The following is a 72,089-nucleotide window of genomic DNA, read 5'->3' as shown; positions in this document are numbered from 1 at the left end:
ACAATTAAAACATGTCTGTCCACTCTGACATCTAGTTCCAAAAAGCATGGACTAAAGACAGAGCCTTCCTCTGCAAAAGAGTTTTCCCTCCTAAGCAAATCTATAAACAACTATAAATAGGAAAGTGACCATAAGTGAATCCCACAGAGGAATATAACCAATGAAGTAAAAAACAAACATACAATATATTATAATACGATGTAGTTAACTAAATGCTATTTTTATTCTGAAATCATAGTTAAACTGCTGAAAACCCAAAAACAAATTAGGGCGAACATTGTCTCCAGTATACATGTACCATGTTTCTCCTGTTGCATCTCATACACTCGCGATAGGTGATCGATCAATGTCTCTACATTGCTGTATTTTCCAGGCCAGTACCACATGTCTTTCATGAGTGAAATGATCCCACCTTTCCCAGGATTACCCATGTCGTTGTACAAAGCATCCATTACAGTTGGTGCTTGAGCAATGGATAGAACAAACTGATGCTTTACTCCTTCATCTGTTGTTGTTTCTCTGCACAAATCCATCTATCATCCGCAAAACATTAAATTGCCTCATTAAGGGGTTAGATCCTAAATCTCTCCATGAAAGTTTCTTATTCAATTTGGCTCGTATATACTCCATCACTCTCTTTATATATCAGTATCCTGATCTATCTAATAAGGCTTTGCCTCTGCAGTGGATATGCATAACTTTCCTTCTTAGTTAATTGGTTCAGTTGCCTATAATCCTCACAAAGACTTTTTTCTTTCTCAAAAGAACCACAGATGTATATGGGGGTGTGAATACCTGATATTCATAATATCAAGCAGTTGTCTTATATTTGACCTGCCTTCGCCGCGTCATGGCTGCTGGGCCTCTTATACCGGTGTTTGTATGGTGTCTCGTGTAATAAGTCAGTCCGGTGTTTTACTCTTTCCATGTGTCCTACATCATAGTCTCCTTGACTAATATATCCGTAAACTTCAAAAGAAAATACATTTCTCTAACTGTTCCTCTGATTGGCTTCTAAGACTCTATATATATATATATATATATATATATATATATATATATATATATATATACATATGATCAATTTGAAATACTCAAGCAAATAAAATCCTTCTATGAGACTTTGTACACTGACTATGATACAGATCTGATTGATATTGATTTAAATGATATTATAGATAATACTTATGTAAAGAAATTAGATGACCATACTTCTAAACTACTTGAAAAAAAATATCAGAAAGTGAAATTCTCGATATGTTAAAAAACATGAAAAATAATAAGTCTCCCGGAAGCGACGGATTTACTGCTGAGTTTTTCAAATTTTTTTGGAATGACTTAAAGTGTTTTATTTTACAAGCAATCAACTGTATTTTTACAAAAAAACAATTACCTATTACCCAAAGACTTGGTATAATATCTTGTTTACCCAAAGGGGATAAACCTAGGCAGTTTCTAAAAAATTGGAGGCCAATTACGTAATTTTTTTTTTTTTTTTTTTTTTTTTTTTTTTTTTTTAATTTTTATTGTTTATTTACATTTGTTCTTAATACAATAGCAAAAGTACTTACAACATAATTTTTCAACATAGATGTATAGGATCTTTAAATATAAGTAGATATGCACATTTTCATACAGAGTATTCGACATAGGTCTTATAAGTAAAAAAAAGATATTTGAAAAAAAAAACATAAGAAAAAAAATGATTGACAAAAAGGTAACGATAAAAGGTTTCAGAATTGTTCAAACATACATGTATATTTCACTTTTAGTACAGCAAGATATTGCCTATGCTAACATGAAGGGCCACAATCTACTAACTACAAGTCTCTAATGCCCCATGTTAGCAAGACAGCGACCACACCTGGTATGTGGACCTGTTGGCACTTATTTGTATAACAAAACAGATATAGAAAAGATATATAAATATATATAAAATAAAAATAAATTATGTATCCTATTATATGAATTATAAATTGCTTCTAATACGTTTTAAAAGGATTGCAAAACTCCTTTGTGACAACGATTTGTAGACCTCAGAGAAAAAAGTTAGTACATATTTTATATGATTACATATTTCTTGAGGTTTTTCCTCTTTGTTTTCAATTCTACAATACATTTTATACTTATATATCTTACAGGCAATCAAAGAAATCAAACTGTTAAGAAATAGTGTTTTCTCATTCTTTTCAAAATAAAAACCTATTACTACTGTTTTCCATGATACATCAAAATTTAAACATTTTTGAACAGTGTCCCATATTTTACTTACATTCTTACATCTCAGAATGAGATGCTCGTTGTTTTCCTTTACATCTTTACAAAAGACACACATATCATTTTCAACAATTTTTCATCTTTTCATCATTTCTCTATTACATAATAAATTGTTTAGTAGTCTGTAATTAAAGTCAGATATTTTTTTGTCTTTAATGGCTAAGATTTTTTGTTCATAAATAGATTTCCATGATTCCTTGGAAATTTCAAAAACATTTTTATAGTAAAGTTGATGTAATGGTGCTACAAATTGTTTTTGACGAAAAATGTCATAAATTAGCTTTGAATTAATATCACAGATGTATACATGGTTTTTAAAACACAGTTCAAAAGACGTTTTTCCGAATACAATGTTTTCATATTGAATATCTGAACAATCATATTTTTGAAAACATTTTGAAAAGATCGTTTTTATAATTACATATTCACATATCCAGTTTCTTTTACAGACAAGATGGTCATTAAACCATTCTGCAGGTTTCAAACCATTTTCGTTTACAATATCGTTTAAGTACTTAATACCACTTTTTAACCACTCTTTAAAAAATACTGGTTTGTTTTTTAACACAAAAATTTTATTACACCATAGCGGTTCTTTTAATAGTGCGTTTAGACTCATGTCTGATTTAAATTTTTTACATTCGTTAAAAAAGACAAAAATTTCTTTGTAAAACAGGGGAAAATGTTTTATCATTTGATAATCATGTAAACATGTTACATTGGTTTTACAGAGATACTCAAAATCAAAAAACATTTCTTTACACAGACTGTCTACAAAAATTGATAAGGAACTGTTTTTTTTGGAAATGTGATTTATCCAGGACACTTTTATTGATTTAAGTTTCATCAGTATATCAACAATACCTATGCCTCCATCTTCAATTTTTCCTATCTGGGTATTTCTTTTGATTCTGTCTTTTTTATTCCAAATAAAATTATATAAAATACTCTGTATTTTTTTCAGTATACCTTCATCTGGGAGGTTTAAAATTGATCCAGTGTATAAGAATTTTGGTATTGCCAAACTATTTATTACACAAACTTTACCAAATATTGTTAATTTTCTTGTTTTCCATGATTCAAATAGTTTTTCTAAATCGTCAACAATTTTTGTCCAATTTTTATTGTAACACATCTCTTTGTTTTGACCTATAAAGATTCCAAGAGTTTTTATACATGTCTTGTTTACTCTTACATTTTCTATTTCTTGTAAAACATTTTTCCAGGGACCTGTTAAGAGACATTCTGTTTTAGACATATTTAATTTCATACCTGATACATTACTAAAACTTTGTATTATCTCTAGGCAATTTTTCAATGAAGCTTCGTCTTTTAAAGGGAGAGTACAGTCATCTGCATGTTGTATAATCTTTATACTCTGAATCATTCCAGGTTTTTGAAAGCCTATTATATTTGGATTAGACCTTATGACGATTGCTAGGATTTCAACAACAAAAAGAAATAATATTGCTGATACCGGACACCCCTGTCTTATGCCTCTATACATACTACATGTCTTAGATATCCACCCATTGTTTTTTATTCTGAATATAGGTTTGTTATACAATATGTTAATCCATTTTAAAAAGTTTTCTCCAAAATTGAATTTTTTAAGAACTTTTAACATAAAATTCCACTCTACAGAATCAAACGCTTTTTGAAAGTCAAGGAACAACAAAATTGATTCCAAGTCATTCTTCTCATAATAATCAAAAATATCAACAATTAATCTTGCGTTTAACGCTATATTTCGTCCTTTAATATAAGCTGATTGATTTATATGTATTGTTTTATCAAGTATATTTTGAAGTCTGTTAGCAAAAATAAAAGCAATAATTTTATAATCGGTGTTTGTCAGGCTAATAGGTCTATAATTATTTAAGTTTTGTGGATCTCCTTTTTTAAATAATAGAGTGATTAGAGAGAGCCTCTGCGAATATGCCATAGTTTCCTTTCCATAAATTTCTTGAATAGTACAATAATAATTTTCTTTTAAGCTTTCCCAAAATGTTTGGTAAAATTCTGATGGTAATCCATCAAGTCCCGGGGACTTATTTTTTTCATACTTAGTATAGCTTCTGTACATTCCGAAATCGTTGGAAATTTGTCTAGTTCTATTCTGTCTTTGTCGTTTAATATATATTCTAAATTTAGATTATCGAGATATTCATCTACTGTACTGTTATTTGTGTTGCATGATTTATATAATTTCTCATAAAATTCGCAAAGAGATTGTAAAATTTGGTCTTCATCAGATATATAATCATTTCCGTTTCTTAAAGATTTAATCACATTTGATAATTGTCTTTTCTTTTCTAAACTTAAGAAGTAAGCGGTATTTTTCTCTCCATTTTCTATCCAGTTTGCTCTCGACCTTATTTGAGCACCTTTTGCTTTTTTATTTATCAACTCTGACAATTCTGTTTCTAATTCTCTTTTTCTATTCATATTAATATTTTCATAAGGCAAGTTTTCAATAATATTTGTTTCTTTTTGGATTGAGCTTATTTTGCTTTTATATGATTTAGATAACTTTTTTGAGAAATTTATACAGAAAGTTTTTATCCTTCTTTTCAAGATATCCCATGAATCGAGAGGCTTTTCTTTATCAAAGGCAAATTGCTTAAGGAGAATATTCATTTCACCTATGAAGTTTTTGTTTTCAAGTAACGAAGTATTGAATTTCCAATATCCTGGTCCTCTTAAATTTTCATTTGTAGTTAGAGAAAAAATTAAACATTTATGATCGGACATTCTCGTACCATTTGAATGAGACCCTGGAATGTTTTGAATTCTTATACTTTCACACGCATAACAAAAAGCATTAGATTTTAGAATATAGTCAATTCTACTTGCTGGGACATTTGCCCCATTACACCACGTATAACCTTGCTTGTTTCCTTTCATATATTTCCATAAATCACATAAATCGAGTTTGTTCAACAAAGATCTAAACAGATGTACACTTTTATCTGGATTTAGATTATCTGATAAGCAGTTAAAGTCTCCGCATATCAAAATATTATCAAAACTCTGAGCATATTTTTTTATCCAGTCTAAAGTTTTCTTTAAAAAATCGCATCTATTATTTACATCGTTTGGTGCATATATATTTACAATTGTAATAATTTTTAGGTCAAACTCTATATTTACCATAAGCTTTCTACCATCATTTGTTTTATGAGTATTAATAATTTTACATGACAAGTTATTTCTAAATAAAATTGAAACACCCCTGCTAAAAGGGGAGTCTGAAAAACAGTGCACAGATATACCCGACCATCGTGCATCATAATTTACAATGTTATTTTCGGTATAGTGTGTTTCTTGTATAAATATGATATCAAAATTACTATCATTTATCCAGGTATAAAATTTTAGACGCTTTTCTGCAGTATTTAACCCTCTGCAGTTAACAGATAAACAGTTAAGCTTGTCCATTACGTTAAGGTGGCAGGGGACAGTTTTTTTGATACAATTCATTGTAGCCAAGGGATGCATGTCTTCGGAACTCTGTAACTAGAATTTCCTCAGTTCCCATTCAGCACAAATACCTTTAATTCACTCTTTATAAGGCCAATCACCAATTTCTGAAGAAAATTACTAATCAAAACCTGTAAAATTCTCTACACACTGGTTTTTATGAGATTTTGACCTTTTCATCTTTTGCTAATTTTCCATGATTTTTCAGCTTTTTAGACCTCCCCCAGCTAATTCCCTGCAGAGGGTTGACCTTCCGTACCGCGTGCATGTTGCACTATCACATGTCACAAACTTACTGGTGTTTAGTTTTCAATGTCCCATCCACCTACTTTTCGTGTTATTTTACCTCCCGTCTGTAACTTGCAATTTCACTGTGTAAAGTCAGCACAACAGTCATAGCCGCAGGTTTCGCATTTTACTTCTGATTCTCATGTACCTAACATAAGGGGCCTACATATTGCATATCAATTTCAACAAGAGACACCCCTCTAACTAATGATAATCATTAAAAATCATTTCATGAATTTTAGCAACACTCATAAGCCTTCAAGTACAGCAACTCTCAATTTTACAAAAATATTGACGGGTACTTTATTCGAAACTGTCCCTTGCTACCTTTAACATACACTAACATTCTCTGAAAAGTCATCTTGTCTTAAAATTAAAAAGCTTATGCTATTCTGAAAAAAAGTACACCACATTTTGCCAATTCCACTGAGGATTAAGAAAAATATGGCCATTTAAGTGAACCCACCATTTCCACTTTCCTCTATTTAACACAGATTCACAGGGCTCTCCATGAATAAAGCATCTTTACCTAATCTTTTAGAGGTCAACTGTTGTTCAACCTCCTTAAATAAGAAACCTTATTCAATACTACATACATCTGCTTGATATTATTAGGATAAAAGCATCACATCACTTAGAAATCCCTTTACATGTATACCCTCCCCCTATCTTTTGATTTTCACATGAAGCATTAGTTTGAACACTTCAACCTAATATTATGAAACTTGTGGCAGTTTCCTTGAGTCATTTCTTACACATAATTGAAAACAACCATCACTGATATCTAAAATTGATTTTTTTTTTTGGTAAATGGATGATTTGTAGCATTTTTATTCACAAAAAGTCATGTCGCCCTACATGTGATTTCTTGTTTTCATGAAAAACTAAGCCTATAATCATATTTAGTGGATATCTTATATAGTCTGGTTTCTAGTCTCCTTTTAACTTTGCTAAATTAGTAAGACCTACAAGTGTGATGTGTGCATTTAATTAAAATGAAATTCAAACACACCCGGGTACCTGGGGACGGATGAGAATTCTATGAAAAATGTTCAAATTTTACATGTTTTTCTACATTTTTGATGCATGTATACAATAAAAGGGTAAAAATATGTTGTTTTTTGTTCATTTCAAGAGTAATTATCAAAGCAGATGTTATTTCAAGGTCAAATGTACATTTACATATCCTACATGTAATGGTAATGGAGTCCATTGGAAAGAAGGGGTGGCTTTTTCAATTCTGTAAATACATCTAAAATACCATTTTTTGATAGGAAGGAGCAAAAACTTGAGTTTTTTGACATATTGTATACTTTGATAACTGCATTTGTCTACATGTAAAGTTCATTTGAAATAAAAATATGCTGTTTTAAAAAAATTGGGTGATATAAGTCAGGTGGATTAATGTTATTTCATAAAATCAGACAGCAAAATGGCTGCAAATTCATAAATGTAATGATTTAATGGATAAAAACTGTTTTAAAGTATTTATTCTTATCTCAGTAATTAACTTAAGCCTATTAATTGTCATCAGGATAGGAAATGCCTACTCTCTAAGCCAATTTACTCTAGTGGTGGTCATTCTACACATTTAAGTGGGAGTTACTCCCCTTGAATATTTTAGCTAATAAATCATGTCATGACATCTACAGCCAAGAAAATCATCCATTTTCACAAAATGTATTACTTATGGTACAAAATCCACTCAAAATTAAACTCAAAGGAGAAATATGAAAATACCATGTAGTCTAGAAGGTGGCAGGGGACAGTTTTTTTGATACAATTCATTGTAGCCAAGGGATGCATGTCTTCGGAACTCTGTAACTAGAATTTCCTCAGTTCCCATTCAGCACAAATACCTTTAATTCACTCTTTATAAGGCCAATCACCAATTTCTGAAGAAAATTACTAATCAAAACCTGTAAAATTCTCTACACACTGGTTTTTATGAGATTTTGACCCTTTCATCTTTTGCTAATTTTCCATGATTTTTCAGCTTTTTAGACCTCCCCCAGCTAATTCCCTGCAGAGGGTTGACCTTCCGTACCGCGTGCATGTTGCACTATCACATGTCACAAACTTACTGGTGTTTAGTTTTCAATGTCCCATCCACCTACTTTTCGTGTTATTTTACCTCCCGTCTGTAACTTGCAATTTCACTGTGTAAAGTCAGCACAACAGTCATAGCCGCAGGTTTCGCATTTTACTTCTGATTCTCATGTACCTAACATAAGGGGCCTACATATTGCATATCAATTTCAACAAGAGACACCCCTCTAACTAATGATAATCATTAAAAATCATTTCATGAATTTTAGCAACACTCATAAGCCTTCAAGTACAGCAACTCTCAATTTTACAAAAATATTGACGGGTACTTTATTCGAAACTGTCCCTTGCTACCTAAAAGAAGCATACTGCTAAAGCTTACTATAGCTCAGTTCTTTTTGTTTTTCCTCGCCGATGTCCTGGAGCTGTTGCTTGGTCCTGACTTAGGGTCAGACGTGGGTTCCGTGCGCTGCAACTGGGATGCAATGCCAGCGAGTAAGCGTCCGAGCCTATTCTGTCCCGGCCAGTGTTGCATCACGGTATGGGATGTTCCGGTGAGGTTGAGACCGCTACCCCAGTAGCTGTCCCACGTGGATTCCACTAGGATGTCGGTTTTTTTAACATTAGCTAACGCATCTTTAAATTTGGCACACTGCTGTAGTTTCGCTTCCAGAATTTCACGCATCACGGTATCCTTAGACGAAATCCAAGCATCAGATTCTAGTACCTGGCTTCCCAAGCGTTTGGCGCCCAAAGCGGTTTCCGATTTGCGTATAGCCTCCGCGCGGCTAAGGTCTCCTGACCTTAGCGATTTCACATGCTGGAAAGCATGTTCAGCTGAGGGAAACGTCTGTCCGAAGACTTTGAGATCCGATGGAAAAAAATTTGATAGAGGGTTGTCTTTTCCAGAGAAGCAGACGATATCATCCTGCTCAGAGACGTATAGCCTACATTTTGGCGATCCCGGAAAATGACCCGTTTGTTTGCAAATTCTGCAGCACTGCTCATATTCGCAGTTATTCCTGTAGTGGTCATCAGCCCAACAATTTGTGCACTGCTTTTTGCGTTCGCGCATAGGCTGACCCTTGTGAGCAATTGTGCAGCGAAGTCCTGCACAAACTGCGCTACGCGGTAGAAAAGCATCGTTTTCAAGGGGTGACATATACACAAAACGGTTCCCGTTTAGAATTTCTGTCATACGGTGAGTTATGGGGTGTCGAATTTTTTCATATTTTATATCGCTTGTTAGCTTTGCACCGAGACCTTCCAGCATGTTTTTTACGCAGCTGTCTTCTACGGAGAGGGGTATCCCTTTCACTAAGACGCGCACAACTTTTTCATCTGGAGAATCTGTTCCCGCGGAGTAGGGATTTGTATCGAACACCTGGACAGCTCTGCTTCCGAGTGTGAATCCTTCGTTTACGAGGATATCTCTGCTTTCTGCAGATTTGATGTAGATCCTCCACAGATCACGGTCCCTTTGCACACATAGCACATCAGAGACTACGCCGCTTGCCGCCTCAGCAATATCAAAATCTGAATAAAATTTACCTTTATTTGTTTGGATGTCCCTGTTACGCATATATACAGGTTTAATAGTATGTGACCATTCCATTGTAAAATGTTTTGAAGACACGACTGGCAAAATTACGTTATTAAATGTTTTCTATAAGCTTATATCTGGCTGTTTGAGTCATAGATTAAAACCTATACTTGATTTAATCATCTCTGACACACAGTCGGGATTCATGAAAGGTAGATATATTGGTGAAAACACAAGATTTGTTTATGACTTAATGGCATACACGGAATCAGAACATATACCTGGGTTATTAGTTTTAATCGACTTTGAGAAAGCTTTTGATTCAATTTCTTGGTCCTTTATATACAAGGTTTTAAATTACTTTGGTTTTGGGAAAAACTATATAGACTGGATTAAGATTTTAAATACAAAATTTAAAGCATCTGTTTTACAATGCGGACATCTGTCTGAACAAATCAATATACAAAGAGGTTGTAGACAGGGTGATCCTATTGCCCCATATCTTTTCCTGCTCTGCGCAGAAATTCTATCTATTCTAATTAAACAAAACAATAATATTAAAGGCATTATTGTTAATGACAAAGAACATAAAATTTCACAATATGCAGATGATACTTTGCTAACTCTTGATGGCTCACCAACTTCTTTATTTGCTGCTCTTGATAACTTAGATTTTTTCTCAAAATTTTCTGGTTTAAAGGTAAATTGTTCAAAAACTAAAATTATTTGGATTGGCTCTAAAAAATTCTCAAAAGAGGTCTTCCATCATACTAGATGGAAACTAGACTGGGGTTCAACAACTTTTGTTTTGCTTGGAATTCATTTTTCAGTTGATTTAGAAAACATCACTGAATTAAATTATAATATTACTTTACCAAAAATTAAATCACTGATACAACAATGGAATAGACGAATACTCACGCCAATTGGCCGAGTGACAATTGTTAAAACTCTTATTTTGCCAAAACTCAATCATTTATTTATTTCTCTTCCCTCACCAAAATGTGAAAAAATAACTTTACTTTGTAAAGATTTATTTGAATTTATATGGAAATCAAAATGTGATAAAGTAAAAAGAGTTGTTGTATCTCAAGATTACTTATCTGGGGGCTTAAAAATGGTTAATGTAGACTTTTTCATCAAGTCATTAAAATGTTCTTGGATTAAGAAATTAACCAAAAACAACAAGCCATAGTTAGATATATTCTTAACAATTAATGGTAGAGACATTGTAAATGAAATATTTGATTTTGGTGATGCATTTATCTCAGATATTTTGATACCTAAAAATAATGATTTTTGGAATGATGTTTTTACCTCATGGCTATATGTCATGAAGAATACTGAAAATGAAATGTATGCAAAAAACAATTTTTTAAATGTTCCAGTATGGTTTAATTCTAATATAAGGATTAATAACAACAGTGTTTTCTACAAAAAATGGTATCAAAATGGTGTTAAAAATGTTGGTGATTTTTTATCAAACGAAGGTAATTTTTTAACGAAAAACATGTTTCAGCAGAAGTTCAATATCTCAAGAATATGTATAATGCAATACAATAGTATTATTAATGCTATTTCCAGTTTTTTAAAATGTATGTCATTGAACAAAAATGTTGTTGAAAGTAGATATGGTCCATATCTACCTTTTTATTTTGAAAATATTTTACTAAATGAGAAATGTACAAAGGTGATTTATAATTGTATAAACAAGAACAATATTGTTCCCACTTCAATATACAAATGGAATGAAGAGTTGTCTCCACATGGACTTGAAAATATATGTATACAAGATGTGTTTAAAATTTGTTTTAAAATTACTATGGATTCCTCATTACAATGGTTACAATACAGAATCCTTCATAGGATTCTTCCTGTATGTTACTACCTTAAAAAAATCAAAATTAAAACCGATGACTGTTGTAGATTTTGTGGCAATGAAATAGAAACTATATTGCATATGTTGCATTATGTGTGAAAAAATATTACCTCTGTGGAGAAATGTTAGCATGCATATATACACAACAACCTCTAATAGAGTCGGTTTTAATATTACTAATATTATTTTAGGTGAGACTCCATTAAATGTAAATAACAAAGTAATAAATTTTATTATATCATGTTGCAAACAGTATATTTTTTCATGCTTGTTGCAAAGTAGAATTCCAAATATGTGTGGCCTTATTAGTCATTTAAGAATGAAATATTACATTGAAAGGTGTGTAGCAATACACAATTCAAAATTATTAATTTTTGATAACCAGTGGTTGCTCTGGAAAAATATTTGTGTTATATTTTAAATATATTTTTTTTAGTATCAAGAGCAGTAATTGATTAATTTATTTCATTTACCTGTGTAAATTTTAAAGCATATTACTTTACTTATGTGAATGTGTATGCATGTATGAATGGGTGGTGAAAGGAAAAAAAAATTTCATTGTAAAACCTGTATATATCTTAAAAGTGTTTATGAAAATACAATGAATAAATGTTAATTAAAAAAAAAAAAACTTCTAAGACTCTTCAGTAAATGTTGACTGCACTGTTCTATCGTAACAGGCTGGATCTAACACGAGACTCCTCCTGATGGAATGATGAGCGTCCTTGTTGTTGTATTGGATAGTTTTGTAACTGGTCCATCATTCCTGAAGTGATAAGGTCTTAATGCCAGCTCGGCATCACCATCTCTGTAACCTGGTGCTAGTACAGTGGACCGTGGTAAAGAAGCGGTACTTTGGTCTGGTAACTCCTTGTCATGATAACCCCCAACTTCAGTGACTAAATTTGGTAGCAGAGTAATTCTACTAGTAGATTTGGCTACAGTCAGTCTATTGCCATGCCTCCGAAGCTCTTTCTTCTCTGAGTGTTAAGGTGGCAGGGGACATTTTTTTTTATCCAATTCATTGTAGCCAAGGGATGCATGTCTTTGGAACTCTGTAACTAGAATTTCCTCAGTTCCCATTCAGCACAAATACCTTTAATTCACTCTTTATAAGGCCAATCACCAATTTCTGAAGAAAATTGCTAATCAAAACCTGTAAAACTCTCTACATACTGGTTTTTATGAGATTTTGACCCTTTCATATTTTGCTAATTTTTCATGAATTTTCAGCTTTTTAGACCCCCCCCCCCCAGCTAATTCCCTGCAGAGGGTTGACCTTCCCTACCGCGTGCATGCTGCACTATCACATGTCAGAAACTTACCGGTGTATAGTTTACAATGTCCCATCCACCTACTTTTCGTGTTATTTTACCTCCCGTCTGTAACTTGCAATTTCACTGTGTAAAGTCAGCACAACAGTCAAAGCCGCAGGTTTCGCATTTTACTTCTGATTCTCATGTACCTAACATAAGGGGCCTACATATTGCATATCAATTTCAACAAGAGACACCCCTCTAACTAATGATAATCATTAAAAATCATTTCATGAATTTTAGCAACACTCATAAGCCTTCAAGTACAGCAACTCTCAATTTTACAAAAATATTGACGGGTACTTTATTCGAAACTGTCCCTTGCTACCTAAACAAATAAACAACATAAACCACGGAGTCTCACTACTCCCTTCTTAAAGCATTCTCATATGATGTCCTATAGTCTGTTACTCCATGCAGAAACATCCTCATGCACCCGATTAGTTAAACACATGATACATTCAATCCGGAAGTAAAATCATTACAATACTACAAGGTTCATCATGGCCAAAAAAAAGAGTTGATTTTCATGAAGCAACTTCAAGTCCTTTTCTCTCCAAACCTGATGAAAAGGTGGTGTATAAATGATGCTGAAAACATTTCAGGAGATGGATCTGAACCCAAAGGGAGATAATCTAACTGAACTGGATCAATGGATCAAAGACTTATATCAAAGGATGAACATCAAGATGTCAAATCAAAAGTGTTCCATTACGTTTACCAACAGAAAAAACAGGCATAACCATGCAGAGCAAATTCAACGACATTATTACTGTATTTTTCAAATGTTAGAAACTTTTCTGGTGGTGACAATAGAAGGATCTTTGTGTTTTGTTGACTTGATAGTGCCTTCACGACTTCGATAGTATCTTAATGACTTTTGACTGACCGTGCATTGGTGACTTGATAGTGGCTGTTGTGACACAGTGGTAGCAAAAAGAATTGTCGTTTAAACCCAGTCTGCAGTTAGTTGATGAGAGGTTGATTTTGCAGTTATTGAAATATTTGTTAGTTGTTCTACAATAAATAGCCAAGATATGCCCTAGGGAAATCTTATAATAACTGCGTGTTATATTGTCAGTTGTAGGCCTCGTTGCATTTGTTTATTATTACTTGACTCTTAGGAAGGAAACCTAAACGAATTCACGTATTGATAGATGATTATTTTATTTGTTACATGAAAAACGGTTACAATACAGATTGAATGAATTCTTAAACAAAAAAGTAGCAACAATATTTTGTTACATTTCTCTGGTTGTCACGCCGCCGGGTTGCACACATTTCACGTTGGGCGCCATTGAAACCAAGTGGAATTGAAAAAAACAAATCTGAGCCCGGTGTTGACTGTAGGTTAATTTTGTTCACGGTATGCACCAAAAACATCATTCATTATTGACCCTCCCATGAGGTGCAAAGATCAAATTTCTAAAACAGTTTTGGTGTGATGTGGTGAGGTTTTACTGCTGTTATATATGTTGGATGCTTTAAAAATCGATATATCATCAAAACTTCAAACTGAAAATAACCACTGACAATTATAACGTGACTGTCCACTCTGACAGTCAGTTTCAAAAAGCATGGAAAATTTGGTAGGGAAGAATTTTTTTTGGAAGCATACTTGTGTGTCTATCCCCCCCCCCCACGGATTAGGATTTTGAAGATTTTTGGAAACTTGAAATTTCCCTTATTTTTTTTTTTTTTTTTGCTTGTCAAGATTTTTTGGATGGGTCTGGCCCCCCACTTTCAAAAACGATGCTTCGTGCCTGTTAAATGTTTAATAAATGCATGTTTGCAAACATTTCAAAAAATGTTATTAATTATAATTTCATATCGTGTTGCTTCCTAAGCATTTCAAGTGTAAATCTATGATTACTAGCAATAGGCAATTGGCAAGACACTGACACTTTGACTGAAGTCCTAAATGTTTCATGATCCGTGACCCAGATGTTGCTAAAATTGACCTCTAGTCATGCAAATACGACAATTTTTTCGGTGTTTTCGGGCTGAAATTTTTAAAAGCTTTTACATATACACATGAACTAGAACATGCATAAGTGTACTCTGTGTTTATCTAAAATAGAGATATTATGTCTTTGTTTTTTTAACATCTCATAAATCATTTGTTGTTTTAACTTGCCATATTTCAACATACTGGTAATAAAGCATTCACAGTGAAGGAGCGTTTTAGAACTCGTTATCTTCAAATAGAGAGACATTGTACGTGTCTCAAAATAACTGAAGATTGATGTGAATTTAATCCCTAGATTCATTTGGCTAGTATTATCAGAAACGTTTGTTTTAAACTTTTGTTACTTTATAGCTCTAGACAGTTTCCTACGGTTTTAAAATTAATGTCCAACCACTGATAAGATGTAAATAGAAAAATGGATAGTATTCGTAACTGGTAAAACATTAGTAAAAGCTACAAGATGATACACAAAAAATGTAAAATCAATTTGCCCTGTAAGAGAGCAGCGAATTTCGATCATTAATTGTAATTCACTTTGACGCAACAAAAAATAAAAAAATGAAATATTAGACATTATCTTGTTTTCATGATCAGCCATATTAGGACAGTTTCCTTTTTAATGAGGAATAAATATATATAGTAATTTTCTTTTTATTTAAAAAATATTCTATGGTTTTTTAAAATACTAAATATGTCATGAGTGTGTTGTCAGGGCGGCATTGGTATTATTTCTCTTTCCCACATTAGTCAAGAGGACTGGACTATATCAATATATTAAATTATGAACAGATTGTAATGCCAAAAAAAGTAGTAAAATTTAATAGTAGATCTCATGAATAATTAGTGTAAACCATTTAGCCTCTTTAATGTAAGGAAGGAAGCGTAATAATTAAGCCTCGACGTCTGTGACAATGTCTGGAAAAGATCTTAAAGAAAAGGACCAACTTTTGTAAATTCATTACATTCATAATTCCCTATCCTACAACATGATATTTAATCAAAATACTGTCTTTTTCTCTTGTCCATTGGCGGACAAAACATTAACTTTTCCATGTGCTTTCTAGGTTTGAGCAGAGGATGTTAAACCATGGAAATGCTTGACAAAGACTCCGGCAAAGTTTTTGTGAATTGTTGTTCTTTCTGACTTCCAAGATTCATAAAAATACTGACAAAAAAGCAGAACAATTATTTACCAATAAACAAATATTGTTAACAACATATGTGACAGAACATTTTTATATGATAAGTTAATTGTGTAATGTAATATGTTGTATATTTTTTTGTTTATTCTTTGTAAAATTTTTATATTTTAGTCTGAGTATTAATTTGCAATTGTTATTTTTGTCTGTAATTGTTTTCATGTACAGAGCTTTTGAGTAATTTCATTTTACATTTAGCCCGTTATAAATTGAGTATAAAAATGATAATAATGATAAGGATAATTCCCTCCAGCACTGGATTGGTGATGCATTGTCTTGGCTCCTTCTGAACTTTCCCGCCAAAGGTCCAAATTAAGAGAAAATCGTCGATCTCGACATGGGTAAACAACATTGCTATAATTAGAAAATAGTTAACACCATCTAAATACAATGTAATTTCATAGAGATATGTTGTCATTCAATGCAAATTCCCCACAATACGCTGTTTTGCAAAAAACAATTTAGCATAAATTAGCATTTTTAAATCAGCATCTTTAAAAATAGAAATGTGTGGTTAATTTATTGTTTCATTTACAAAACATAAACAATTTAATCGCTTGTCGCTAAAACGGACGTGCATATATATGTATCCTGGTACGACTCGATTTATTTTAAACCTGCATGAAATTATGGCTTATAATCTTGCGCAATTACACATCGTGTTAACAACTCTCATTACCCGGAAAGTTAAAAGGCATTTTACATGAAATGAAATGATAATGATGTTTTTCTCTGAATATTTGCATTACTATACAGCTGCATGATTTTAATTGATATCTTATTCAACACTTTACTTTTAATTAAGCATTTTGGAAAATATCAATCTAAAAGGCATAAATACAACAGAGATAATATTTTCCTTTTTTTTTTTTACTACTGACCTAGATCCTGAAGGCTGAAACACATAAGTCTGTACCTCCGACACATGTGTATTATCACACACAATACGTGACAGTTTTAGTTTCTTTATTTCGTTTAGCTGATCTAAAACACAAAATCAATTAAGCTATTACTATAAACAAATACATATACGGTATACGGGGAACATTCGATCCCATTTAAGTTTTGCCTCTTTTAGACATCGTTGTCAGGGGGCGAATTTAGGACTGGCGATTGCATAACTCTTTAACACAACTGTGTCTGAGCAAATTCAAGATGGCGAATTCGTTTTCAATTGAAGAAGTGCGAAAAAAAATAAAGCGTTAAAACCCTGTTAACAGAAGTCAAACTACAAATTTAGAGACCTGAACAATTGAAGTTCTTACCTTCCTGGAATCCTGTTGGTAAGAACTTATTTTCGTACCAGAATCTGTCTCCAGCTTTAAGGTGGTAGAACTGTTTTGCAATAAGACAGGCAAAAGTCGGCCCGACCAGTCCTCCCGGTAGATGGCGCTCCGATAGGGCAGCTGGATACAGATCCATGTCGTCGGGATGTCTGATGTTAAGTAGTATAACAGTATTTATGCATGCAAATGCACTAAGATATCATATATCTGATTTTACATTTTTTTTTACCTTAAAATAATGTTCGTTTTTTAAAAATACATCAGGGTAAACTACATGTTAATGTTCACATAATTTTCGGAAATGACTAGTAGTTATGTTTGTAAAAACCATAGATGGGGTGAAAATAAGAAATTCGGAAGCAATGTCCATATTTTCTTATTAGATTTAAAAATGCTTATTAAAATTTCAATAAGATGTCAATCTGATAATGATTTGATCTCAATGCATTTAAAGTCTTTGAATCAAAAAGAATTTAGAGTGCAATATTATTTATCTTAAGAAATCAGATATTGTTTGAAATTTTATGATGGTATCTTTCAAATGATGTTTTTGATATCTCGAACACTAATATCTCGAATAAAATGGATATATCGAAGTCATTTGCGAGTCCAAACTACTTATTTTTTTAATTTCTTTTACCCTCAGTATCTCGAATACTCGGATATCTTGGAGTTTTTAAACAGGGCCATCTAATTCGAGATAACCAAGTTTGAAGTTAGTATATTAGTTTAAAAAAAATAATTTACCTGTATAAAGATTTTAATAATGCAGCGTCCTCTGGATCGTGATCAACCATACCTCCAGGACCAGAGCTAAAATGAACCACCGGTTTCAAACCACAGAACTTCCTCCAAGCATTATAACCTGGAATTCCATGATCCCTCCCTCGTTGGATGTTCAGAGCTGCCAGATCGAAACTTTTTTGTTCTTTATCCAAGAACAGCTTATTTCTGACACCATCATCAAGACATTTGTCGTCTGCTGCCATAAAACTGCCGATCATCCATCGACCCAGTCCATCGAAGCCTCTGCCGTGACGATCTTTGGTCAAGATCAGCTCGGGCCTGTTATAAGTTTTCTCAATGGAAACGATTTGAATTGGCTTATAAGAGGTAGAATACAGAGCCTGGTTATTCGGAATTTGTGAGTGACCAAACCTGAAAGCAGCCACACCAAACACATTTGAGATGGACGGATTAACGCTTGGGTTATAAACGGTGTCATGGCCTTTTCTTTTCGAGCGGAGAAAATATTGTGATCGAATGTCTTTCGGTAGGAGCAGAGGTAAGTACTCCGTATATGTAATGTGCTGGATAGCAGCAATTATAATTTTTCTCGTTTCTTGGTACAGTGTCTCGTCACACCAGTGGGGGTTGACTGCGGAGAGACCACGTGCAATTCTGTTATGTTCACGGACAAACAATAAATGTAAATATGTCAGCGAAGGGACAACCATACTTCTTTTGTCTCCTGAAAAAAAACCCCAGCCATTTGAATTCATTTTGTATAAATTCCTCTGAAATAAAAGTCTAAGAGAATATATTTCCTCAAACAACATGAATCATCTAAGTTTTGGAAGTCATGATAGGTGTTTTATATATCTATCCTGCAACTACACTTTGCATTGACCGAATAAAGTAACTCAACAAACCAATGCTATATTCGGTCAATGCCCAAATATACAATAATCATGTAACCTCGTGTATTTATTCGACGTTCAGATGGATTGTGACATCATCTTTCTTGCTTCGTTTATGCCATGGCCTCATGGCTTCAACTGCAGATATGCAGCGAAATTTGTCTGTCAAATAAAGCTAGTTTGAGGGGCAAAATGTTACATTATGTTGCAGCATAAACAAAATACATGATAACTGTCTTGTAATATAAGGGATATTTGGGCTCGGGTCGAAAACTTGAAGAGGGCGAGGCTTTGTTTTCTTAATCTCGCCCAAAAATCACTTACACTTGGAAACAGTAACCATATATTTCATATATACACCAATTTCAAATTAAAAAAAATATACTTAAATTTATGTATAATTTTATCACACGTTTTAATGGTTTAAAGATGTTTGATGTTTAATTGAAGACCTAACATAACTGGGTCTTTCCGTTACTAACTTGGCGAATCCAATACATGCCTGCATGAAAACAATATTCCGACGGCTTCTGGATGACGCAATCGCTTTTCTTGGCTTGTGGTAACATTCCGTCGTCTGTCACTTTCAAGAGACCTATTGGGACAAATAAGATATCTAATGAAAATGATTTCACGTCAAAACTTCAAAACACAGAAATAATTAACCACGGTATGCTTGCATATTCAATGTTCAAATCATTTTGTGTCAGACTTTCAAAGGTCACACTTACTAAACCAAAAGTAAATACTTGTATACACCCAAAACGATCAGATAGAACTTTTATGTGCTATTTAATGACCAAATGTTGTACTTTGAATCAGGTCTTAAATGTACACTGCCACCCATTGCTCTGAGGGAGAATGGCTGATATGTGATCGGTCTTTGACCTTACAGGACCATACCTTTGTACCCAGCACGTAGGTTTCTGGCGTCCTTGGCTGTGGCCCCGTACACCATGGAACCGTCTATGAAGGAGGTGTGCTGATTAATCTGGTTCCTCCATTCTATGGGAGAGGAAACAAAATGAGAGAGAGAGAGCAAACGTAAACGGTATGCATCTCTAATTCATAAGTCATATGCATGCATTCTTGACAATACAAAATACTATGACTAATTCATGTCTGAATTATTTTTAGTGCCAAGACAACCTTCAGTATGCTTCTGCGTTATGTTTTAAAAAAAGTTACCATGACAACAACGTCTGCTAACTGCACGTGTGAATACCTGGTACACAGCCGTCTTCTGGTGCCGCGGCCGATCGGACAAACTCCATACACTTGCCCGAGAAAAACGTGTCACCGTCAGGTATCCGGATTGGAAAGCAGGAGCAGAACTCTCTGAATTAAAGTCAATGGGTTATTATATTATTCAATAGATCATTTGTAGATCAAATGTTCATTAATTTATCATTAGAAAATTTCTTTTTAAGTATGAATATTTGAAATTGCAGAAAAGCGTTACTAATGAAATAACTGAAAAATTGGCAAGTCATAAATACGACATTCTGTAATGCAATGAATTGCTTTGGATATAGTATGAATACGAGAAAAAGAAAACTTTCTAATCATCACATACCTTAGTTTAAGTGTTGTAGAACTTAGATTGCAACAAGTGATTGTGGAGTCATTAAAACCTGTGAAAAATGAAAGAAATGTTGAGTTCGCAAAATAACCTATTTAAAAATGCATTCAATGGATAGATAGCATAAAAATCTTAACTTAGTCTTTAATGAAATTATGGGAAAATAAGTGGTGTTTAAACAAAGTTTGAAAAAGATTCTAGAAGCGTTTTCATTATCTTGATTACCAATATGAAAATGACAATGGTTATATATTAGAGCAGTTAACCCATTTAAATATTTGGTGTACATACTGTACATACATGTAAGCTAACCTTTGTTCATCGGCGTGCCAATGAAGTCGTGATCCAGAAATTGACCCCATGACATGAACATCATGGTCAGAAACTGCCCTGACGACCGGCATTTGTCTGCCTTGTGGATGACGTTACTTATGTGACGTGCACTTGGTAATGCTTCACCCGTCACGCTCTTAATTCGAGGAGTGTTAACACCTGGAGAGAAAGGTAGGTAAAAAAGCAGAAGATTGTATCATAAAGTTAACATGTAGTCAGCATCTACTGATGCTTACTATGTCCTTGATTTAATAAAGATAGACAAAAAAGAAATTAACAGAAATTCTTAAAGTTAACTATGTTAAATTTATCACTTTGCTTTACATATTAATAATATTGATTCCTTTGAGTTTTCAGCCACTGATCTGTGTTAATAAAATGTGTAATTTAGAATCAAGGTGCCTTGAATTTCGAATTTACCGTCGTGATAAGCCGGCGGGAGGTAGCGGTGCTGTGGGGTAAAGGTGGACCCCCATTTAGGAAGCTTCACATTGTTACATTTGCCGTCTGGGGAGCGGTAACGGTCCCTTTGGTTACAGTTTGGCTGAGGACAATTACAGTGCGGCGATATCACATTTCTCCATACTTTCAAAAGACCGCTGTCTTGCTTCAAGGCATTCAGGGAAATACTTGATCTAATGAATTGATTGCTAATTGTTCAGTGTTTTTTGTTTCAAATATACATTCTAATATGTAATGTCATTTTAATTTGTATCCTTAATTAAAGTACAATTTCATAAATGAAAATACATTTACATATACCAGCATTGAAATGCTTCAATACTGTAATAAAAGATATTATTGCCGAAATTTTTGGATTCAAATTTTATATCTATTTTTAATTTTTATTCTACATTTGAATAATAAAATTACTAATTTTAACGATGAGACAAACAGAATGTATAATTACAAAAGAGATAATACGTACAGCATTTGGAAGCAACTAATGGCTTTTAAAACAATGGATGCTTTTCTGTTCATCAAATGGATTTTGCCAGGGTCTTCATATCCCATGAATTTTGAGTGATGCCATCTAAAAGCGGCTTTGTTGGGAAACCGGTCAATTTCTGTTTATTAAAAGTCAACAACAATTAATCAACTTACAAACCAAACTCATGTCAAAATGTTTCATTCTACGAAAATTATTTTGTTTTCTGGGCCCAAAAAAATCGCTACAAGTTTTATACATAAACACAATGTTCCTCTTTGATGTCAATAAAATTTGACCAATGTGTCAGGTGTTTTAAATATAAGTAACTAGTATTACATAGATTATTATATACATCTGTTCATCTTTATTTCCTTCAATTAATGCCTTTATATGAATGTCTTTTTATTTCTAAAACCCAAATATATACTGAACAGTTCTCTTTATAATAAATGGAGCCTATTCCAAATACGAAAACGATTCAAATGTAATGAAAGAAAGTTTTGTACAAACTTTGCAGGTAGAACATTTTCTCCAGCGCTTTTTGATATTCGATATCATTCACGGCTTTTTTGATACACTTTGTGACCATGTAGGATGTAGCAATGAAAGTGGCATATTTATGTGATTCGACCACACCCAGTACAGCCCATAAAGTCAAAAACAAGACGGCTGCAATCCAAGGGGAAGGCCTCATGACCTAGAATTGCCAAATACACAAAGTTTACTAGAACTATGTTCACGGCAGAGAGCAACTTAAATCCAGATTAACACAAAGACCAAAACACGTCAGAGTGTCAGCACGTTCGCAAAACTGAAGCATACTGTTAATCGCCTCCTCAGAAGTAAATATATAACGGCGTCACATTCTTTGCACAAATAATCAACAAGGTATAAACGAAACTTAAATACGTCGGCGAGCAAGCGGCAATTTCTACACTCAAGATGGAAAACACCAACTTACTTACTTAATGGATCGGAGGATGTCTATAATGAACAACGAAGTTATTGTCTATGCAGAACAATTATTTGAAACGCAACTACAAGTATACCCATAATGAGGACTTAGCTGCCAATGTGCTTATAAAACAAACAGTTGGGGTAGAAGTAAGGTTTCTCCGAATCAATAGAAATGGAGTTCATCATAAAAAATCTGATCGTCCAGTATCAATCTCAGCAAAATCTGATGTTTTCACATTAATTATTTTTTGTTGTTTAAACATTGTAAGTAACAATTCATAAGTGCAAGTAACTAGTGTATGGTGTGTTTCAGTAGCTGAATATAACAACAAAACTTTATCATCAAAATGAATTAAAAAATTTAAAAAAAGGAAATAAGGTATTTTAAATCATCAATTCAAATATTGTGCACCACCAGATTACACATAGAGTAATTCACTTAACTCTTCTTTGAAATGCATTTGAAAATTACAGGGAAATCTCAGGTAAAATGTAGATTATAATTGTTATCAAAACACAATTCATAGGTATTGTTCATGACGTACTTATCAAATGTGTGATCACTCCTAGAGGTATTAAGATTGCACGTTTTTTTTAATACGTTAACTTTTTGTACCAAAGTAATTGAAACTAAACCTTTTTTTCATTAAAATTGGAAGGAGATTTTGACATTCCTTTAAGTTTTTTTACTGGCAGAAATGATAAATGCATCAGGTTAATTTTTATGTTTGTCTAACGCTTTGTTATAACCCCGTATTCATTTAAGAACATAATGTGCCCCAAAAAGATAAATGTATCACTTGATAGTAATAATTTCTTGCAGAATGTTTCAAAAACTATAAAGAGAATATACTCATTTCTTAGTTATAATTTGATATGCTTTTATTAAAAAATTCCATTTACACTAGAGGTGTTCATGTGTGTATTGTCCGTCAAATTATCATCATTTACTTAATTTTTCAAACTTTTCTTTTGGCATGAAAATTACATCATGAAGAAAATGGCAAACATATCTTGTAATTCAATACTTCTCCCCTCTTCACCGATGTGATTTCCTCATGTCCGTTGACGAACTAAACGTGTGCATTTGTTGTAGCTCCTGAGGATTTAGCCTAACCATGAAGACAGGAACCGGAAAATGTTTGTGAATATTTTGTCTATCCTTCACATATTTTGTACGAGAAACAGAGGGCAAAATAAGGAGAAAATCGTCGCTATAATATAAAAATATCATCTCAATACAACTTACTTGCAATGAGATATGTTGTCATTTAATGCATACTTTTAATAATACGCTGTTTTGCAAAAAACGGTGTAACATGAATTAGCAAAGATGTTTAAAAACATCATTAACAAGAGAAAAGCTGCCAGTGTGACAGCAAATTGGTTTTTCTTTAGCATGAATGGTATCCACAATCCATCGGTCAACCTTGAATAAATAGAACTACCTATATAGGTAAATGGGGTACGCAATACGAATATCATGCAAAAAATGTCAAAGCTCAACAGACCGCAATTTTGGCATTAATTATGATAAATCTAAATCCAAGTACTATGCACATCTCTGATATATGTACAATTGATCTTCAAAACAAAAACTTCCTATCTTGAAAACTCTAAAAAAGTTATCCGTACAATAGGGGTACAACTTTGTCAGCCCCGCCTCCCCCTCACCCCTGTCATTTTTAATATTTCATAAACCGGATTTTTCCTTTGGAAAACCCGGTAAAATTATAAATTTGCAGTCATTTATAATTTCATTTACAAAATGTAAAATATCTAATCGCTGGTCGCTTAAAACGGACATGCATATCCTGTTAGACTCGATTTATTTTAAAGTTGCATGTCATTATGGCACTTGTCAGGGAGTCTCATGTTTGTACTTCAAACTTTATTTTGGAATGTTTAAACCTTAATCCATGACTCCTCTTAATGTTGCTTCCGCTTTCAGTATTTGATGTTTACAAAAGTGGAAAGGGGGGATAGGAACAAGGGGACCAAGAGTACGAGGAATATCTATACCCTAGTTTTAGGGGGCAAACAATTGTAACCTTTTTGATAAAAAATGAGTTTCCTCTAATGGTCAATCTTTAACAATTGTTCACAGTTTGATTTCTAATGCACACAACGTGTATGCAGTTTATTGGTGCAAGATACAATGCATAGAAATTTAAAGTCCTAAAAAACACAGATGTAATTTAATACATCTAAGTGACATTTTACTTCAAGATTTGTTGGCGATACAGAGGTTAGTTTGGTTGTAAACAAGTTCGTTTTCATCCGTTTTTTACATAATGTGTAGATCTATATGCATATTTACAGACAATTCTGATTCCATTTTTTTTCTGGGAATGTCGGCTCTTTTAAACTTAGAAACTTATTCGTATACTGAATATAGTATTTAACAGTTTGTAAATGCAAAATCTCTTAAAGGGACCTGGACACGATTTGAGCTGAAAATTTTGAATTTTATATTTCCATTTTTAATGTTTAGAATGGATAATATGGGTATTTTTAATGCTTTGTGAAAAATTGAAAGTCAGACATTGAGTTATAAGCAAGATACAGAGTTTTGAATTCTTTGTTTTGTAAACAACGCTCGAGCCTTGTTATTGTTTAAATATGTGTTTTATTGGTGTAAGTTTCAATCAAATGTTGCTTCTTCTATTGATAATATATTTTATAAACTTATTTAATGGGTTTGCCTTGTTTCCCACGAGTTATTATGTCAAAGAAATGGTAATTCCTTACTTTACATTATCTGTAAACAAATATAAGACTCGAGCTTTGTTTACATAACAATGAGTTTTTACCCCTATATCTTCCTTATAACTTTAATTCTAACATTCAAATTTTGGTCATTCATTCAAAATGTGCATGATAACCATTTTATATATAAAAAATAAAAATAAAAATTTTGTTCTAAAATCGTCCCTTTAAAGTGCTGTACATATCTTCGTAAACATTTTGGTAATAAGGATACAAAGTGTAGATGAGCATTGTACCAGCTAGAGAATTCGGATCCCATCATTTTTCTTGGAAGTTCAGCCCTTTTGAATTTAGAATTTTGTTGTTGACATAGGAGCAACTAGATACACATATTTGCAGGAAGTTTTAATCTGATGATTTTTTGCGTTCGAGGTTTGAAGCTCTTAATCAAATTAATTTATGTATTTTGGAGAAATTGTTGCCCCACCATCGTCCTTCTTTACATAACAAAATAAAACACATTGGAAGGCTACTACCTCTTCCAAAATAATTGAAACCAAATCTCTTTTTGCTATTCCTTAAAACCTTTCTCCAGTGACAGAAAATAACAAATATACTCGATGATTTTTATAATTGCCTAACGCTTTGTTATAACCCAATGTCCATTTAAGAACCTATTATACACAAAGAAAGATAACTGTATCACTTTATATTCAAATGTACTTATTATTTTTTTTAGATGTACATATAATTTCTTGCAGAATGTTTCAAAAACTCATAAAAAGAATGTACTAGTTTCACAGGCACAATGATTTTAAATGCCATTGAACACTTTGATTAATAAAAATCCATTTACACTAGAGGTGTTTATGTGTGTATTGTACGGCAAATTTCAATCCTTTATTTAATTTGTCAAACTTCTTGTTTAGCATCGCAACTAAATCATGAAGAAAATGGCAAACAGTTCTTGTAATTCATTATTTCTTTTCTCCTCAACGACGTGACTTCCTCTTGTCCATTGACAATTTAAACTAAACGTGTGCATTCATTGCAGGAACTAAGCAATCGGCCCATTTATAACGACAAGAACCCGAAAATGTTTGTGAATATTTTGTTTATTATATATTTGTACAAATAAAAACAAAAACAGAACAACAAAGATTCTTTATCTTGGATAAAACAAATAAATAATGTTAACAAAACCTTCGGTAGGAAATTTTAATATGATAAGTTAATGTGATGGGGAGTCTTCCGTCCAACATTGTATCCGTGATGCATGTTCTTGGCGCCTTTTGAATTTTCCCGCCAAAGTTCCAAATTAAGAGAAAATCGTCGATCTCGACATGGATAAACATCATTGCTATAAAAAAAATCATTACATCATCTTATTACAATTTACTTTCATTGAGATATGTTGTCATTCAGTGCTCATTTTCTATGGAACGATGTTTTGCAAAAACAATTTCACATTAGCATAAATGTTAAAACATCTGTTTGGCTCTTCCATTAAAATTTCATTCACATATTGTAAAAACTCTAATCGTTGGTAGCTTTAAATGGTCATGCATATCCTGATACGGCCAGATTTAATGTTTACGATTTGTCTTAAATTATGGCTTAAAATTTTGCACAATCAATTCATCGTAATTTCAACTGTCATTACCCGGAAAGTTAAAAGCATTTTACAACAAACAATAGGCCCATAGACCAAAATCTCTTACATGAGCAACAATAGCCATTATAAAATAAGCTTTATGTAGTCATAGTAGAATAGATCGCGTATAAATTTCTCCAGAAGTTCTTAAGTTAAACATTGAGCAATTAAACATTGGGCCACATTTGTAACTGGGTGATTTCATAGTTAAATCATATACTAAGCATTGCAGGTGAGCTAAAAATGAAATAATATTGTTTTATTTTTCTCTTTTCTAAATGCCTGTGTTATAATACAGCCACACAATTTTGATTGATATCTAAATAAATATTTACATTTTAAAAAGGGTATATGAGCCATATGAGAAAAATATCAATCTAACAGCCCAAAATACTACTGAGATAAGATCTCCATTTTTTTTTACTACTGACCTAGATCCTGAAGGCTGAAATACATAAGTCTGTACCTCCGACACCTGTGTATTATCACACACAATACGTGACAGTCTTAGTCTCTTTATTTCGTTTAGCTGATCTAAAACACAAAATAAAATTGAGTTACAAAGTCACCAGTTCGAATAAGCTGAAACCATAAACAAATACTGTATACCGGAAAATATTCGCCCATGTTTTATTTTTACCGCTTTTCGCCCTCGTTGGCAAATTAAAGACTCGGCAGTTTTAATATCTCTTTATCACAACTGTGTCTTTGCAAATCAAGACAGGGCGAATTTGTTTTCAAGTATAGAAGAGCGAAAAAACACGAGGCGAAAATAACCATGTAAACAGTAGTTATATTGCAAATTTAGAGACCTGAAAAATTGAAGTTCTTACCTTCCTGGAATCCTATTGATAAGAACTTATTTTCGTACCAGAATCTGTCGCCAGCTTTAAGGTGGTAGAACTGTTTTGCAATAAGACAGGCAAATGTCGGCCCGACCAGTCCGCCCGGTAGATGGCGCTCTGATAAGGCAGCTGGATACAGATCCATGTCGTCTGGATGTCTGATGTTGAGTAGTAAAACAGTTATAAAGCATGCAAATCCATAAATACTTTCATGTCTGATCTTACATTTTTACCTTTAAATACTTTTGGTATTTCTATATACATAGGTTGTGGGGTGAGAATAAGAAATTCGGACGCAATACCTTAATTTTTCCTATTTGAATTAAATAATACTTAATAAAATGTAAATCAGTTAATACTTTGATAAAAGACGATGAATTTAAAGCATCTGATTCAAAATGTAAAAGTATTTGAAACACAATTTTTAAGATCGAGTACAATGTCATTTACATCAAAATTTTAGTGGAAATGTTATGGTTTATTTTCGGGGGCATTACATGAAATAAATTGTTTATAATAAAATGATCTTTACCTGTATAAAGATTTTAATAAGGTAGCGTCCTCTAGATCGTGATCAACCATACCTCCAGGACCAGAGCTAAAATGAACCACCGGTTTCAACCCACAGAACTTCCTCCAAGCATTATATCCTGGCATTCCATGATCCCGCCCTCGTTGGATGTTCAGAGCTGCCAGATCGAAACTCTTTTGTTTTTTATCTAAGAACAGCTTATTCCTGACGCCATCATCAAAACACTTGTCGTCTGCTGCCATGAAATCGCCAATCATCCATCGACCGAGTCCGTCGAAGCCTCGGCCGTGACGATCTTTGGTCAAGATCAGCTCGGGCCTGTTAAAAGTTTTCTCAATGGGAACGATTTGAATTGGCTTGTGAGAGGGGGAATACAACACCTGGTTATTCGGAACCTGTGAGTGACCAAACCTGAATGCAGCCACACCGAACACATTTGAGATGGACGGATTAACGCTTGGATCATAAACGGTGTCATGGCCTTTTCTCTTCGAACGGAGAAAATATTTTGATCGAATGTCCCTCGGTAGGAGCAGAGGTAAGTACTCGGTATATGTTATATGCTGGATGGCAGCAATGATAATTTTTCGAGTCTCTTGATATAATGTTTCATCACACCAGTGGGGGTTGACCGCGGAGAGACCACGGGCTATTCTGTTATGTTCACGGACAAACAATAGATGTAAATATGTCAGCGATGGGGCCACCATACTTCTTTTGTCACCTAAAGAAAACAGCTACATTTGTATTCGTTTCGTAAAAAATGTCGGAAATGGTATTTTCTAAAAAAAAAAAAATCGTCTGACATAAAAGTATTTTTCATCATTAACTTGAATTGATATTGTACATATAGTTTTGCATCGATTTCAGATGAGAAAAAAACTTAAATATACATGTATTTTTGAAAACTGTTAAGTGTAGACCTAATATTACTATGTCTTTTTGTTACTAACTTGGCGAATCCCATACATGCCTGCATAAAAACAATATTCAGACGGCTTCTTCACTATGCAGTCGCTTTTATTGGTTTGTGGTAGCATTCCGTCGTCTGTCACTCTCAACAGACCTATTGGGACAAACAAGAAATCTTAAAGTCATCTCAAAATACAGAAGTGAAACACTGTGAACTCGTTGATTACATCAAATTTGCGCATGCTAGCGTATTGAATGTCCAAATCATTCATGACTTTCAAAGGTTAGACTAAAGTAACTTTCCAAAAAATAAATACTAGTAAACCAAGGATGGTCATATCAAGCTAGTACCTGCTAGTATACTCATTGACCAAATCAGTATACGAATATTGTACTTTGAAACAAGTCTTAAATGTACACTCCCACCAATTGTTCTGAGAGCGGTATTAGCTGTGATGTGATCAGTCTTTGACCCTACAGGACCATACCTTTGTACCCAGCACGAAGGTTTCTGGCGTCCTTGGCTGTGGCCCCGTACACCATGGAACCGTCTATGAAGGAGGTGTGCTGATTAATCTGGTTCCTCCATTCTATGGGAGAGGAAACAAAATGAGAGAGAGAGAGAGAGAGAGAGAGAGAGAGTTAAAACACACGAGAGCAGCGTATGGTTAAAATTGACCTCAACTGTATTAACATCAACGGATGTTAATATTTTAATACAAATATCACAAAATGGAGTCGTTTACACCATTTAAAGTATTGGCTAGTCAGATTGGAATGTCGCTTTGTTGATAGATTTTAGCTGATACATTATTATTAGATTTATTTATGTTAAGTTTAACAGTTTAAAGGTAACAAATTCTCCGGTATTTTAATCAATGTTTATAATTTTTTAAAAAGGGTGCCATTGACACATACCTGGTACACAGCCGTCTTCCGGTGCCGCGGCCGATCGGACAAATTCCATACACTTGTCCGAGAAAAACGTGTCATCGTCAGGTATCCGGATTGGAAAGCAGGACTCTCTGGATCAATTGCAACTATCTTAGTTCTCTGTTTAACTCTAGTTAATCATCAGTACGGTGTTTCGTGCTTACTTTTCTTTTGAGTACTTTTACAACTATGAATAATTTTATCTTTTGACAAGACCCTGGTACAATTACAAAGATGCAGCATGGAATACCATTAAAATATCCGAAACACCAGTTCATTAAGGAATCGATATTCTATAATGCTTTGGAGTCCTTTAAATAGTGCAGGTATACGAAACAATTCTTATTTTTACCTTTGTACCAGTGTTGTAGGACTCAACTTGCAACAAGTAATTGTGGAGTCATTAAAGCCTGTGAAATATGATAAAAATGGAAATGTAGTATTTGGAAAATAGCTGGCACTGTTAAGATATATACATGTATGTACCAAATGGATTACGTATGAATTCAAAGTTGCCATGACCAACTGGTTGGCAATAAAATTCGGGTCAATTAATTAACGTAAATAAAAATCACCTGTATTTAGACAAGTTCTAAAGGTTCGCCCTCGTTGTCATTATCTTGACCACCAATATGAATATGACAAGGGTATATATTGGAACTGTTAACTCAATTTACTATGGCGTACACATACTCCCTAAAGCTAACCTTTGTTCATCGGCGTGCCAATGAAATCGTGATCCAGAAATTGACCCCAAGACATGAACATCATGGTCAGAAACTGCCCAGACGACTGGCATTTGTCTGCTTTGTGAATGACGTTACTTATGTGACGTGCACTCGGTAACGCTTCTCCCGTCACGCTCTTAATGCGAGGAGTGTTAACACCTGGGGAGAAAGAGAGGCAGTGTATCCAGAGGATGTTAGATTATGTACCAATTATAAGGACATTTAATTTACACAAAGACAGCAACTAGAAGTAATTCAGTGTATTCTTGATATAAGAAAGATAGCAAAAATTGTTCGTTTGTTCAAAACATAGTTCATTCATTGATTTCTTCCAACCACTGGGTTATGTTATGAACATGTATATTAGAACAAGAGTGCTTTGTTCATGCGAATACAGATTCACATTACAAAAATTTCAAGGGTACCGTCATGATAAGCCGGCGGGAGGTAGCGGTGCTGTGGGGTAAAGGTGGAACCCCATTTAGGGTGCTTCACGTTGTTGCATTTGCCGTCTGGGGAGCGGTAACGGTCCCTTTGGTTACACTTGGGCTGGGGACAATTACAGTGCGGCGATATCACATTTCTCCACACCTTCAGGAGACCGCTGTCTTGCTTCAGCTCATTCAGGGAAATGCCTGATCTAACAAAAGGATTGGCAGTTGTAAAGTGTTTTTTGTTTCAAATATTCATTCTAATATACAATGTCATTTTAATTTGTATCCTTAATTAACGTACAATTCAAAATTTGAGATATTCTCAAATACAATGCATGTCATTTTAATCGTTTATCCTTTAATATTTACATTTTTCAGTGCCTTTGTCTGTGATAACACTATGAATCGAATTTTTAATGTACAGTCATATACATTTCATCAATGGTTGTTTTAATTATTCAAAATACAATTGCTGAAAATTATATAAGTAATAAGGAATCATTTTTTTGAATTATATGAGGTGATTAAATACGGTCGGGCGTGATCAAATCTATCATTTAGTCTTTCAGGCTTTATGACATTTTATCAACCCTACCATATTAATAAAATACTCAACGACTGATTCCTTATTACTTGATTAAAGTACAATTTCATACAATGAATATCTACTTATATATTTTAATGTTTCAGTAAGATATTGTTATGGCAGAAATTTTTTAATTTGGTTTGTGCTAACTTTGCTTCTATTTTTGATTTTTACTGTATTCTTGAAGTAATAAAATTTCTCATTTTAACGATGAAACAAAAAAGATATATAATTGTATGAAATAAAACGTACAGCTTTTGGAAGTAGCTAATGGCTTTTAAAACAATGGACGCTTTTTTATTCATAACATGAATTTTGCCGGGGTCTTCAAATCCCATGAATTTTGAGTGATGCCAGCTAAATGCGCCATTGTCGGGAAACCAGTCAGTTCCTGTTCAATAAAAATAAACAACAACGAATCAATTTACAAACTAAACTCATGTCATAATGTTTCGTTTTCAGAATTAATATTATTTTATATGGCCAGAAATAAAGTTGCTAAAATTTTAATACATATTCACAATGTTCGTCTTTGATGTCATTATACTTTATTCAATGTGTTAAAGAAAATTTCTTCAATTCAAATTTTTCATCAGATATGTTTAAAATGGAAGTAACAATTATTTTTGCGTGTATTTTACATACAGGTTTATACATGCATCTATTATCTGTATTTACTTTAATTAATAACTTTATATGAATGTCTTTATACATGTAGTTCTTTAACCACAACTATACCGAATGATTATATTTATGATCAATGGAACCTATTCAAAATTCGAAAACGATTCAAAAGTAATGAAAGAAATTTTTGTACAAACCTTGCAGGTAGTACTTTTTCTCCAGCGCTTTTTGAGCTTCGATGTGGTTCACAGCTTTTTTGATACATTTTGTGATCATGTCGGAGGTAGAGATGAGGGTGTCATATTTATGTGATTCAACCACACCCAACACAGCCCATATGGTCAGAAAAAGGGCGGCTACAACCCCAGGGGAAGGCCTCATGACCTGGAATTACCAAATACACAGAGTTAACTAGAATTATATCTTCTTGTTTTCTTGCAATGCTCACTACGAAAAGGTAGTGATAATTTTGTGTAATTTTCATATATTAAATCGAACTTTTGTTCTAGTTTTCAGCGAAAAGCATTTTGACAAACGTGATGTGCATATTAGCCCTTACGGTTTCTGATCAAATGCGTGTAGAAGAAAATTATAAAGGCGGATTAATTCTGTACCTACGCGTGTGTCGGTGTGACCCGTTGTAATCCATCACACATCAATAGCAAAACCGCGGAAACACTCAAACAAGTTTTTCAGATGTGCAAAAGTTATCTAAAACTTTTATTCAACTTTTTATTTTTTCGACATGAATTTTCCCCTTCGAACGGAATGACCGTCGATATAAATAAATTTTTATGTGTACATTTCAAAATTGTGTATCTCTATTTGAACTGAACAAAGAATTAGTTCTTTTGCCATACACGGATATGTTATACAATTTGTGTAATGAACTGTTACACACGTACAAGCAGAATAGACCGTGTATGCGTATAATTAAACAAGTGTTGACGATGATCGAATTATTTTTATCAGTCTGAAAAGCAAAAGTATGACGAAATTGTAAATTTCGTCATAATAAATCACAAATTAATTCTACTAAACTTCTAAAAGTAAGAAATGAAAGAAAGACATTTCAGAAACTGCATTGATACCAAAAAAATGTGCTTTTGATAATTATAAGTTCATGCTTATACAGTCATGGTTTCTGTGGGCTTGTTTGGACCTGTCTTAATAAATTTCTGGTTACTGAATATTTGTCGAAAATCTACCAGACTCAAAAACTTAATCTTGAGTCTCAATTTTTTTATTGGCATAACAATACAAGTAATACATGATTTCGAAAACGAAATATAGAAGATACCGGGTATTTTTATCGTTTCTGATTGAATTTCTCCTCCTTTTTAAAAATTCTAAATACCCATTTTTACACTGTTTATTAAAAATATGAATATTCAGAAATTTTCTTTAAAATTTTAAGCCTAAAAAATCACATGCTTTATCTCTTATACGTACTTCTTTTTCTGTTATCAAAATATCCTTATAAATATAAATTTCAATTGCTTGCATTCTATATATTTTCTGGATTGGTTTTGCTAATTTTGCAGATTTTCTTCATTGCATGCTTTTCATTTATTTGAAATACATAAACATTTAATATCCCACAAACACAATAATAGCAAATTAATATAGTTATGTTAGTAAAGTACATATTTATGGGATATTTATAGCATGCAATCCAAAAAACTCATCTGATAGAATTTGTCTCATGGTCATTAAACCATGTAATACGGGTAGATAAGTATACCTTTATTCAAAGAGTAAAACTTGCTGAATGTTTTTATTGGTATAGATGCGGTATTTTGGTATGACTTTATCAAGAGTGTGAAATCAGAATTGCATTTGCATAGATTTTACCACTCAGTCAATTGTCATGTTGTAAATTGTGAATTTACTGGGTACAAAATTTACAACAGTCAAATGTTGTAAATTTTGTATTTACACCCACCCAGTAAATTCAAAATATACAACATGACACAATTATGAAACTGCATCGAATAAAATAAAACATGCCCTGGCTTCAAATAAGTATTTCACTAGATCCATGTACAAGATAAGCTATATCATTTTAATTTACTAGATATGCGACTATTAGTCAATTCTGTTATGTTCTGAATCGTTTAAAAACCATACCGCTTATGAAAATGACGTCTGTCAACAGAATAGAGTGTATGTAAGGACAAGATGAATTCAAGGAAATAACAATGTATACAAAAAACCATGTAAAGCTATAATGTGAGTGATTCCCTTTGTTACAAGCATTTTAAAACCTCCTTGACAAGATCAGAACACAACTTAACCAAATCATCGGTGGTAAATTTTCTACACTCTCGTTTCACTGAATTAGTTACTTTTGGTAAAAAAAAAATAAGAAAGATGAATCGAACAGTTAATTATTGTCAATAGAGATGACGAAAGCTTCCAGGATGTAAAACAATACAAAACAGGCATTATAAAATACATAAAAAGTGTGGACCTACCTTACATTGAGGCTAGATACAGAACACGGTTATCAGAAAAAAAAATCCCCTTGTGAATAAAATATGTCCACGACAAGGGGCAGTTTTAAGCCCATTAATAATAATGTAAATGTCTACTGCATGCTGTGTCGGCTCTGGCTGTTGTAACACTGGTCTCCGCAGTGTTTCCTCTCCATTGTCATTATGGAAATTATGATTGTTTTTGATTGATGACAATCAATTAAAAGTAAAAATTGACTACGGCATGTATTAATACGCGAAATACATAGTTACATAGATATCCTCAGGCTTCCAGTGAACAAATGCTTGATTGTAAATCTAACGCCTTTTAACAAGAATATTAATGTTTCTTTCTGTCGGCATTCATTATACGTGAAGTTCTCTTGTATACAGTTATATCGTTTTATATTTCACGAACAAATAAACAGTGACTTGATGTATTAGATTTTATCAATTGAAGAGACAGGTTGTCCTTTTGTTAAGGTCGACAGAAAGAAATTGTCGCATTAAGCATAAAGAAGTGAATATTTTGATAGTTTATATCTTGACAATATTATTGATAAATAAATTAAAAGCCTTTATTCATTAAAATGGCTATTTATTTAAAAGCCTATGATCATTTTGTCTTTCCGAGAAAGTGAACTATCTTAGTCTCTATATTTCTTAATTTTTAATTAATATTCTGCCAATCAAGTCCTTTTTATTATTAAAATCCAAAAATATCAATTAAAACTAAAAAAAAATGTGTTTGAATCCTTAATCGATCGTCTGCTCTTCCGTTAAATTATGCATCCATTACTCATTGTTACCTGTCTTTTTTCTACCTGACATTCGCCGACTTGAGGGCCTTCAGGTAAGTTGAAGGTGTGAGCTGTACGACTTCACGGGCTATTCATCAGCTGTGGCACCGTCAAAACTGACCCACATCTTTAACAGGTGCATCTTTTGACGCGCAAAACAGTGACACGTATTACGAGATTTTACGGCACAAAGACGGAAAATGACAGCCAAAACTTCCGTCACATTGAAGTAAGAGCATCTTCCCAAGTCAAGGGGTTTCTGATCCGCGCCCCTTTTTAGAAGCGGTGCGGATCAGAAACCCTTGACTTGGGAAGATGAAGTAAGAGTAGAAATCTAGGGGAAAAATCGCTACCACCAGAAATATTCCTCTAAAACAAAATCTTGTGAAGATAAATTTTATTTTTACAATTGTTGATTAAAAAAATCATATTTGGGAGGGGGAGGGGCGAGGAAGCATTTGAAATTTCCCCCCCCCCCCCAAAAAAAAAATCAAAAAATCGTCGTAATCTTTTTATTTTTTATCGTCGGAAAGACCGGCCAACTTACTGCATTTTTTTCGTTTTTTAATAAATAATCCATACTCTATTCTGACTGCCTGTATCATACTATGCGTATGCAAGACGATGGGTATGTCCTAGTTTGAGCAAAAATTACTATCAAGAAATAACGAGAAAAGCAAAAAGTAACACATTTATTTTGGTACACTCAGCTGAATTAACCTTTCATCTTCTCTTGCCAGTACTGAAGATCAATGCCCGGAAGTGACTGACAGGAAACCCTTGGATTCCTGTAACAAAATTATAATGTTATAAAAAGTTTATAAAAATGTCAAAATGGAATAATTATTGTACGTCGTGGATTTTATTTCTTCTTATGGGTAAAAACTATTATTTAATGATTGTGTTTGTATCAAATATACACTTTATCTAATGAATGTGTTTGACTCAAAAATACACTTACTTTTCGGAAACAAAGGATAATGGATCTCTCTGTATGTATTGGATATCTAGGTTTTCACACATTATTTTTGCTAATGAGGTTTTTTTTATTTCATTCAGTTGGTCTGAAAAGCAAACACAAACAATTAAACTCAATACCGTCCAATAGCTACAAAGGCGTCAAGTTACTTTAAAAGATTTTTAAAAACCACAAATGAGCATAATAAAATTTTGAAATTACTTTTTTTTTGCATACACCAAAAAAGATGACAATTTAATACAAAAAAAATAATGTCAATTTGTGGACAAGACAGGCATTTGACTTAAGTTTACCTGTCCTAAAGCAGTGCATTAGCATTTCTTACTTGGAGTAAAGCCAGTGTATGGGTTGTAGTTTTCATACCAGAACCGATCAGCGACTTTAACATTCTTGAATTGCGTTGCTATGATACAAGCAAAAGTAGGTCCAGTGGCAGCCCCTACCGGGATCTTTTCTGATAATCCTCCGCTGAACAGATCAATGTCATCCGGATGTCTGTGAAAATCATGATTTACACCATAGAATATACAATAGACGTTCTATGATAGTACTCAAATTTTATCTCTTTATCATGTATGATTGTACATATTTTTATTATCCAGTACCTAATTCAAATTTTTTGTAATGCACATTAAGCGGTAGCCAGGGATGACAATCATAATCATTGTGTGAAACATAACATAATTTCTTTAAAGGTTATTTTTATCTGGGTAAGGATACACTTAAAGTTTGTTATTGTATAACGGCTATGACAGCGAGCCACTGCATTAACTTACTTATATACCGATGACAACAATTGAACAACATCGGGTTCGTGATCCACTAAGCCTCCGGGTCCAGTGGAGAAATAAAGCGCTGGTTTCAGCCCACATAACCTTCTCCACTGGTTATAGGGAGGGATCCCCTGCTCTCGAGCTCGCTGTAGGTTCAAGGCTATCAGGTCAAAGCTTTCACCTTTATCGTCCAGGAACAGGAAGTCTCTCACACCGTCTTCCACAAAGCGATCGTCTTCCATGACTGGAAATGAGACCAGCCACCTCCCAAAATCCGCCAGAGCTTTACCGAGGTGCTGCAGCACAAACTTTGGTTTGTCGAAGGTTTCAAAGATCGGGGCGTCCTGTCTAACGGTATAATCCTTGTTCACCATCGACTGGACGTTTGGAATCCTGGTGTGGGGAAACCTCATGGCCGCCGCCGAGAATCCCATCATGATGGAGACGTCCTCGTTCGGGTTATACGAGCTGCTGTAGCCGTAGTCTGAAGACCAGAGCCCATATCTGTCCATATCTTCGTTTCGTAGAATGGTTGGGAGGAGGCTATTATATACAAGATGCTGAAGACATCCAATGATTATCTTTCTTGTTTCTTGAAAAATCCGTTCATCGTCCCAGTGCAGATTAAGGAGAGCCAACCCAGTGGCTATTCTGTTGTGTTGTCTCAGGAAAATGGTGTGCATAACAGTCAAACCGGGAACGTGATTAACCCGAAAATCACCTGTTGAAAAACAATTGGCCTATATTTGCGAGTTCATATATGTAACGATATTGTTAAAAAAGGATGAAGCCTATTTGATATCTTGCAGACTACATGCATGCAATCCAAAGATTATAAACATTGTCTTAAAAATTATAATTTAGCGAGCTCCATTTTATAAAGATAGTGATCAGAAAACATACGATATATAAACACAAGAACATTTATACAGCTATATGAGATTTAAGCTTCACCTGTGCCGAAGCAGTAGTCGCCTGGCTCCTCCTGGATACAGATTGGATCTTCAGTGGGTGGAGGTAAACCAAGAGGGGTCATCTTCATTAATCCTTACCAGAGGAAACGGCAGGTTAGTGTTTATATTGATAGACAAATACCGGTAACACCATTTCAATAGATATTTATAGACAAAAAAAACAATTCATAAAAAATTACATCAACGTATGTCTATGACATTTCTAACTACTAAGTATAAAGAAATGTAATGTTTTCTGGTTCTGATTAAATATATAACTAATAACTTTGATGTTCGTTTCTTTCCTAGACCTAACCAAATAATTTTACATACAATTTTTTTAACGCAGTTCTTTAAAATGACACCACAATATACAGCTATGATTAAATCGTGGATTATTGACAACTGCTCTTCTTTCATTCAAACATTTTGATTATGGATTTTTTCTCAAGGAACTCAAAGGTAATTTCCAATTAACAAAAGCAGGGTTTTGATTGTACAGGATTTATTTTTCATACATCTTGAGTTCTGTTCCTTACCCCCAACGCCAGCTCTCAGCTTGAGTTGCTCGTCCACATCGACGCCATAGATCTGTGAGCCGTCCATGTAAGACGTCGCCTGGTTCATCGGCGACCTCACACCTACAGGAAGGTAACTATGGTAATGAATTGTTATTTCATAAACAACAATATTAAAATCGAGTTCATTTGAATAAGGTCGTTTTTTTTAATTAAATTTGTAGTTTAAAAACAAATTAAATAGGGATAACAAAATGAATTGTTAGAAGTTTCACAATCACACGAAATAAATAACATCCAACTTTGTTTCTCTGCAGTTATCCTGTTGGACCCCTTTGTTCACATCTAATTAATATTCGCCCGATATCGGGAAAACGGAAATAGCCGAAGTGCAGTGCAAGTGGTTGGTTGCTACATAAAATCATATGACTTGTATCTGTCGTGGAGGGTACTGACCCTCGGACAAGTATCGCCCTCGGCTTTGGACATCATTGCTGTGTTGGGGGTCCAGTAGATTACCTGTTGCCCTCACCTGTGATGTCACTTACCCATGTCACAGTTTTTATCCAGACCTGGCGTGGCCCTCACAAAGGACATACAGTGCTCCTTAAATCGGGGGTCGCCATCCGGGATAGTGATGGGGAAACACTGAGACCTGGAAACAGAGATCAGACAAACTGTTGTCTATAAGATGTATATTGCCTTTACATGTATTTCTCTATTAGCAAATACAACACAAACGTCAGCAAACATCAACTTTTACTGAAAGTATTTCATTGATTGTCATAGTTTTCGGGAATTAGAAGTTTCTCTTTGGTTAATTTTTTCGATTGGTAAAATATTTCGATGGGCAAATTATTCTGATTCAATGTAAAACCAACCTCTTTTTTAGAATTTCTTCCGGAAGTCCACAACACATTATATCTGAGCTATTGAATCCTGTAAAAATATGCACAATTTTTTAACCACATCTGCGGAAAAGTTGCTACATATTAAAGTAGTCAAGGCTGATTTTAATTAATTAAAAGTACTTTCTAAGAAAAGGTTTAAAAAAATTTCATAGAGAACAAAAAAAAATGGATGACAATATATCACAAAAGACACGCATTTCTTTATTTTTTTTGAGAATAGTAAAACATTTAAACAATAAAATGATTTCTTTGGTGATGCAATTGGGATATGAAGGTAGCGACATTGCAGAAAAAGTACATAACCTGCATTAGCGGGTTATGTAAATTTTTTCTGCAATGATCGCTACCTTCATAACCCGCATGAATCATCAAAGAAAGCATTTTATAGTTTATATTAATATCTTTCTTTTATTTGATTAATAAATTGATTATGAAAAGTTAGTAAAATTCTCTAAATTACTGTTAATGTACATAAGTACGTTAGCTAAAAGAAACAGCCAAATCGTCTCCTGTGAGACTTTGAGTTTGACATCATCATGATTATTTTGTGCTGTCCGTGATTTTTCTAAGGTCGCTGTAGGTTTTGACCAATCGATAAAGAGGGCGTGTCAATTTGTAGTCCTGTCAGTTTTTTGTCATTTTCAGAGGCTGTAGATTTCGACCAATCGATTAACAGGGTGTGTAGATTTCAGTCTGGCTGTTTCTATAGAGCTATGAATTAACTATAAGTTTCCGTAGGAAATAGAGAAAATAATACTTGGTAGATGTAAATATACCTCTTTGAAGGGGTGTAGATATGACGTCATGTTCAATGAACTGACCAAACTGCATGGCGAGAACTGTGAGTCGTCTGCTAGGAAGGGAGCAATGGCCGGATTTATGGATGATATTACTAATCGTGCGGGGACTTGGCAGGGGTCCGCCCTTACAACTGACCTGTCGTGGCTGGTTTATTCCTGATGAAAAGAAAAAAATATTGAAATCAGTTTCATAGGTATACATGTATACTATGAAAAGCCAAAGGGTTCGATATTCTATCTATGTAATTCTATATTTGTCTTCGTTTAATGTAAAAAGAGAAATGCGAAATGTTAACTCTGTTATTGAGTCTTCGATAATTTTTAATGATCATTTGTAAATTGTCATTTGTAAGACTGATCGGATCGGGTAAGTTGTTGATTCATAATCCCTTCGATGCAAGTTTGTCATTTGTGCTTCCGTCTTTCGTGATATCATAATATAATGAATTTTCCAATTTAGGTAGAGATTTGTTTGTCCATCATCGTTCGTTGGTGGGGGTAAGGGGGCATCACCAAAAAAAAAACCACAACAACAAACAACAACATAAAAACCGTCTTCGTAAGATTTGCCCATTATCCTTCGTTGGCGGGGGGGGGGGCATTAACAAAGTAAACCAACAACAACAAACAACAACAAACCGTCTTCGTAAGAGTTGTCCATCATCCTTCGCTGGCGGGTGTAAGCGGCCCCCACGGAGGAGTGGTTTAAGTTGTTACAGGAACCGTCCGCCGTGCGGTATATGACGCTGGGGTCACACCGCGGCTCTACGAACGGACAGGACTGGGACACCTGCCTCCTCCACGCGTCCAAAAAACCGGGGTGGCTCTTCAGTTGGGGAAGTGTCATTCCAGTCCTATTCAACGAAAATAATGTGTGACTTTCATAGATGATTTTAAAAAATTATTTGAAATCATTTGAAAGATTTCTCTATGCGAACCATTTATCAATTATTTTGTATGTTTATTTTTAATAAAAGGGTTTGGTTAAAATAAGTCGCTGTGAACCAGTTATCACAGAATCTAAGTGTGTGGTTTTGTAAGATCTAACTATGTGGTATTGTAGAATCTAACTGTGGTTTTTTAGGATCTATGTGGTACTGTAAGATCTAAGTATGTGGTATAGTAGTATCTTACTTTGCGGTATTGTAGAATGTAACTGTGTGGTTTATGTGATATTGTAGGATCTAACTTCGCAGTATACTAGTATCAAGGATTATAATCAGTGTAGTCTTTTACCTTCTGAGTAGTTTCTTGGTGGCTGCCACGGTGACCCAGGCTTTGTCTGATAGCGTGTTAACCTTCTCCGCATTCTTTGTGTACAAGAACCGACCCAGGTGGGATAGGTAACTCACTCCTCCGTCCCGTACATGATGGTCCACGCCTGTATCAAAGGAATCATAGGAGACATTACTACTGTACTTGTCATTTAAGAGTGTGCCGTAACCTTAAAATCGCTGTCATTATTTAGGCTGCTGGTGATTGTGAAAATATATCAAGATAACCTTTGTCATTTTAATCTAAATTCTTTTAAAGCACATTGACTGTTTTGATTGAAATGCATTTAAAATGAACGCGTTGGGATTTTAATATTTTTCTTTAAACAATGACTTGAAAACTTTAGATAATTTTTTTTGAAAAAGAAATGATTGTAGGGAAAATGGATGTTTTGGTTTTATATTGGGAGCAAAGAACATTGTCTCAATACAAACGTTAAATAGAAATATATTTGTCTGGAATCCAAGAAATTAAAATAAGCCTCAAAATCAAACAACTGAAAGTAATGAAACAGAATATTAAAACATGGCAATAAAACCTTCGTTTTAAAAAACAAACACCATATTGCATTAATTATGATTGACTACACTTTGCACGACAAAACCAACTTTAAAACAACATTGTAAAACGTCTGCCATATCTGCATCTCACTAAATATTGCTACATATAATTTCTAGCTATGATTATTCAGTTTCATCTTTGAACGGTGATAGGGGGGGGTTACAGTAAAAATCTGAGAAAAACGAGTTGACAAAGTGTCATTAAAACATCCTTGTCTAATTCACATCTTTGTTTTCGTGGTATATTTGCTACCAGTTTACGACTAGAGGTGTCACAAAAATGAAATGATATGTTTTGTATATATCCTCACATCGATAGATTGTTAGATAACTTACCCGTGTCCATCATGTATTTGTCTATCTGCTTCTGGATGGCCAGCTCATTGTTTGCCTCCTCTATGCACTCTTTGACGGTCTGGTAAATCTGGGGGTACGATACCTGGCGTTTCTCCCTCCCCAATTGTTCCGTAGCATGAAACTTAACGTTACCAAGACATAGCAGGGCCAGAAATGGCCAACTCCAAACCGCCATTCTAAAATTCGACGTAACTTGGTTGAGGAAAGATATATTCCTTTTCAGGCTTGTGATGTAATCAGTTGAATTAAAAGCACATACTTTTTTCTTCAAAACAGTCTGAATTTTCTGCGAAATTTTGTGAATAGTTTTCCCGCTTTACCTACCTATCGTCTGCTCGGGCGCACGGTTGTCAGAGAAAGCGTCTCAAAATGTGGCGTATTGACACAGGATGCGCGTGATAGAAAAGCCATGTTTCAGCAAGAAAACCTTGTCATCCGCTCCAAAACACGGCAACGTCTTGCTAAGTTCACAGGGACGACAATAGGAAAACATGGCTTTTTCTGCATTTCATCGTACATTTTTGGAAGATGATTTGTAAACTTATCATTAAATGTGAGAACGAACAAGAACCGACCGAACCAAATGACAAATATAGCGAAAGTTTGAACGTGAGTCAGGGTTTACTGTGGTTGTTCTTACTGTCCGGCACTGAATTTGCTGATAAATAGGAAGCTAACAGTTCAATGTTTATTTCCACTCTTAGAATAAGTGCATTTCATGAGAGTAAAAATAATTTCTTTGTATGACCATGACAAAGTACTTTTGCTTCATCTTCTGATTTTAAAAGTATATTCATTTCAGCTTGAGTCTCGTGTCGTTTTCTTTTTCTTTGGTTTTCAATAAATATACTCAGTGAATATCCAAATCAATAAAACAGTCTTAAAGAGATATTTTATCAATTCAAATTCAAAGTTTTACCCATTTACATTGTACATATACTAACAATATATTGTATTGCCATCTCAATCCACTACACACTCTTCCTCTCACGCTGTATAACGGTGCACGCTGCATGTGTTTTATATCTGAAGTTCATCACTTTTGCATGTCAGTCAATTTTAATGTATCACAATATTCACGTGATATCTTATTGATTAACCTTTCAACTGTTCACGTGATATCTTATTATGCAGATTGATGTACAATACAATGATTTACCTGAAATCGTTATACGTGGATTGATGTACATTACAATTGTTTCCATGATATTGTAATATGTGGATGGATGTATTTTACAATTATTTACGTGATATCGTTAAACGTGGATTGATGTTACCGTAATACGTGGATAAATGCACATTACAATAATAACATAGTTTACCGTAATACGTGGTTAATGTACATTACAATTGTTTACTGTAATACGTGGATGAATGTACTTTACAATTGTTTACATGGTCGATATCGTAATACATGGATTAATGTATATTACAATTGTTTACTGTAATACGTGGTATCGTTATAGGTGGATTAATGTACATTACAATTGTTTACCGTAATACGTGGATGAATGTACTTTACAATTATTTACGTGGTCGATATCGTAATACGTGGATTAGTGTACATTACAATTGTTTACCGTAATACGTGGATTAATGTACATTACAAATGTTTACCATTATACGTGGATTAATCTACATTACAATTGTTTACCACTATACGTGGCTTAATGTACATTACAGTTGTTTACCATTATACGTGGATTAGTGTACATTACAATTGTTAACCGTAATACGTGGTATCGTTATACGTGGATTAATGTACAATACAATTGTTTACCATTATACGTGGATTAGTGTACATTACAATTGTTTACCATTATACGTGGATTAATGTACATTGCAATTGTTTACCATTATACGTGGATTAATGTACATTAGAGTTGTTTACCATTATACGTGGATTAATGTACATTAGAGTTGTTTACCATTATACGTGGATTAATGTACATTACAGTTGTTTACCATTATACGTGGATTAATGTACATTACAGTTGTTTACCATTATACGTGGATTAATGTACATTATAAATATTTACCATTATACGTGGATTAATCTACATTACAATTGTTTACCACTATACGTGGCTTAATGTACATTACAGTTGTTTACCATTATACGTGGATTAGTGTACATTACAATTGTTAACCGTAATACGTGGTATCGTTATACGTGGATTAATGTACAATACAATTGTTTACCATTATACGTGGATTAGTGTACATTACAATTGTTTACCATTATACGTGGATTAATGTACATTGCAATTGTTTACCATTATACGTGGATTAATGTACATTAGAGTTGTTTACCATTATACGTGGATTAATGTACATTAGAGTTGTTTACCATTATACGTGGATTAATGTACATTACAGTTGTTTACCATTATACGTGGATTAATGTACATTACAGTTGTTTAGTACCATTATACGTGGATTAATGTACATTATAAATGTTTACCATTATACGTGGATTAATGTACATTATAAATGTTTACCGTTATACGTGGATTACTGTACATTACAGTTGTATACTGTAATATGTGGATGAATGTACTTTACAATCATTTACGTGGTCGATATCGTAATGCGTTAATTAGTGTACATTACAATTGTTTACTGTAATACGTGGTGTCGTAATACGTGTTTTAATGTACAGTACATTACAATTGTTTACCGTAATACATGGATTGATGTACATTACAATTGTTAACCGTAATACGTGGATTGATGTACATTACAATAGTTTACCGTAATACGTGGTGTCGTAATACGTGGATTAATGTACATTACATTACAATTGTTAACCGTAATACGTGGATTGATGTACATTACAATTTACTCTCGAATGAGCTAAGTTTTATTCAACATAATCTATATTTACCTAGGAAGCAATAGAGATACAGTCAATTTGGGGAATAATAAATGAAAATAATCTTTCCTTTTGCACGATTTACAAACAGCATGCTCCTAATAAGAGTAAATTATCAATATATTCTTTTTCTGTCAGATTTTATCGATAGACACTAACATAGAATATGACCGACCATTAAGCGGTTCAGCTTTTCGGCCTGTCAACTATGGATAATCTTCTTAATTTTTTTTATAGAAAGATGCGGCGTTTGGTATCAAAATCAGCGAGAACTCACGCTTCGCCATAGTTCGACCATTCTTCTTTGTTATCAATGTTGTCTCTGTAGAGATACATCTCAAGGTGCTCAATAAAATAGATTAATTGTTGATGAGGCTGTTTTCATTATGTATAACAAAAAATTCTTTCCTGTGTACAGTTTTGACTAGGACAGTTCCTTCGAAGTGTGTATTTTCATTTGCTTGAGTTTGAATTGTATATATATGCAAAATTAAGCTAAAATCAATACAGAGATTTACAGATTATTTAATTACTGTTTCTCAGATTGTAATAAAATATGCATGTACACTGACCTCGCTTCTTTTATTAGATTATACAGTGTATGTATCGTATCCCGAAGGAAAAGCAACCAAGACAACGTTTTGTAAATTAGTGCGTTTCCGAATAGAAAGAAGACTTAATATTCGTACAGTTATATACTGTAATTAGATGGTTGATTCCAATTATTTAATAGTTAAAAATTTTAGAGCATTTTAATTCTCAATGTTTTCCGTTACCAGCGGGGAGCGAAAGGCATTGCATTGATTTTCAAACACAAATGTGACCTATATAAAATATGTTTGTTTTTGTTGATGACTTTGGCGTTTTTTGGAGGTATTAGATTAAAATAGGACGTATTGTCTATACAGAGGATTTTTTCCAGAGATTCGTTTTCTCCTTTATAAACTATATTAAGTCTGTTGGTGTCGGTAGAATTGGCGCCAAGGCTAAAGCATCACTTCAGTCCTCTTGGCCCAGGAAATCACGTGTAAATTGGCACACCTTTTTTTTTTTTATCAATTCTGGTCGTATCACAAAAAATCACAAGATGTGTGAGAATTTCGGCTTTATTATATATCTCTGAGATCATAATATTTTATTAAGAAAGGTACATGTAATATATATTGATAAATATATAATCGGGATGTGATCTAAAATGAAATAAAATGAATAAGAAAAAGATCAAAAGTTTTAATGCCTCCTTTCTTCAAATCTTTCCAAAAGAGAGCTGATGAAACTAGTTTGAGCGAATAATGACGGTTACACGTCTCCCTGCTGAGAAACGGCACCGGAAGGAAGCAATATGGCCGTATATTGGACCGTGTCGATTTTTGCAAAGTTTACGAATTAATAGAGTTTTTTTTCCAAATATTGACAAAGTCAGACTGGGAAGTATAGTTGACAGATGATCCTCGGGTTGACCTCAAGACATTCCAGCGTTGTTGTATGCCTTCGTTTCTATCAGGCCCAGGGTCTTAAGTAAAGACAAAATCTGTACATCCCTTGGCTCGCTGTTTAATTTGCACTTGGTGTTAAATGAGCACGCGCCTGTAAATGGATTAACGGATGATTAATACTTGCCGACAGAAGTCGATGTTCAAAATAAAGAACTCTGTGAAACAAACATGAGTCTTTTGGGCAATTAGAAAACACTTTATGGGACATCGATATACGGTTAAACAGTATTTACATTTGCTTGATTTATCTCTTTGATAATGCACGCTGCCTGTGGAAAAGACTCTAAATGTTCGATTCGAATCTCAATATCCATCGGGCACGGGGTTCTTAAAGGTCGCTCTACGTATACCAACATTCACTAATTAAATCAATGAAAAACATAGTTTAAAATATATTTCATACCTGTATCACAACAAATACCATCAGCAACACAGTTTCCTTGATTACGACTTCCGCAAGGTGGCCCGGAAATGGCACAAGCTGTTGTACTTTCATTTTCCTTTCCGCATATGTTAGATTCGGATGTACCCATTTGACAACCAAAAGGTCCGCAGCAAATGTCGGGTCCGACACATTGACCCAAAAGCCCAGGTCCACAAGACATACACTGAAAACAAGATTAAACATATCATGACATATGTCGTACAACTGAATCTTCCTGTGTGCTGCTTTTTAATTTCAAGTGTTGCATTATCATCTAAAACGGAAAATGGTGACAGTACATCGCCAACACATGTATGTGTTTGATATGATGCTAGCTTGTGTTCATCAATTGAGATATCGCAAAAAAATGAATTTGATAAATCCTAATTATCTATCATAGAATTAACAAGGGCACCGCCAAGTGGAGCATCCCCTTGCGACATGAAACACTTTGGGGGGAAATGCATTATTTTGGCATACACCAACTTGCGTGATGGAAAATCAGGGCATGTATTATGTATATAGCATGCAACGTTGATGAAAGTTAATATGATACAAAGTATCTAAAAACCCCTTTGAATTCATAATATCTCATTTATCTATATTCCCATGCTCTAGGTTGTATGTATATTTGTGGAGAGGGGTGTTGCATTGTTTTCCTGATCACTAGCGGAAAGACACCACAAATGTTTTATAATTGAGTAATTAAGCTTTATTCAGTGACATATATCAGAGATATGTAAAAGCAAATATTTTTGTTTCATTATGAATATAAAACACAGCTAATTTGCTAAATATGATCTAGTGATCTGTAGTTAATTCTCTGACATGTCGCATTTCGACCCAAGTTTATAGGCACAGTTATAGATCTGCTGCAATTAATATTAATATTTGATATTGACGATATTAATCAATGCCTCTTCTGAATCCTGACCTGTTTGACTCTTAATAATTCGGGAAATATAGCCCGAATTTCGACTCAGACGGCTACTTATTTTGATTAAATTGGGATAAAATTAATTAACTGTCCGCTTCAATTTTTTCCTTTGGAAATCCGTGTAACTCACCGTTACTAAAGCAAAGTTTGTTACTTACCTTTACCAGGTCTAAATCCAACAAAATATCAAGTTATTGATTTGAAATGTGTACGTTCGCTTTACTACCGGAAATGTCTATTGTCAAGTCGGGTATATAAAATACCTGTTTAAAATGGTGATTTTTTTAACGAGATTTTAATAAATATTTAACCAATTGACTTTAGAACGTATAGGGTTCTTGCGTTTACCATGCTAAAAAATGTACGATGTTTGATATACATTGGTGGAAGGATTTCTTTGAATCTTGCCCATAAGCTGAAGGAGACACACATACACACACACACACAGCAGCGATGCTACATCCCCTTCGCAACAAGTTGCGCGAGGGGATAAAAATGATGAATCTCCGGTACATGTTAAAGTGCGAAACTTTTAGAGCTTTGTCAAAAAAAAGAGAAAAGAATAAATACACATTCTCGTATGATCATCGAATCTTCAATATATTTTGATAGTTTTAAAAGAGATTGTGGACACAGTTATGGAATCTTTTCGGTAATCGTCGCCATGGTTCATGGTTCAAAACATGCAACAAAACTATCGACACACATTGATTTGCTATTAAGACAGGAAAAGGCGTACAAACATTCAAAAGACAAGGGTATGATATTTGATTAAACATTAATTAATGGTCATTAGAAAATAAATCGATGACCTAGGTCTAAGATTTTGCTCTTTTTTAACCAATATTCGCCCCACGCAATCAAATTACCAAGACCTCTATTGATATTACAGATCAACTGCCATTTAACCGCGATGTTAAAAGAAAACAATATTTCTCTATCGTTAAACGATAATTCTTCGAACATTGTTTCCCCAATTTTTTCTTTAAAATTATGAGACTTGAATGTTTGAAACGATATGAAATGTTCATTATAACCTACGAAATGTCTGTACAATTTATGTAAGTAGTTGTAAATACCAGAATAGATGAAGAACAGTAGACCAAATAGGTGTAAAACACAGTGTACTTCTAAATAACCCACTACACTATACCAGAACATGAATGTACCTTACTAAACCTAAATAACGCACTACACTAGAACATTATTATACCTCACTTAACCTAAATAACGCACTACACTATACCAGAACATGAATATACCTCACTAAACCTAAATAACGCACTACACTAGAACATTATTATACCCCACTATACCTAAATAACGCACTACAATAGAACATTATTATACCTCACTAAACCTAAATAACGCACTACACTAGAACATGAATGTACCCCACTAAACCTAAATAACGCACTACACTAGAACATGAATGTACCTCACTATACCTAAATAACGCACTACACTAGAACATGATGTACCCCACTAAACCTAAATAACAAACTACACAATACCAGAACATGAATGTACCTCACTATACCTAAATAACGCACTACACCAGAAAATGATGTACTCCAATAAACCTAAATAACGCCATACACTATACCAGGACATAACTGTACCCCACTTTACCTAAATAACGCACTACACTAGAACATGAATGTACCTCACTATACCTAAATAACGCACTACACTATACCAGAACATGAATATACCTCACTATACCTAAATAACGCACTACAGTAGAACATGAATGTACCTCACTATACCTAAATATTGCACTACACTAGAACATAAATATACCTTACTATACCTAAATATCGCACTACACTAGAACATGAATGTACCTCACGTAACCTAAATATCGCACTACACTACACTAGACTATGAATATACCTCACTATACCTATATAACGCACTACACTAGAACATGAATATACCTCACTATACCTAAATATCGCACTACACTAGAACATGAATATACCTCACTATACTTAAATAACGCACTACACTAGAACATAAATGTACCTTCCTATACCTAAATGACGTACTACACTATACTAGAACATAAATGTACCTCACTATACCTATATAACGCACTACACTAGAACATGAATGTAACTTACTATACCTTACCATACCTAAATGACATACTACACTATACTGGAACATGAATGTACCTCGTTTTACCTAAATTACACATTACACACTATACTTCATAAAGTATACTCTCTGTCTACTTGTACTAAGTAATATGCATGCATTACATTTACATAGAATGTTTGTAAAAAAAAATAGTTTAAAATGTATGTACTTAAATTAATCTGTATGTACACTGACCAAAAATATTCTGTATCAGAATTTACTAAATTTCCATTCTACGCTGTATTACTGTGGAATATTTAATTACAGAAAATAATTTCGAAGCCACACAAAAACTGGTACGTTAGAAACATTGATTATCATTTTTATGTACCCTATCTGTAAAGTAAGTGTCATTTATTAATATCGAAAATTATTTCGGCTATTAATAAAATTGTTGCTTTGGTAATCTTACCTATATAGTTACTGTAATCTATTAAATTAACTCTAAAACCACGGAAATAAACCGTCGATATTGTGGTAAATAAGACCTCGGGTTTCTCTGTTTTAGATTAGTTTTTGATACATTTCCGCCCCAAGTAATTAACGCTATACACTATAAAATCTAAATTTAATAAGCAGAACGACAGGGTGTTATTGGTGAGATTGATGGTTCAAATAAACACATGCATACGTTTGCTTATTAAATACATCTGCATTGCAAGACAATGTTAGAAAAAATTAGATCAAAGAATTGAAGCAAGGGAGGTTTGCTTGTGACCTGTACGTTGAAGTTAATAGTGCTTTAAATAAAAGAAAGAATCGAAAAATCGACATATTTTTTCTAAAAAAAAAACCGGACGAAAAGATCAAACGAATTGCTACTGCAAAGAGATTTTTACCCTACGAAAAGATCATTTTTAACAGTTCATACTGTGTCTACTATTTGAAGCATATTTTTGATCATGACTTTGATTTTTCTTATTGTTTAAAGACAAAGAACTTATGAGGAACTTGCATTTACGAAACACCTTTCGCGATAAATGTCTCTTTGTCATTGCTAAAACGACTTGCGCTCTCTTGCATTTTAGACGCACCCAATCATGTCTGTGCCTATACCTCGACTATGTAGGCGGAAGTCGGAGAGAACTACAAACGGAAAGTTCACTATTGAACACAGTATTCTTTGTCATACAGAGGAGAAAGAACTGCCATACGCTTAATTAATTCTGTCATCTCCTTTTAGATGGACTATGGTTGCTTCCAAAATTGACTTTTCTTATTACATAGGTTTTTACATCTTAGTATTTGATACTTATATGCCGGGGTTTCTGTTCATTTTAAAGGCCTATAGAATTTCAGTGCATACACTTTACGCTTTGTCTTATAGTGCTTATTAACTAAATCAAGGTTTACATTATACATTGTCTTGGCATCACATGAAAAGTACCCGATATGCCATTGCACCTAACATGTTCACTATTTTGGTGAACTGCTAGAAATATTTCTAAAAACAATTGTACAAAGTTTGGATTTGTTATTCCCTAGCCGAAGAGGTGATTTGGTTTGACTAGAACATCTGAGCATGGTGTTCTTCGAATCTTAGGACAGTCCCTCATAACTTTCTGTATACACTTATATTACCATATTTTACAGTTTAAGATAAACCCTATTTATTTTTGTTTTCAAAACCGAGCCTCCTTTTTGTGCATTTCTCAAAGTTCTATGATTGGTTTGACTTACTATATAAGCTTTCTTTAGCATCGTCGGAGTTCAGACAGACATCGCATTGCCATGTAATAGCACTTCAACGGCCAGGTTTCAAGCTTAATTGTCAGGGCGAAAACGGGGGGGGGGGGGGGGGATAGACACCAAATCAAACGGTTACTGTAACTTAAGCATGAGTAGGAGTCAATATTTATTTGCAATAAAAAACTAAAGCGGGTGAGTCTAATGGATGCTTTGATCACGTGACATTGTATCATACCGTATATAAACTGGTATACATGGGCCCGTCTTTGCAAGGCATACTTAGGCCAAAGTTATATTTCTAGAAAAAAACACATCATGGTATCTGTAGATATAGCCAAATACTAGCATCACTGCCTTTGATAAGCGGGCTTGATATTACATTGTTCTTTCCTATTCACAAATCTATCAGAATTTTTAAAAAGAACTTTTGCATTGTGATCTTGAGGAGTACTAAAATTCTTTTTTTAATTGGTTTGGTTTCTCTACGGTCAGTGACATGATTTTATAGCTGTTTGTCAATTATTTTTCCCCCCTCCCCATTTCAAAATATTTTTCTAACTAAGCCATAAATAGCATTTAGCAGTAAGTAACAGAATCTACAAAAAATGGATTTTTCATTCATGAAATTGGATCTTTTATCGTAAGAAATTAGACACATGTGTCACTTATAACGTTGAGCTAATGTCCAAGGGTGCTAGAGGCAGCGGGATGTACTTATTTTCATTAAGAGCACACTAGACTTAGAATGGGGATTGAGTTTTTCATTATCTTTACACGAGTTATACGGCTTTTTTATCCGGTGACCACAATACAGTCAATGAAAGCTATAAACCCAAGGGAGTAGCATCGCTCTGTAAGAAAAGGAAATGCGAGATTGCCTTCGTATACAAATGCATTAAAACACAAGACCCCACTAAAACACCTAAGATTACAGGTTTTCTTTTTTGTCTTATTTTTTCCAAAGGAATGATTTGTTTGTCAAAAGGAGGGCACTTTGTGATGTGTCTTCTCAATATTTATATATGGATACGGTTCAACGTAAATATGTTAGAGTGATCGGGTCATTGAATATATAAAATCAATAATATTAATTGTCGTCTCTTTGGTACGCTGTAGGTGGATAACTTTTTTTTAGATGTCCATGGCCGTACAGCCTTTTTAAACGAACCAAATGAAACTATTTGTTCTAAATACTGGGCGCATGTGTTCAAAGTTAAAATGGCGATGTATGTACATGTATAAACCAATGAGAGAGAGATTTGATTTTGTAACTCATTCAGCTTCATACATGTCACAACCCCAGTGGATACATACAACTGCGAACAATGTCAGATATAGTAAATAATATTAAGTAAACACGGAGGTGGTCGCGTGCAGTTCAAAGGGTACTGGAAACTAAGGATTTTTCTTTCTTATTTAGGTCAACAAGTCAGCAAGGAAGGTCAAAAAATTATGATTATGTATTTGTTTTTTAATGACAGTAACCTTTTTAGAACTTCCTATTACGGAAACAGAAGCTTACAAAGGACTCCCATGTTTCAAACTTCACACTTTTTTTTTAGTCATTAGCCAAGAATGGCATCTTTGCATTTCGAGTGTGAATTTATGTTATAGCAAAGGTGACTAAAGAAATCTTCCGTTGATATTTTTCAGATAATTAGTAATCAAGAACAAGCACATTAACACAATGGGGCTTTTTTATCGTCTTTCTGCGTGAAAAACTGCTTTTACCACTTCAAAATCAGTTCTTTGTCTTCGAGGGAACTTTTCTTATTTTACAGGCTGTATTTTTTTTTAAATTAGAAGACCTTAATTGTAACCTTTAACGACATATTTTGTAAAGTTGATCAATGGGTTTCTTTAAATATTGTTTGTTGGGGGTGGCTCTCATAAACACTGGGTGCATTTACAAATTCCATTATCAATATTATAAACACATCTTCTATGTAAAAAAAAACCCCTTCAACCTTTCAGTCGAAGTCTGCTTCAGACATGCAATGTTTGAAGCCGTTATGGCCATGTAAAATACTTCATACCCCGTGGGATGTTCATAATTGACGGCAAATGTCCTATCAGCATTTTGTATGGTGACAGGCGTAGTTAATGGGTGCAACAATTCTTGAACTGCATAACAGAAGTTGTCGGGGGCTTGTATGTATAAGTTGTAATAGTTATTTGTAAATCTGTCTATAACATTTCATTTAAAGTGTTTATCAAACAAATTGCATACATGGAATTTCCTTTGTAGGGTGGTATGGAAAACCCGTCGATATTAACGTGAATAAAAGCTCATTATAATCAAACCGGTTTAGAAGTTTCATATAGAATATTTGGCCAAAAATGTTTTAAAATTTTTTGGAAAGGAAAAAATATAACTTTTCCAATGAGATTCGAACTCGTGACGTACATATTAGTAGTTTACGCTGTAACCCATTGCGCTAAGCTGTTACATGTCAGTAACAATTTTGGAAAAGATTATGCTTGATTTTATTTTTTATTTCGATAGGAAGTACGTCACAATATGGAGGTGTCCCATACCACCTTAACACAACAAAGGGAATAACAGACATATCATTATGCCAATTTTAAAAACTCTAGATTTGGGGGGGGGGGGTACCTGTAAAGTGCGAAACGAAATAGAAACGAAACGAAATCTACCGAAACGAAACGAAACGAAATCTACCGAAACGAAACGAAATCCTACCGAAACGAAACAAGACGAAATCGAGCAAAATGAAATGTCTATAACCATTATGATTTAAAATACCAAATTATCACTATCGGGTTCTTGTAAATATACTAGTAATCCATTTGTATATATACTTGTATACCAAAATCGGATTTTACTGGTGATTCCTAGTCTGCGTTTTTCCGACCCCAAACTATGTAATAGATCATATTAAGTAAAATGTACGTGATTAAGAAGGAGTTAAGCAAGAAAAAGTTCGCGATTTTATATTCTTGCGATTCAATGCAAAGCCGTTGAAAGGTGGTATTAAGTACTCACTTATAATAATGAATCTACAGTAGTACACCAACAAAAACATATGCCTTGAAAGGGGGAACCTTCTCGAAACTACCTCTCAATAAGCTGGACCCGACAATGATCTTGATGCTTGAACTTTGTAAATTTTATATGAAGTAAAGAATAATCCTTACACATTATACATATAATTATATACCTTTAATGATTTCAAAAATATTCTGATAGTTTCTTTTCAGTAAGTTTCGTTTCGTTTCGTTTTGATTTCGTTTTGTTTTGTTTCGTTTCGGTAAGTTTCATTCAGGAAGTAATTATTTTTCAAGTTATTTTTGTTTCAAACTCCTTATCTATTTTCCACAGTTTTCTATCGATTGTTATTCATTCAGTTTCCACTTTTTGAACCAATACTTGTTAATCCGATAAAAATGCTAATACAGAATCCTTTTTGATCTCCGGCAATTCTGCTAAAAGCTCATTTTAAACAGCGCCAAAGTCTATTAAGCGATGAACTCTGCAAAAACCCGGGGCCGCCCCAATAAGGAAGTATTGTGAGATTTGGAATGATATGCTTTGATTAATGGTTGGAGGAAGATTTCACCCGACAGAACAATACTATGAGCATTTCGTCCGTTCATTCACGAAATCGCATACATTCCCACGATTATTTCACGGTGCAGTTTCAGCTAGGAGAGAGAATAAATCACGGGTAAGAATTGCTACATTTTCCAAGGTTTATTTTGGGATTAAAACATGATTTTTTGTAATCATTAACTATTAAATACCGATATTGCTCGTGGAAAAATTAATGCAAACCCCCGACATCTTGATTGTTATGATATTTGAAATATTACATGAAAAATTAAAAAGAATAAGATTAGTTTTATTCATGCCGGCAGATTTAAGAGAAAAAAATTGGTCTTCTTCTCTAGTAGTCTTGGGCAAAGTGAAGGGGCATTTGAACATCTAATAAATACCCTGTAATGCGTTTTGGAGTGGCTACTCTAACACGGATCTGATATTTATTTAATTAAAAGGTAAAGTTGTATGCCAGTTTATTAAGCTATTAAAAGGATGAAAACTATAAAAAGCTATAAAGCTTACCTCTTTCGTGGGTTGTGAGACGATCCCCATGCTTCTTTTCCCGCCCGGCGGACAGTTTCGGATGAAACAACAGCTACTTAACGTTGTAAACATGAGCAGGAGAAGACTCACTTGTGGTAAGCTCAAATGAAGAATTTTGCAACATTCCATCTTTTGCATAAAATAAGTTAAGTCTTATAAAAATAAAAGTTCCCTGTACGGTTGATGCTGGTTCTCAGGTACGGGTATACCGACTGAAACGGTGATAGCTTTACAAGGTGTCGTTTACGAGATACTGTGTTAGCATTACGGCCTAGCACTTTTTATCCAATTAGACAACGGTAGTGGGTTTGTCATAAAGCATTGTGTGGGATACGGAGGAATACCATTCAAGCCGGGTTACTGCGGAACAAATATTGGTCGGGCTCGGGAAACCGGCCAATCGAATAGAATGTCGATGTCATCGACACGATGACGCGACGAATGAAATCGGTGATCAGAGAGGATAGTCGAGATTTTTATCACTTTGGTATTTTGTGAAATAAGATATTTTGACATTATTATTAACCGATGTGAATACGTAATCAAATTAAATTACGATTTGAATATTTGTTTTTATGTGTCACTGTTATCGTCAGTAATGAGTTCCCTGTACTTTCATTAGAAGCTGCGTTATAACATTTTGTTTTTTGAACAGTTTTCCTATCATAGTAGGAGATATGCAGCTTTTATTAATATGAAACAAGAAGATGGATGAATAAGGCGTGTAAAATGCCTATATGAGAAAAGATAAGATACTATGAAATTAAAATATCAACAAATCTGATAATTTTTTCTAAATCATTATGGTATTTTTATATCATCACAAAAAGAATATTATCTCATAATTACACAACATGCATAAAGAAATTCAATTCAAATTCAATTTTGGGGGGAACTATTTTTTCGTGCGGAAGGATTTTTTTTAGACGAAAACGACAGAAACAAGAAATTTTATGAATTTTTAATATACTTTTCTTTCTATTACACTTTATTCATTATTTCAATTTTTAACATTTGATAGTTTTGTAACATATTTTGTAGGTTCTTTGTGACACGTACAAAATTAAATCTTGAGATAGCAATATACGTTTAGCATAAAATCATGCAAATATATAGAAAATGTCTGAATTTTTAAATCCAGATTTTGCGAAAATTTTATCTTGAAGCAATATATCTAAAATTTAACATCACTGACCCCCATGTTTTATTATGTCAAACTGATACTGAATACTTATCTCGGCAAGCTTGATTAATCTTATAAAATTCTTGATATTCAAAAAGTTTTTATTTCAAATCAAATTGTAACTATTATATAAATTGTCTATTTTAAGTGCAAAAAGGTCTTACAAAAATTTATGCAGCTTCGTACGATTTTTTTTCTCTCGTAATTCCTCCATTTAGTGTAACCATTGTGCATCATTAAAAACAATATTTGAAGAAATATTTGGCTTAATCAAAAATACTGACAACAAATCCTAATCGGGCTGAAATTGCATTTGGGGTGCAAAAAGATGAAATTAAATTGGCCATAACTCAGAGGGACGGACACTGACCCCTTATCATATTTGTATTTTTTAAGTATGTTTTGTCTACAGATTTCAATGATATACTTCTTAAGAAATTCTTGATACAAGAACATTGAGAAGTGGGATACCTTAAAGGAATGTATATTTATCACAACATCGATTTATAACCCCTAAATATGTTAAATACTTGTAATATGTTGAATTAAACTGGCGTATGCGTGTCAAAACATCAAAATAGTGTCATTTTTAGAACTTCAACGCCTTTGCTTTTATAAGGCGGGTTTGAGCTCCATTTTTTTGTCATAGTCTATATAAGGTTTAAAGAATACCAAACCGATTTCAATCAACAAAAACGTGGAGAGATGACCAACTATACAATAAAAATGTGATTTTGTATCCCAACAATTGAACGTTTTAGAAAAATAATACAAGTCCGTAAATTCGTTGTCAAAGTCCCATATAGCATCAAAACAATTGAGTTTATTGTGAATGAAATGGCTCAGTGGTTAGAGCACATTAGGTAACGATATAGAGTTAGGGTTTTTAGGTTGTGGGTTTGATACCACCAAAACTTAAGATTTTTTTTCTTATCGTTTGTGAAAAAATTCAAAACTGAATATAGCTGGAAAATATCCTTTTGTAAACTCGTATTATAACTTTATGAAGTATATTTATTAAGAAGAATTTAAATTTGAAATTGTATTTTAAGAATGAACCAAATGGGTACTTGTGCTATCTTTTCCCTCCATCTTCTTTCCGGTGATAAATGTGTGATATCTGTCAAAGTCTCTTTTGGACTAGTTCTATTCCAAGTAATGCGATAAAAATTGTCCGAAATTCTACTTTAATCTCTTGCCCGCTTTGGACAATCTTCTAACCCTCCATTACTACAAAACGTTTGTTTTTAACCTTTACCAAATTAAAATTACAATAATATCAAGTTGTTGATTTGAACTGTATACGGTAGTGATTTACTTCACGTCGTACATAAAATTACCGCAAATGCCTATTGTCAAGTCGAACATAAAATTCCTGTTTTAATTTCGTTTTTAACGATAAAATTAATAATATTTAATCAGTTGGCTTGAAAATCAATATAATTTGTCATTTCTAAACCTCTTTTCAGTTATTTGTAAAAAGAAAATGTACGTTAATTATCGTGATTGTCAATGTGTTCGCTACATTCGTCTAATTCTTCCATATATGAAAAGTTACTACAGGTATTTGAAATGTGTTGTCAATGCGTACAGTCAAAGCTCTATTTAACGTTTTGTTCAATCACGAAACAATCAATGCATTATTTACCCCTAAAGTATTTATATGACACATTTAACAATGGTAGGTTTTTTAATTATAGATATTTGAATATTAAAAACGTTGTCAATTTTCGTTAAAAACTTTGGTTGAATCGATATTCGCTTAAAAGTGTTTTTAACCGGGTTTTCCAACGGAAAAATCCGGTTATTAAAATGGTGAAAATGGCGGGCGGGCGGCTGCCAAAAGGGTTCCCTTATTGTACGGATAACTCCTCCTACAGTTTTCAAGATAGGAAATTGTTCTTTTGCAGATCAATTGTACATATATCAGAGGTGTGCATATTGCTACGATTTTGATTTTCGATAATTAATGAAAAAAACCCAGCTTTTGAACTTCGTCATTTTTTGGCAAAATATTGCATATAGGGTACCCTCATTGTACGGATAACTCCTCCTACAGTTCTCAAGATAGGAAGTTGTTCTTTTGCAGATCAATTGTACATATATCAGAGGTGTGCATATTGCTACGATTTTGATTTTCGATAATTAATGAAAAAAACCCAGCTTTTGAACTTCGTCATTTTTTGGCAAAATATTGCATATAGGGTACCCTCATTGTACGGATAACTCCTCCTACAGTTCTCAAGATAGGAAGTTGTTCTTTTGCAGATCAATTGTACATATATCAGAGGTGTGCATACTGCTAGGAATTTGATTTCTGATAATTTATGAAAAAATACCAGCTTTTGAACTTAGTCATTCTTTTGCAAAATATTGCATATAGGGTACCCTCATTGTACGGATAACTCCTCCTACAGTTCTCAAGATAGGAAGTTGTTCTTATGCAGATCAATTGTACATATTTCAGAGGTGTGCATACTGCTAGGAATTTGATTTCTGATAATTTATCAAAAAAATACCAGCTTTTGAACTTAGTCATTTTTTGGCAAAATATTGCACATAGGGTACCCTCATTGTATGGATAACTCCTTCTACAGTTCTCAAGATAAGAAGTTGTTCTTTTGCAGATCAATTGTACATAAAACAGAGGTGTGCATATTGCTACGATTTTGATTTTCGATAATTAATGAAAAAAATCCAGCTTTTGAACTTCGTCATTTTTTGGCAAAATATTGCATATAGGGTACCCTCATTGTACGGATAACTCCTCCTACAGTTCTCAAGATAGGAAGTTGTATTTCTGCAGATCAATTGTACATATATCAGAGGTGTGCATACTGCTAGGAATTTGATATCTGATAATTTATGAAAAAATACCAGCTTTTGAACTTAGTCATTCTTTTGCAAAATATTGCATATAGGGTACCCTCATTGTACGGATAACTTCTGCTACAGTTCTAAAGATAGGAAGTTGTTCTTTTGCAGATTAATTGTTCATATTTCAGAGGTGTGCATATTGCTAGGATTTTGATTTTCAATAATTAATGAAAAAATACCAGCTTTTGAACTTAATCATTTTTTGGCAAAATATTGCACATAGGGTACCCTCATTGTATGGATAACTCCTTCTACAGTTCTCAAGATAGGAAGTTGTTCTTTTGCAGATCAATTGTACATAAATCAGAGATGTGCATATTGCTAGGATTTTGATTTCCAATAATTAATGAAAAAATACCAGCTTTTGAACTTACTCATTTTTTGGCAAAATATTGCATATAAGGTACTCCATTTCACTGGATACGGGTTGACATGGATTATGGATACAGTTCACCTAAAAGAAAACCCGGTTTGCTGTCACATTGACAGCTTTTCACTTGTTATATTTTTTTCCTACGCAGACATATAAGACCGTGAATCGGTTTTGTAAGTAGTTGTAGAACAAAACTGTAGTGTCTTTCTTGTATCATGAGCTGCTTCTGAAAAAGATAATGAAGTGTATAAAATGAAATTTTACGAGTTATCACATTTAGGGGAAGCTAACAGTGCAACTGTAGTGCACTCACCACCATTTAAAAGGACTTAATACCAGTAAGGGGTTTGGAAATAAACCCGCAACTGTGAAGAAAAAAACACTGAATTAATTTTTGTTCTGGTTGATATATGACTTTTAAAAGTACGGTATTATTTATTTGATAGAAGTTACCGAAGAATACCCCCATTCCCAACACAAACGCAAAAACCCACCAGTACTTGTGTTTAAACGAAACGATGAATCATACTATAAATATATATAGAATACATTTTAAAGTAGCAATTTAAGAATATGACATTTATAATCAACCCTTTAAAATCTCGCTGCATTTACCGATCATAAAATATCAATCTGAAGCGAAGCATTACAGAAGACACCCAGAATTACGAGGTCGTTAAAATTGTGTACAAGAAGCTTTTAATATGCGATATTTAATGATTACTTTGACCTTCGAAAATTTCAAAGATAAACCAATTAAAGTGAAATCAATACATCACGTCAGTTTACGGGCTCGACCTGTCAAAAACTCTCGATCAAAACATTTAGTTCTTGTGAGTTTTTTTGTATGGATAATTTGGAATTGACCTGTTTGGGGTTCAATTTTGATACAAACTGTTGTAAGTGGGTATGACAGATTTTTCTTTGGCTTTCCATGATAATTATGGTATAACTTGCCATTTTCAGCATTTCAAAAGAATCCAGGAGCTTACAAGTTTGTTTGTTATAATGGGCGCATTAATACGTATATCCGCTTTCCTTTCGTCCTCTTTGCAGCAGATTTAGGTGGGGCATCAAACACTAGGTACAGAACTCGTTCATAGGCAAATGCATTTAAAAATAGTCCTTTTTAACTTTGAAATTTCAATCAAGTGTTTGTGGTTTATTCTTAATTGTAAACAACATAAAGAAAGGAAAAAGTCCTTTCTGAAAAAAAAATAGGTTAAGTGAATTTTATATTTATTTTGCATGTTTGGGCGCTCAAAAGTAATTTTACATGGTTTAATGCGTCACTAGCATGCTTAGTTGGGACTTTCTAAAAGAGTTCTACCTTGTTTTTATGCTTTAGTTAAAAAAGTTCCTTTAATTTTAATAAACTGATCAACAAAATGCTTTCATTGTTAGTTGATACGGGTACAACGGTACTTGTGGGAATTTCAGACCATTTTGAGAGGGCTTTATAATTTTTTTTATTATATTAATATTTTTTAGTTCAGTCAAGTAAGTGTTTTCGCGTTCCTTGAACCTTTTTTAGGTATCATCAATATCAATACCTATAATGAATAGAGCTGTCATTGATAGATTCCGCATCGATGTGTCGATGTATCGCTTCGATTAAGGACAACGGACCCAATTCAAGATTCGCACCTCTGTACAGAAATCCGCGCGCATGCTATGAATATGACTGTCGTAATAACGTACATCAGAATAAGAGAAAATAATAAAATTTTCATTCTTCTAAACATAATTTGTGATGCCGAAATATTTTTAGTGGAAAAAAAAATACAAAAAAAAAATAGTCCGACTTTTCTCTGTTTGCGACAAGTCCGTTATATTTCCACGGTTTATAAACTCTAAAACGCAAAGTCAGTTTATAGTGTTATTTTCTGGTAGATATTGAAATTTGTATCTTGTCCTAACAATATTTATGTACATAGCAGTTAATGTAACGACAGGCAATAATTGATTATGTCCTTTTTCAATGATATTTCTGAAGAAAAATGAGCCATGCAGTGAACTTTGACACAACCCCTCAAAAAATTTAGGTCGATGACCTACATTTTTTTCTGTTCATCGGTAAGCTAATTGATTCCCTAATATTACAATTTAATAAGAGTAAAATATCTTTTGCCGAATTTTCAAAATATCAGTTTTTATACAACACCTCAGAAAATTCCCATTACTTTCTATTATATGTGAGGATTTTCGTACTCAAATTTTGAAACGCCCCCAGTAAAATAAGGAAGTCGATGATAATGTAATTTTTTTTTATTGATTTTCACTCGCCATTAACTGATTAACATTATATAAAAATTGAATAAAATATCTATTGTGGAAATGAATTGGGTCCGCCGTCCTTAAATAGTTTCGCTACCGTATTTGTAGATGCTATGTTATAATTCCTATGGGTCGGCTGCAGCCTCCTATTGTTATAAAAGGAATAGGAATCATTCTTTGAGTATTATGAGGTGATAATTTTGGTCGGGGCGTGATCAAATCCAATAAAGCCCGAAGGGCTTTATGATAGATTTGATCACGCCCCGACCGAAATTATCACCTCATAATATTCAAAGAATGATTCCTTATTACTTATATTTATATAATTTTAGGCCATCGTACGATTAAATATTTAAATATAAATAAACAAACCCCGCTGGCGCCTCAATTTGGCGTCATTTGTATTATGAGTTATATAGTACAAAATCGATATGTACGTAGTGTTATCACAGGCAAAGACACTGGATAATGTAAATATAAATAGGTAACAACACCTCATGATCATCATGGGATTTTATGGCCCACGAATTGTGTAAAATGTTGAGCCCTATAATAGCCTTGCTCTATATAAAATATGCCATGTTGACTTTTTTGGTGGCTATCCATACCTAGATTGTTTCTTGGTCATATTTCAAGCTTGTAGCATTAAAATGTTTGAGAAAAAGTTGATATTAATCATAAAGGTTTAATACCAGACGGGTTTTTAGGTCACCTGAGCAAACCCAGGTGACCTATTGCTATCCGTTTTCGTCCGTCGTCGTGCGTTAACAATTTACATTTTTAACTTTTTCTTAAAAACTACAAAACTGTTTGTTTTAATTTTTGGTGTGAAGCATCTCTATGGTAAGAGGAATATAAATTGTGAAATTTGTGGCTCTTCCACCCCTGGGGCGCCACATGTGGGGCCAAATATGCAAAAAAAAAGCCAAAGAACAGGGGCGTACAAGGCGTTGTATATCCCCCACTCAGAGCAATGAAGACGAAAGAATTTCAATTTAAGTTAAAACATTAATTTTTGAGTTGTATGCATTGTTTTTTATTATAAATTTCACGATGGAAGTCAATATTGTACTTTCATTCTATAAACACGACAGGTATATGTTTCCAAATTAAGCTGTACATAGTTTTTTGCCTAAATCATGGATCATTCGCTGTTTGTAATCGCAAAATTAAGTATGAATGGGCCCTGACTCTATCCTAAAAGTACTTTCATTTAAAGAATAAGTTTATTTTGATTTTTATTATTGATTTATTAAGATGGAGTCTAGACCCATAATGGGTCAAATCTGTGATTTTCACCAAAAACGTTGAACTTTATTCATTATTGTCAAAGAGTTAAATTTATTCAACTGGACTCTAATGTGTCAACGTAGCTCACTGTGATAAGCGGAGGCTCGTAGTCCATCCCTCTCCATGGAGAGGGTGTTCGAATAGTATAAACGTCGTTTTTTTTTAAAAATTCATTTGCTTTTAAGTAAAATATGTTTTGCTTGTTATTGGATTATTATAAAAAAGATATCTAATACCATTTATATAATGACAACAATTACGTAATGTTCATGCTCTGTACATACAATGTCGGATGAAAATAGTGCTAGCACAGATATGAAATCATGCTGCAATGCTTAGAAAGCATCAAATTTAACAAAGAAGATAAGTACCAAGTATATGAATTAATGTATATTATTTATTTGTCAGAGAATGCAGTTCTATATTATACATGTACATGTACTGATGCACAATTTCAAATGTAAAGAATTTTTATATGTTCATGTGCGATTTCAAAATCCTGGGTACGGGGGATTTGTCAGGCCTTGTACGCTCTTGTCCTTTTCAAAAATCTTCTTCTCTTCTTCCACACATGTGAGGAAAAAACTGGTTGCATAGTTATGATGTCCATGAAGCCCTCTACAAAATAATTGTGAAATTCATGGCCCCTGGGTCAGGGGTTCTGGCTCTAGGGTTGGGCCTATATGGCCATATAGTAAAAATTGATTAAATCCTAGAAAATCTTCTTCTCTACTACCATATATATTTGTTAAAAACTGAATCCATAATTATGATGTCTATGAAGCCCTCTACCAAAATGTTGAAATTCATGACCCCTTGGGTTCAGACTCTAGGGTGGGGCCAATATGGCCGTATAGTTAAAATGTAATAAATCCTAGAAAATCTTCTTCTCTGCTCTCAAATATATTTGTTAAAAACTAAATGCATGAGTATGATGAACATGAAGCCCTCTACCAAAATTGTGAAATTCATGACCCCCTGTCCTGTCAGGGGTTCAGGCTCTAGGGTGGACCCAATATGGCCATATAGTAAAAATGTATTAAATCTTAGAAAATCTTCTCTACTCTCATATATATTTGTTAAAAACTAAAAACTTGGTTATGATGTCCATGAGGCCCTCTACCAAAATTGTGAAATTCATGACCCCTGGGTCAGGGGTTCAGTCTCTAGGTTGGGGGCAATATGGCTATATAGTAAAAATGTATTAAATCCTTGAAAATCTTCTTCTCTTCTATCATATATATTTGTTTAAAACTAAACTCATGATTATGATGTCCACGAGGCCCTCTACTAAAATTTTGAAATTCATGACCCCTGGGTAAGGGGTTCAGGCGCTAGGATGGGGCCAATATGGCCATATAGTAAAAATGTATTAAATCTTAAAACAAATCTTCTTCTCTACTCCCATATATATTTTGAATACATGGTTATGATGTCCACTATTTACTCTACCAAAATTGTGAAATTAATGGCCCCTGGGTCAGGGGTTCAGGACATGGGGGGGGGGAATATAGTGTTAATGCATATAATGTTTAAAAATGTCCTTCTCTATTCTCACACATCTGTATAAAAAACTGACTTATAATTATGTTTACCAGGAAGTCCTCTACTGAAATTTTAATTTTCATTTCCCCATGAGTATAGGTGTTAATGCACATAATGTTAAAAAATTATCTTCTTTACTCCCACACACCTGAAAGGAAAACTGAATTCATGATTTTGTAGACCAGATCTTAAAGTTTTTTGCCAAAATTATAGGTTTCACAGATCTTTTTGAAAGATTTCAGGCAGAGAGGTGGTCGTCATTACAAATTTAAAATTTTTCTACTCCATAATGAAACCTGATTAATTAAATGCATATATGAGACTCCTCGACAAGTTTGTGTATGGGTTATATGCTACTCAGGTGACCGTTAAGGCCAATTGGCCTCTTGTTTTTTTTTTTATTTTTAGAGTCGATGCATTTCAGATTGTTTTACAATATGACTTTTCCTGTGTTTTTATATTTAGGGTGAACTTCTCAATACAGCTAATTGCAGATGATCGCTTCTTTAATGCAAAACATCAAAAAGTGTAACTCATTCAAGAAGAGAATCATATTTGAAAGGCGAACAGTGGACAATAGATAAAAGGCAGCATAGAAATATTCTTTTCACGATACAAGTAAAGTAAGCGTTTGTGCAAGAAAGCTCGACGAACACTCGCTTTAACCCAACACGTTCCATTCTCCCACTTCAGCATGCCGCCTTTTGTTACTGTACATAGTGTTTTCCCCTAATGTTATAGACGATTCGTTATCCAGGAGTCATCAATAACTTCGCCATTGAAACTTTTTATGGCAGTGATAAAAACACGATTCCTTCTTCGCGTCCAGTTAAAAGATTTACAGAGAGACCGTGTCGTCAAAAGTGGTGTACATGGTTTCATTTTGTCTTACCAGTTACTGTATTTATAATGCGATCTACATATCATGTATCAATCCATACCCAGATAACTTTGCCAATATACAACTATGTATCTATACTACTATATTAGAATAATAGACTCGAATTTTTGGTCTTTAATACCGACACCCCTGCGAATGTTATTGTCATTTAAATTTTAAATCACATGGTTTTATTTGACCCTTTCCGTTTCGCAGTAACAATCGTGCCTCGTGTTTATAGTCTATTTTAGAGAATCTAGGTACTTGTAGTCAAATATAAATTCTAGAGGTTTATTGATTTAAAACTTTATCTTCATTAATTGGTGGGTAAAATGTGTCCTAGAAATAAATGTGACAATATAAAAATAGTTTTTTTTCTGCTGTTGCGACAATTAACATGCGTAGTAGACATCCCCCCAAAGAATTAATTTTCGATCCGCGCCTGACCTAGTAATAACACTAATAGTGAAAAAGACTGTACTATTTTATGCAGAATGTTCCTTGAAAATGGCTCGATATACTAAGTTTTTATTCAAAACATTCACCCTTTATTTTTTTAAAAACATGGTATTGCACACCACAAGCATGAAACATAGCTATAAATTTATTAAGCAACCCAATGTTTATGTTATCAACCTCTCTACACGTGGTTGAACACGAACGATAACTCTGTTTCGAGTATCATCGTTTAATTTAAAAAACCGCTAGATAATGAAATAAGACATACATCTTAAAAGATGTTGATGTTTTAACATAAATCAAAGTAGGATAAGATATGAAAATCGACCAGTACTTACGTATTTTGAGAATATTATCCGAACACTTATACTTCCGCTCGAAATTTAACAGGAACTGAACAAATCTCGGCGAAGTCTCGTGAACTTTCATTCGAGCACCTCTGGATTTATTAAATACTTAGCAAGGATAAAGAAAACATTCCGAACACATTCGCAGGGGTGACCGATAAACCGGAAGAATACTGTCTTTTGTTTTATATATTTTAAATATCATTGGTACTTGAAGATTACCAATTTGTTTTTATTTTTTCTCAGTTAAAGGAACTTGGACACGATTTGACTTAAAATTTTCAAATTTTATTTTTCAAGTTTCAAAGTTTATACTGATAAATATAGAAGTTTATAATGCTATGTCAAAATTTCAAAGTCAAATATCAAGTTATAAGCAAGATACAGAGTTCATAATTCTTTGTTTTGTAAACAAAACTCGAATATTATCATTTTTAAATATGTGTTGTATTTGTGTAGTTTTCAATCAAATGTATCTTTCTTTTGTTTATAATAGTATTTATGAAGATATTGAACAAGTTTAAAATGTTTTTTACATGTCATCTTGTCTAAGAAATGGTAATTCTCTACATTACATTTTTTGGAAACAACTATAAGACTCGAGCTTTGTTTACATAACAATCAATTCTTACCTCTGTATCTCGCATGTATCTTGACTTTAACAATTGAAATTCCTATAGGAAGTTCTTGTATTCCGATAGGATATTTCAAATTACCTATAGGAATATTGTTTTTCCTATGGGAAAAATTATTTCCCTATAGGAATATATTTTTGAAAGGTAAATATCTCACCTGACAGGTGAGATACAATGATAACAAAGGTGGTTTTTAACTCTTTAAGCAATGGTCTATCATATGGCATATTTGAATTTTTCGATATATGCAGCTTAAGCGGGCGCAAAAATGCCACCTTGGCACTGGCATAATTATCCGGCACAGTGTTCAAGTATAAAAGATCATATCGTTAAATATAAACATATAGTAGGAGTATTATTATATCGTCCTACTGCGATTTAAAATGACGAGTTAACAAATTCAGCAAAGGAAAAACTACCTAACATCTAACTACTACCCAACAAATATAAAGGTATTTAAAAATCAAACATATCACAAATTGCAATTGCATTTAAAATCCGATATTGGCCACGGACACTTAAAGTGTTGACTTGATAATTTTCCCCAAGCTATATTTCATATCTAAGACGGACATGTTGAGTAATTTTTCATGACGTCATACATAAAAGTGTTATTGATCGATGTATCTTGATAATATTTCGTCAGTTATCGCAGACGTTTATTATCTTTCGTGGTCAACCGGCGTCATTGTTCTTCTACTCATGCGCGTCATTAATACGAAAGGAGATATCATGACTAAAATATTTTTGGACTATTTAACTAGCATATAGATTTAAATTTACACTCGAAAGCTTTCGGTGATGGGCTAAAAGATGACGTTATTCATTTTAATTATTCTTAGAACACTCTCCAAAATTGCAAAGAAGATGGGGGAACAAGATAGCCCATTTGGTTTTATCGTAAAAAAAAAAATTCAAATTATTTTTTTTTCCAACCAAATATACTAGATGATGTTATATAACAAGTTTACAAAAGCACAATTTCTCACTGTATTCAGTTTTGAATATTTTCACATACGATACGATTTTTAAAAAAAAGTTTTGGTGGTATCGAACCCACAACCTTAAAACCCTAGCTCTATAATGTTACCTAATTTCTGGTGCTCTAACCACTGAGCCATTTCAGTCACAACAAATATCATTGTGAAATATAAATGCAACTTCAACCACGAATTTACAGACTTGTAGTATTTCTCTAAAACGTTCAATTGTTGGGATATAAAAAGACATGTTTAAAGTATAGTGGGTCATATCTCCACGTCTTTAAACCTTATATAGACTATGACAAAAGTATGGAGTCCAGACCCACTCTATAAAAGAAAAGGCATTGAAGTTCTAAAAATGACACTATTTGGAGGTTTTGACACGCATACCCAGTTTAAATCAACCTATTCTAAATATTTAACATATTTGAAGGTTATAAATCGATGTTATGGTAAATATACATGTTTTCAAAAATTTAGAAAGAAATTATGAGATTTGTTCATATTTTAATTTTATAGTATCTTATCTATCCCCATATGTGCAGTTTACACGCCTTATTCACCCATCTTCTTTGACAAGAAAATTGAATGAACAAGTTATTACAATCATACTATATATTTGAATGATGTTTAAATCTTTAGTGATATAGAAATGTTTTTTTTTGCTTTCACTTAAACAATCATGTAGGACTTTAGTTATTCGTATACAGGTATAACCTACTTTGACCCTTTCTACACAATCTCGACTGAAATAAATCAATATTGTATTCAAAACATGATTGCTATGCAGGCATGGAAAGTGGTAAACCTTTTCAATTGCCGTGTACTGAAAGTTTGCACATTAAATCCTACTAAGTAAACGAAGATTAACAGTTTTGCTTTCGCTTAACTTTACCAAATGGATACTGTAATATCAAAAGCTTATCATCTTAATCAGATGATATACATATTTGTATCGGATTACCCGAGGTATAAAATCAACCAATCCAAATCAGTGTATACAACAATCAGCATCACTAAACTATAAATTGAATTGTTTTTCTGTTTTATCTAAAGACCGAAAGTAAGTAGTTAAACGTTTAAAGATACCCGATGGGCGTGGTCATAACGACACGAGGGAGCATAATTTATGTATGTAAAACATATTTCAAGACACACTGACTGCTCATCTTGAATTTTAAATTTAATGAAAATAAAAATCATATGAAACGTACTCTTTATGCTTATTCATCTCCGGATGAGATCTTTATGTATAGGTCTCAAACGCATAAGAATTTCATTTTAGAACACAGTTCCTGCCAGAGTAAGTTCAGTGGTATATCTTAATTCAACATTACATGTTCATTTAATTCAGATGATCATGCATGATTCAGGGAATAAGGAATGAGATGATCAAAATGGCCGGGGTCTGATCAAATCCAATAAATTAGAAATTGTACGGTTAACAAGATTTCTGTGAGTCAATGCTCACTAGTGATACCCCCACTGATGTGTGTGTGTGTGTGTGTGTGTGTGTGTATATATATATATATATATATATATATATATATATATATATATATATATATATATATATATATATATATATATATATATATATATATATATATATATATATATATATATATATGTGTGTGTGTGTGTGTGTGTGTGTGAGTCAATGCTCACTAGTGATACCCCCACTGATGTGAATATATACTATTAAACAAAGTGGTCATTTAAGAGGAAGTTGATGTCTGATCGGTAAAAAAAAACCCGAATCCCACCATATGGCATACCTAGTTGGAAACTGGGATTCGAAAGCATATTTCTTCAAGCATTTGCGATTAATGGTTTCAGAGAGATCTTTGAAGAAAATTTGTTCGAAAATTTAGGCTAAAAATAAACAAAGTCGTCATTCAAGAAGTTGACGTCTAATTGAAAGAAAAATGAATCCCATTATATGGCATACGAAAGCAAAGAGTGTGTTAAAATTTTAAGCATAACAGCCGTAGTGCAATGGAGGCATGTGAGGCATATGCCTCATATCTGAAACGACGATCATTTTTTTTATCAAATTTATTTTTAATGTCAGAGTGAACTCGCCAAATTTCCAGTTATGAAAAAATTACAGAAAATATTATAATATCTTGAAGATGACAACTTAATGTTTAGTTTTGATTCATACTAAACCCATCAACTCTCAATTGTCAAGCTGCTACCCTCCCCATACCTTCAGATAAACTTCCCAGATTAGAAGAAAATTCTCTCTGAAAAACAGAGCAAGATATTATATTAAATCCTAGCTGAGTGTTTATAGCTACAAACCCACACATGCAGTTCAAAAGACAATGAGATAATCAAAACTATATCATTTTATAGTCTTATAATGCGAAACATGCACATTTTGCCTAACTGCAAAATGGGTGCGCTACAACCGTGGCGTACGGTTGTTGGTTTTGTTTACAGAATACATGCAGAGTAGGTTATGGATACGG

At 33.5% G+C, this 72,089-nt stretch overlaps 4 protein-coding genes across 4 annotated transcripts; all 4 read right to left on the bottom strand.

Annotated features, from left to right (window-relative positions):
* Positions 1-15,510: 15,510 nt before the first annotated feature.
* On the bottom strand, positions 15,511-22,508 carry LOC105319076 (peroxidase-like protein). Its single transcript, XM_020063640.3, has 12 exons — positions 22,286-22,508; positions 21,773-21,911; positions 21,265-21,479; positions 20,824-21,003; positions 20,506-20,563; positions 20,155-20,267; positions 19,833-19,934; positions 19,432-19,524; positions 18,037-18,760; positions 17,269-17,438; positions 16,885-16,987; positions 15,511-16,357 (listed from the first exon to the last, which is right to left on the bottom strand). The coding sequence occupies exons 1-12, from the start codon at positions 22,467-22,469 to the stop codon at positions 16,198-16,200; spliced, it is 2,241 nt and encodes a 746-aa protein (XP_019919199.3). The 5' UTR covers positions 22,470-22,508; the 3' UTR covers positions 15,511-16,197.
* Positions 22,509-26,588: 4,080 nt separating this feature from the next.
* On the bottom strand, positions 26,589-33,332 carry LOC105319077 (peroxidase-like protein). The gene is made up of 13 exons (XM_066068996.1): positions 33,308-33,332; positions 32,887-33,073; positions 32,318-32,456; positions 31,471-31,685; positions 31,025-31,204; positions 30,670-30,727; positions 30,303-30,409; positions 29,873-29,974; positions 29,446-29,538; positions 28,473-29,196; positions 27,929-28,098; positions 27,527-27,629; positions 26,589-26,801 (listed from the first exon to the last, which is right to left on the bottom strand). The coding sequence occupies exons 2-13, from the start codon at positions 33,068-33,070 to the stop codon at positions 26,660-26,662; spliced, it is 2,217 nt and encodes a 738-aa protein (XP_065925068.1). The 5' UTR covers positions 33,071-33,073; positions 33,308-33,332; the 3' UTR covers positions 26,589-26,659.
* Positions 33,333-36,645: 3,313 nt separating this feature from the next.
* LOC105333388 (peroxidase-like protein) lies at positions 36,646-43,624 on the bottom strand. The gene is made up of 13 exons (XM_011436321.4): positions 43,417-43,624; positions 43,072-43,268; positions 42,137-42,281; positions 41,540-41,754; positions 40,877-41,056; positions 40,071-40,128; positions 39,738-39,844; positions 39,211-39,312; positions 38,673-38,765; positions 37,722-38,439; positions 37,271-37,440; positions 36,928-37,030; positions 36,646-36,754 (listed from the first exon to the last, which is right to left on the bottom strand). The coding sequence occupies exons 2-13, from the start codon at positions 43,265-43,267 to the stop codon at positions 36,682-36,684; spliced, it is 2,160 nt and encodes a 719-aa protein (XP_011434623.3). The 5' UTR covers position 43,268; positions 43,417-43,624; the 3' UTR covers positions 36,646-36,681.
* A 3,658-nt stretch (positions 43,625-47,282) lies between these two features.
* On the bottom strand, positions 47,283-57,040 carry LOC105333389 (terepressin/terephysin). Its single transcript, XM_011436322.4, has 3 exons — positions 56,743-57,040; positions 47,867-48,071; positions 47,283-47,554 (listed from the first exon to the last, which is right to left on the bottom strand). The coding sequence occupies exons 1-3, from the start codon at positions 56,899-56,901 to the stop codon at positions 47,430-47,432; spliced, it is 489 nt and encodes a 162-aa protein (XP_011434624.1). The 5' UTR covers positions 56,902-57,040; the 3' UTR covers positions 47,283-47,429.
* Positions 57,041-72,089: the final 15,049 nt, after the last annotated feature.

Source organism: Magallana gigas, chromosome 8 (assembly GCF_963853765.1).
Source record: "Magallana gigas chromosome 8, xbMagGiga1.1, whole genome shotgun sequence".
NCBI lineage: Eukaryota > Metazoa > Mollusca > Bivalvia > Ostreida > Ostreidae > Magallana > Magallana gigas.
The sequence above is the reverse complement of the archived record's forward strand: the minus strand, read 5'-3'. Positions and strand labels throughout refer to the sequence as shown.

Excerpts from the sequence above, each read along its gene's own strand:
- LOC105333388 (XM_011436321.4), bottom strand. The coding sequence starts at position 43,267 with ATGGCGGTTTGGAGTTGGCCATTTCTGGCCCTGCTATGTCTTGGTAAC. Across the intron at positions 39,313-39,737 it reads GGATAAAAACTGTGACATGG|GTGTGAGGTCGCCGATGAAC; the intron begins GTAAGTGACATC and ends ACCTTCCTGTAG. Across the intron at positions 37,031-37,270 it reads ATACACTGGCTTTACTCCAA|ACCAACTGAATGAAATAAAA; the intron begins GTAAGAAATGCT and ends TTTGCTTTTCAG.
- LOC105319077 (XM_066068996.1), bottom strand. The coding sequence starts at position 33,070 with ATGAGGCCTTCCCCTGGGGTTGTAGCCGCCCTTTTTCTGACCATATGG. Across the intron at positions 30,728-31,024 it reads TGGCACGCCGATGAACAAAG|GCTTTAATGACTCCACAATT; the intron begins GTTAGCTTTAGG and ends CATATTTCACAG. Across the intron at positions 30,410-30,669 it reads CCTACAACACTGGTACAAAG|AGAGTCCTGCTTTCCAATCC; the intron begins GTAAAAATAAGA and ends CAATTGATCCAG.
- LOC105333389 (XM_011436322.4), bottom strand. The coding sequence starts at position 56,901 with ATGCAAAAGATGGAATGTTGCAAAATTCTTCATTTGAGCTTACCACAA. Across the intron at positions 48,072-56,742 it reads TCTCACAACCCACGAAAGAG|TGTATGTCTTGTGGACCTGG; the intron begins GTAAGCTTTATA and ends TCTTGTTTTCAG. Across the intron at positions 47,555-47,866 it reads TGGTATTTGTTGTGATACAG|GCGCGTGCTCATTTAACACC; the intron begins GTATGAAATATA and ends ATCCATTTACAG.
- LOC105319076 (XM_020063640.3), bottom strand. The coding sequence starts at position 22,469 with ATGAGGCCTTCCCCTTGGATTGCAGCCGTCTTGTTTTTGACTTTATGG. Across the intron at positions 17,439-18,036 it reads TTATTAAAATCTTTATACAG|ACATCCCGACGACATGGATC; the intron begins GTAAATTATTTT and ends ACTTAACATCAG. Across the intron at positions 16,358-16,884 it reads TTTCAGCCTTCAGGATCTAG|CAATGTTGTTTACCCATGTC; the intron begins GTCAGTAGTAAA and ends TTCTAATTATAG.